Source organism: Nuphar pumila, chromosome 10 (assembly GCF_984573655.1).
Source record: "Nuphar pumila chromosome 10, dmNupPumi1.hap1.1, whole genome shotgun sequence".
Lineage (NCBI taxonomy): Eukaryota > Viridiplantae > Streptophyta > Magnoliopsida > Nymphaeales > Nymphaeaceae > Nuphar > Nuphar pumila.
The window spans coordinates 8,975,653-9,047,741 of NC_143258.1; the positions used below are offsets into that span (position 1 = coordinate 8,975,653).

At 36.6% G+C, this 72,089-nt stretch overlaps 3 protein-coding genes across 5 annotated transcripts in view; all 3 read right to left on the minus strand.

Annotated features, from left to right (window-relative positions):
• Window positions 1–910: 910 nt before the first annotated feature.
• LOC149823443 (putative LRR receptor-like serine/threonine-protein kinase At4g29180) lies at window positions 911–2,706 on the minus strand. The gene is made up of 3 exons (XM_090018839.1): window positions 2,642–2,706; window positions 2,359–2,548; window positions 911–1,536 (listed from the first exon to the last, which is right to left on the minus strand). Exons 1-3 carry the CDS (start codon window positions 2,697–2,699, stop codon window positions 1,107–1,109), a joined length of 678 nt encoding a protein of 225 aa, XP_089874965.1. The 5' UTR covers window positions 2,700–2,706; the 3' UTR covers window positions 911–1,106.
• A 394-nt stretch (window positions 2,707–3,100) lies between these two features.
• On the minus strand, window positions 3,101–35,831 carry LOC149823444 (putative leucine-rich repeat receptor-like serine/threonine-protein kinase At2g04300). Its single transcript, XM_090018336.1, has 10 exons — window positions 35,309–35,831; window positions 26,818–27,293; window positions 22,219–22,351; window positions 20,912–20,980; window positions 20,665–20,736; window positions 14,418–14,489; window positions 14,142–14,329; window positions 3,563–3,777; window positions 3,344–3,470; window positions 3,101–3,171 (listed from the first exon to the last, which is right to left on the minus strand). Exons 1-10 carry the CDS (start codon window positions 35,827–35,829, stop codon window positions 3,101–3,103), a joined length of 1,944 nt encoding a protein of 647 aa, XP_089874462.1. The 5' UTR covers window positions 35,830–35,831.
• Window positions 35,832–67,694: 31,863 nt separating this feature from the next.
• Window positions 67,695–72,089, minus strand: part of LOC149823445 (receptor-like protein kinase At3g21340) — a 16,644-nt gene continuing 12,249 nt past the window's right edge. For 2 of the 3 annotated variants that reach the window (XM_090018842.1, XM_090018840.1), the window contains exons 9-13: window positions 70,229–70,446; window positions 69,999–70,125; window positions 69,119–69,187; window positions 68,833–69,022; window positions 67,695–68,313 (exon numbers count right to left, since the gene is read on the minus strand). In XM_090018842.1, coding sequence (XP_089874968.1) covers window positions 67,884–68,313; window positions 68,833–69,022; window positions 69,119–69,187; window positions 69,999–70,125; window positions 70,229–70,446 — 1,034 coding nt within the window. In that variant the 3' untranslated portion in view covers window positions 67,695–67,883. The remainder of the gene's footprint in view (window positions 68,314–68,832; window positions 69,023–69,118; window positions 69,188–69,998; window positions 70,126–70,228; window positions 70,447–72,089) is intronic. The other variant, XM_090018841.1, reaches the window with a different exon arrangement.

The window sequence follows — 72,089 nt, forward strand, 5'->3', positions numbered from 1 at the left end:
CTAGATAAGCCTAGACTAAGATGGGACCTCCCTTGACTCATCAATGGAGAGCCCAATTCACAAGATCCATTTGGGCTTCCAAATTTCATTAAGGAGGAAACCAAAAGGGTTGAACGGTTCCATGGAGAGGGCTTTCAAGAGGGCTACACGAGCCCTTAGGGCATTAACCATGGCTCCGACATCCAAGGGGTAGGGCCCACACGTCCTTCCAAGCTTTTCTATAGGGGGCGCCCCATGTGGGTTCCACATTCATTTAATGCTCCAAGAGGGGGTGCACAAGGATGGGTCCTACATGACTGATGTGACTACTGACAAAGGTGGATTTCATGGCTGATGTGGTGACCCTTGGCTTGGATCTCACTTGGATAAGGTGGCTTGCTTTATATGAAGCTTGGATTTGGAATATGCATCAGTAATTGGGCCCTTGAAGCTGGATCTAGACTCTTAAATCACTTAGTTCGTACAAGGACTTGGGTGATAGATTCAGAGTAGAGTCTTCAAGAATTTAGTCCTTATGAGAATGAAGCACGACCACCGGTATTTCTAAATGGCCCTTGTGGGCGGCCGAAATGTATATAGGCTCTATCTGGATCCTGTTTTCTTCTCTTAATTTGTGAATTTTTGTTTCTCAACTCCTCTATGTTTTTATGTTCACTGTTGTGTATCTATGTTATCTTGTCCTTTGCCTTTTGGTGATGTTTTATGTCCAGAAAAAAAAGGGGTTCGGTTGCAAGTCTAATAAAGAGCTGGTCTGAAGATGATTTTGCACATCCTACATAGAATCGACAATAATACTAATCATAATTGTCTTGTTCGTTTAAGTAGGAAATGATAAAGCAATTAAAAGATCAAAGGATAGAGGAGAATAAAAGGAAAAGAACAAAACTAATGGCTAATATTACATACCTTGCCAAAGAAACACATGAATTTACATATAGCCAGAATGTTTATTGCCTTCACACATTCTACAAGACTGGATGTTTATGGAAATAAAAGATGCAGATGATTTATGATAAAAAAATCACACGAACAGCAATCGGAACAATAGCAGGTGTTCCGTGGATTGCCTTGTAAAATTATACAAGCCTAACCATGCTTGTGGTGGACTATCTTGCCGGTGGCAAATATGAAGATTCCATGTAAGAGCAAGAATTTTCATATGAAGATGTTGATGAAGGAGCAACCTGTTCGTATGAGATATCAGTCCTCTGTTGATAAGTCTCCAGCTCGATGGCCTCCTTCAATTGGTTTACCACATCATTCATGGTAGGCCTCGGATTGGAAGTTTGGGAGGTACATGACATTGCTATATCTGCAACTTTCCACATAGAGTTGACATTGTATTGCCCCCTCAGCTTAGGGTCAGCCACATTGTGGATATCCCCTCGTGTTATCCTTGGTGTTGCCCATTGAACAACATTCAAACGCTCGTCAGATATAGTGAACAAAGGAGGATATCCAGAGATGAGTTCAAAAAGAACCACACCGAAGCTATACACATCGCTCTTTTTGGTGAGCATTCCTGTTCCATGATACCTACAATCAGAGGAGACGGGTGAAAACTCTGCCAACTTTCAATTATAAAGGCAATAACCACTTTGTTCTACAGAGACAACCTCGATGATTTTTTTTTGAGAGAATAGGCAATTGATATATATATATATATATATATAATTAGAAATATGTACATATGATGCATAACCATGAGAAAAGAAAAACCGGAAATGTGTAGTATAAAGAAGGCCTTAATACTACACGTAATGGTAACTGCCATGATGTCAAGCAAGGACAACTTATGTTAACGTAGATTTTCAGAACCACATCGAAATTTTCAGCCATATAAGTAAACATCAGTCATTATGCATAACAACATAGATCCAAGCCAAGCTCATTTTCTGGACTGGGCTGGCCAGTGCTGTGGCAGCAAAATTTGAAGACTAACTTCAGCAAAGAGCAAGAGCACTCAAGAACTGTAAAGCAATGAACTACCAAGTATACCAGACAAGCACGTGAAGATAAACCCATGCAGAGATCTACTGTGGCAAATGGTTAAGCCAGATCCAAGCAAGAAGGAAGCCAAATGTTATTGTCCACTTGGACCTGATCATTCTCCTAAAGAGCCAAGAATATAACTCCTATTTAATTTTCTCTCTTTTAGTAATTCCTGATATGCTATGCCTTTGGAAACAAGTGCAGAGAGTAGACCAAATATGAGACAGAATCATCAAGACACCATGTCTTTTAAAATCTATACATAAGGTCAAATGAACCATGCCTAGAGGTGAGTCCAAGTATTTGTACTATGGGCACTATGGACATAAGGAATGACATATGCAACCATATAATAGAAAAACATACTCAGGATCGATATATCCAGGTGTGCCAGCAATCACAGTTGATAGATGAGTGACGTCGTCATTGGTGCCTGCTTTTGACAATCCAAAATCTGCTACTTTGGCTTCTAATTTTTCATTCAAAAGGATATTTGCTGTTTTGACATCCCTATGAATCATTGGTGGATAACATCCTGAATGCAAATAATCCAAACCTGTGTTCCAAAATCAAAGGTTAGTTTACTAGATATGACTTTTAAAACCATAGATACAAAAAGAGAGTTCTGGACTACAATGGGGAGGCAAACCTGTCGCAACATTCAGTGCTATGTGAAGTCGTTTCTCCCATGTTAGAAATGCAGACATGCTACTTCTTCCTACAAGAGAAATACTTTCTATAGTTATTTGGCCTCTCCATATAACATAAGGTAAGTTTTAATCCAGCACAAAACAACTCATTCTGGTTCTCATTTGTATTCTTGAATTCTAATCGAGTACCAAATGATTTATTTTGGGTCAAAACTTGATTAACGGCTTTTGAAGAAGGCCACTTGAAAGATCTTGGCCTTGTTATAAAATTGGAATGGGTTTGTACAGCGCCTTGGTGAACCATAAATATGACAGTTTCATTCGAAACATCTCTTGGAGTGTGTTAATGTTTACTTCTCTACTGTACATCTGTGAGATTATCAAGTTACTTTGAGTTCAATCATTTATAAATATCACGTAAAACTTGGCAGTTATAAAAGGTTGGCCTCTATTCGAGCCTATAAGACGACTTCTTTTCCAAAATCAAAAACCCGTTCTTGCTCTGGCATGCTGGGCTCGGGCTTGCTACCTTGCAACCCAGATTGGAGAGTCATAAATGTGCAGCTTCATTTGAAATGGCTTTGAAAAAAGTGTTCCCAGCTTGAGAATGCATACCCAACCCTTTAAGCTGCTTGCCCAAGCTGGTTTACACCCATATCATTTCTTCTAAAAGCACAATCTGAACTATCTATGTGATATACCTGACAGTAGCTCCCTTAGGTTCCCGCCATGCATATACTCGTATAGAAGAATCAGGTTTCTACCTTCGTCACAGTACCCAACAAAAGAGGCTAGGCATTTGTGATGAACTGTCATCAACAGCTTAACCTAAATGATAGCAATGTGAGATCATTAATGAAATTGATGAATAGAAAATACAATTGATTTGTTAGGAGAAACTCTAAGACTTTGATACTAACCTCTGCTGTAAACTCCTTGGTTACATGAGGGAGTGATTCGGTTAGTACCTTCACAGCAACTTCAGAACCATTTTTAAGTCTACCATAGTAAACATTTCCAGACCCTCCTCCACCAATCACTTTTATAAAGTTGTTTGTGATCTCCAAAATCTCAGCATATGTGAAACTACGGTTGATCTCTGAGTCTAGAACTGTGTGTGGCTTGAAATTATTACCTAGCACATTGGATAGAATTACTCTAAGAACTGGAACTTACACATGCAAAAGAATACTTACAATATGAGTGATTGCTTTTAATGTTTTTTCAAAGAGCCATACATAAAAGAACAGCAGGTCATTTGCCAAATTATCATAAGATGTTTGAGACTTGTATTAGTTGCATATCACAGTAAAAGACTTTGGAATTAACCTCTTTAGATTATTTAACAGCAAATATATTGAGGAAAAAATGGTATGCTCTGTGTGTGTGTGCGTGTGTGCTTGTATGCATGGGATGTATTTGGTACCATCAATAGTATTGAAAGTCTAGCAAACCTTATTCAAAATTAAAGTGTCATTTCTTCATGTAGATACTCTTCTCATTTTACTAGGAAAGATGCTTTAGATCAAAATATGTCAAAAAATACAGAACTAATTTATTGTAAAACTTTCATGTAATAGGAATGAAGCAATGATTTTAGCAAATATTTAACAAGTCTAAAAGTTTAAAATTCTTAATCTGTATATGTTCTACACTAAATAAGCCTCAAAGATCACAACATAGGATCTAATCTAAAGTACAAGAAAATATTTGGAAACCAATTCAGGGTGCGTGGTACTAGTAAAAAGGTGAACATGGCTATTGAATGTGTGTGGAATATATTATAGTAAGTTCCACCATGTAGCTCAACACAAACCAATGTTTTTAAAGGTGTTAGCTGTAATGAAGCAGTTTTTGAAAAATATCAATTAAGACAAGCCTTGAGACAAGTCTCACTGTCATTTGGTTGTAAAGGTTAAAAACATAACATTTTTAGGATACTAGAAATAGATGTTGCTTATAAAACATAAATAAATAACCATAAATACCACTAGTCTCACAAACGATGTTAACCTCTCACTCCATATTATTCTGGAAAATCAAATACTATTAGAAAAATAAATTACTTGTGTTTTGTCATGGCAACAAGATGAGTAGTTACCAATCTACGTCACTATTCAATTTAGAAGGATTACAAGATGAGTAGTTACCACTCTACGTCACTACTGAGGTTATTTCTTGGAGAGATTTTCAAAAGTTGAAAAATCTCGGGAGTTTAAAAATTGGAAAATATAAATAATAACAAAAAAGAAAATAAAATAAAATTTTCATTATTTTTCTTCGAAAAATATAAAGAAACAAGTTTTAGATATTTTAAAAATATAAACGAAACAAACAAATAGGAAATGCAAACTTAAAATATGAGAAAAGAGTTTTTTTCCCAAAAACACTGTGATACTATCGCGATAGTATCTCAATATTTTGACTTCTGGCGATATTTTGAAAATATTGTGAGATATTCCATTTAATTTTGGCTAACTTAAAATATGAGTGTTTCTCCTGGTAATTTCATAATATCAACGATATTTGTGATATATATATATATATATATTCTCATCTTTTCTATTCAAATTTTTCTTTATTTGTTTTTGTACTTTTTTAATCATATATGGCCATAAAGCTGAATGGTTATATGATTGTATATGAGCATGTTGAATATTTTAAGAAATTATATCCTCTGCCACTTGATAATACCAGATATGAAATAAATAACGCCTTTTCTCTCTAGTTAATGTGCTATGGTTCTGCAACATAGTTTCTTATAAAATAGGCAACGTAACCTTTAAGTGATTGTAAGAGATATCTAGTCAAATAGGGTGTAAATCCATTTTTTTATTTAAGTTTTATGTCAAATTATTTTTTATTCTCTTAAGCATATATTTATGACAACACTTGTTATCTAAAAGTAAATAAACTAGTCCATGAATGAGTGAGAATCTTATGTTTGTGAGTCTTAGGCATTTTTTAGAAATTAAAGGCTCAAGTCTCTTTAAGAGACAATAGATAATTGGCCTTGTCCATTTTGGCAAGGCTTTATAAGATAATTTAAATGGTAAAAGAAAGTTTACATCATATACTTTTATCAATATTGAAAGTAAAAATAGTGAGAAACATAAACATATTGATAATTTTAAAAAATTATAAAATAATTTTATTTTGTGGTTATTAAAAAGGGGGAGAAAGATCGATGTTTGAGAGAGAAAGAGGAAATTTCCGCGTTTTATGCCTATTAAAAAGGGGGGTGGGGGACATTTTGGAAAGAGAGAGAGTTTCTTCATTTTATGGCTGTTAAAGACATGCAGAGAAAGAGAGAGGTTATAAATAGTAACTGATTAAGTTTTGAAAAAATTAACATGTTACATGTAAGTAACACTTAATGTGTTTATGAAAACTCTATATATGCAAATGCCCATACAAATTTTTAGTTACATTCTCAACTCACATGACAAGAATTAAAGAAAAAGTTATAAAGCATCCAATTTTTTGTTCTCCTTTTATAATATTTAGGATTAGGATTTAGCATTTATGACATAATTTAGGATATGCCTCTTTACCTACCAAAGTGGCTTAAGCCTATGAGGCAGCTAGGTCTACGAGGAGTTAAAGGTGTGAGCTTCTAAAGCCTCAACTATGGCCTTCCAAAACCATGAAAGAATATGTTGGTCACAGTAAAAATCAAGCTAACAGTTATGTTGTGAATGCAGCAATTGGCCTCAAATTTCTCAGGATTTTGACAACAAGACGGTTCATTCAATGTTTGTAAGAGTTATCTATTCAAATAGAGTGTAAATCTATTTTCTTAATTCTAAATTTAGGCTCTTTGATCTCTCTTATTTGTGCATATGAGAAAAAATTTATTTGAAAGTAAATCAATTACACCATGAATTGTAACGAGGAACTCTTTTATAACAGGCTTAAGCATTATGCAATAAGCTTCTAAGAGTTGTTAAAAGTGCAAGCCTCTAAAGCCTCAACTAAATAGCTTTTTAAAACTATCAGGGAAACAAATGTTTGTCATGGTAAAGCAAGCCAGTGATGGTATTGTTAATGCAGCAAGTGGCCTCAAAATTCTCAAAGTCGGGTAAAAGAGGCAATTCATTTATCAAGGAAAATCATTATTTAAATTTATAGTGATGAGAAAATTGCACCTGCAATTAGCACACAATCAACGTCAAGAGCGATGGACTCTAATCATGTGTTATGCCATCATCATCGTTCATCACTTCTATCATCATTGCCCATTGCAACAGTCAATAGAGCCCACCTTAATGAGTCTTCAAATTCATCATCACCAGCACACTAATGAAAGCGGTTAACACTCATATTGTATATGATGTTATATTCCATCACCACCCCACATCTCACTTGTGAGGTGTGCATTCACCCCACCCTCTCATATCCCAGAGCTCTCAAATGGGATGTGCAGTGAGGATTGAGTAACAGGCCATTATATATAATCTAAGTCACAGGGACTCGGCAAAGCAAGTGCCGCACCCGTATCGACGTGACGCGGGTGCGGTCAACATGACCCTGTGTGCAGTCAACGCACCTATGGTCATTTTGGTCCAATTTTTTGAACGTTAAAAAAAATGACGAAAAAGGAGGATTAGGACAAATTTTTTTTTTGCCCTAATCTCCTCTCTCGCGCAGTTCAGCTTGAATTCTCCCAACGCCTCTGCCCGATGCCACCTCCTCCTCTCCCTCGTCGCAGGTACCCTCTAGCTCCCTCTCTCTCTCTCTCTTCTTGTGTCGGCAATGGAGGGGCCGAGCCCCCCTGCTCCCTCTCACTCTCATGTTGGGTCGACAGGGGAGGGGCTGAGCCCCCTTGCTCCCTCTCACTCTCTTATTGGGTCGGCAAGGGCGGGGCTGAGCCCCCCCTGCTCCCTATGATTTCAGCAAGGGAGGGGCTCGAACCCTCCTTGTTTTCAGCAGGGGAGGGGTCGAGCCCCTCCTCTCGCTCTCTTGTTGGGTCGGCAGTCTCACTCTCTTGTTGGGTCGGCAGGGGAGGAGCCGAGCCCCTTACCCTGCTCCCTTTGATTTCAGGGGAGGGAGGGTCGAGCCCCCTCTTTTGCTCTCTTGTTGGGTCGGCACGGGAGGGACTGAGCTCCCCCTGCTCCCTCTGTTTTCGGCAGAGGAGGGGGGCGAGCCCCCCACCCTGCTCCCTTTGATTTCAGGGGAGGGGTTGAGCCCCCCATCTCTCTCTCTTGTTGGGTCGGTAGGGGAGTGGCCAAGCCCCCCCTGCTCCATCTGTTTTCGGCAAGGGAGGGGTCGAGCCCCCCCTCTCGCTCTCTTGTTGGGTCGGTAGAAAAGGGGCTGAGCCCCCCCCCCCCCCCCCCTGCCTTGCTCCCTCTGTTTTTGGCAGGGGAGGGGCCAAGCCCCCCCTATTACTCTCTTGTTGGGTCGGCAGGGGAGGGGCTGAGCCCCACCTGCTCCCTCTGTTTTCAGTAGGGGAGGGGGTCGAGCCCCCCCTCTCGCTCTGTTGCTGGGCCGACAGGGGAGGGGTCAAGACCCCTTTCCTGCTCCCTCTTATTTCAGGGGAGGGGATGTATATATATATATATATATATATATCAAGATAATGTTTGTATAATTGATTTGAAATTTTGAATGTATTTTTTTTTTGTGTTTTCAGGATAAAAATGATGGATAAAGGGAAATGACTTGCGTCATCCTCATCCCAACATTTGAGTTATGTTGCTAGTTTTGCTGATAGTTGTAGTGAGACTGATGAGGTGGGACCACTATGGGTACGTGTAGATAAACTTGCAAAAACTAGAGAAAGAGGTGGTGAAAACAAGAGATTTTGATGCAAGCTCTGTGAAAGAGATTTTGTTGGGTCTTACACAAGAGTGAATGCTCATTTGTTGAAGATAACAGGACATGGCATTTCAGGATGTAGAAAAGTTGATGAATCAATGCAAAGACAATACAAAAAAATACAAGAAGAATATGAGAAGAGAAAGACAATGATCAATTCTTGTGCAGTTAGTGTGCCATTTGCAAGCCACCAAGAAGATGCTGAAAAAGAAAAGAAAAGTCAATGTACGAGGTAGAGGAACGATACAAGCAACATTCAGTACATATGGAAGAGAAGAATTGGATAGAAAAGTTGGGAGTTATTTTTATTCTAGTTCACTCTCATTTAATGCGGCTAAAAAAAACTTATTGGAAGGATTTTGTAACATCCTTGGCAAATTGTAATTTGAGTGGCTATGTGCCTCCAAGCTCAAAAAAAATATGAACCACACTTCTTGCAGAAGAGAGGGCAAATGTGGAGAGGTTGTTGGAGATTAAAAAATATTCATGGGAGCAAAATGGAGTTTCTATTGTGTCTGATGGATATACAGATATTAAAAGGTGTCCACTGATCAATTTCATTGCTTCTTCGCTTAGTGGCTCAGTATTCTTGAAAGCAGTTGACGCATCTGGAGAATATAAAAATGCAGAGTATTTGAAGGGGTTGTTTATAGAAGTCATAAAAGAAGTAGGTGATTAGAATGTTGTACACATTATTACAGACAACGCTTCAATTTGTAAAAGTGCAACGTTGAGTTTGGAGAGTGACTACCCTCATATTTTTTGGACTCCCTGTGTAATACACAACTTAAATCTGGCCCTAAAGAGCATATGCAACCCCAAAGAAGAAGAAAATTCACAAGCATATACTTTATGTTCATGGATTTAAGATTTAAAAAGAAATGTCAAAAGCATTAGAAATTTTGTTGTTAACCACCATCGTGCTAATGCTATATTTAATAGGCATTCTGACTTGAAATTGTTGAAACACGTTTTGCGTTCATCATTGTGATGGTGAAGAAGATTAAAAAAGTAAAGAATGCTTTGGTTAGCATGATGACTGATGAAAATTGGACATTCTATAGTGCTGATGATGATGTCAAGGCTCAAGAAATTAAGAAATTCATTGTTGATGATGAGTTTTGAGACAAAGTAGTATACTTTCTTCAATTTACCCAACCTATTTGGGAAATGTTGAGAGAAGTTGATAAGAATGAACCCATGCTTCATAGAGTTTATGAAATGTGGGATAATATGATTGAAAAAATACAAGCTGTTGTTTTCAAGCATGAAGAAAAAAATCCTGCATTGGATGATTCAGAATTTTTTAACCATATTCATTCAATTTTAGTCAGAGGATGAGATAAGAGCAACACTCCTTTGTATTGCATGGCACATTCTCTTAATCCAAAATATTATGCAAAAAAGTGGAAAGCAAATGGTATTAATCGTGTCCCTCCAAATCTAGACCTAACACTATCAAGACATAGAAATATGTGTATGATAAGACTTTTTCCTGAAGCATATCTTATAAATGAAGTCACACAAGAGTTTAAAATTTTTTCATCTTCGAGATTATATGGACCAACATTATTCTCGAGAGAGGAGGATAATATAGATCCTATCACATGGTGGTCAATATTTTGATCAGAAACACCACTTCTCCAACATCTTGCATTATGATTTCTATCGCAACCTGCTAGTTCATCTTGTTGTGAAAGAAATTGGAGCACATATTCTCAAATCCACAACGTGAAAAGAAACAAACACACAAGCAAGCGTGCAAGGGATTTAGTATATGTTCATTCAAATCTTTGACTACTTTCGTGAACTAATGATGAATACAGGTACTAATTTGCTCTCTTAGTTATTTGATTATTTTTTTTTAATTTTTCATTTAACTATACTTTTATTGTATTTAACATTTTCAAATTGGGTTTATAACGCAAACAAAGAACATTCAAATTTTGGGATGTAAACCCAGAAGAGTGTGACTTCGAGAGAATTTCAACATGACAAATATGGATTTATCTGAGCTCAGTCTTCCTTTTAATGATGCATTTGATGATGAAGAAGAAAATTATTAAGATCCATTACTTTTGGTATGTAATTTAGTTCTTTTCTGTTTTACTTATTTGATTGATATTTAAGTTGATTTATGTAATTGCTTTACTTATTTGATTGATATTTAGGTTGATATATTGTATGCATGATGAATGATATTATGACAATGTTAACTGTTAAATTATGATAATGTTAATTGTTAAAACTTCAAATATATATATATATATATATATATATATATATATATATATATATATATACATTTTTGCCCTGCCGCAGCCCCGCACCCTAGGTTTTTGAAAGTGCCGCACCACCGCACCCGCACCCATGTGACTTAGTATATAATTTGATCATATCTGCTTCCACCACTAATTGCTATCATGGACAGTGTGATGGTTATGTTGCATGTCACCTGATTTAGTTCTCATTACGATAGAGTTCTGGCTCTTAAAACCATTTTTTGGATGTTGTGTATCATGTAGTTATGCATCACTTAATAGGCAGAGTGTATTAGCTAAGGAGGCCCCTACCAAGGGCCCCTTGGATCCCATGCATCCAAGCATTGAACCATCCGTGAATTGAATGTGTCCTGAATGGGTGTCACAAATTTTTCGAAGTCACTCAAGCTCTATATGGATGCACCTAGAGCATTTGGTATGTAGGCTAAGAATAAAGCAATCTATCCTTGGCAGTTGGATGCCGTTCATCACTTGGATGAATGACCTCCACCAAAGAAACCTTAGCAATATTAAGGTTCCCTCTCAAGCAAGGGCGCCTCTGGTGGTCTTTGGACAGAAAACACGACCTTATCAGATGTTGAGATCAATGTTGCTAAAATTGGTTAACTAAACTTATCAGTTTTCAGAAGAACCATAAAATCGGTCACAATCACATCAAATCAAATCATTCATAGATTAACTTTTTCAGTTTTACACTAAATAAGCCTCAAAGATCACAACATAGGATCTAATCTAAAGTACAAGAAAATATTTGGAAACCAATTCAGGGTGCGTGGTACTAGTAAAAAGGTGAACATGGCTATTGAATGTGTGTGGAATATATTATAGTAAGTTCCACCATGTAGCTCAACACAAACCAATGTTTTTAAAGGTGTTAGCTGTAATGAAGCAGTTTTTGAAAAATATCAATTAAGACAAGCCTTGAGACAAGTCTCACTGTCATTTGGTTGTAAAGGTTAAAAACATAACATTTTTAGGATACTAGAAATAGATGTTGCTTATAAAACATAAATAAATAACCATAAATACCACTAGTCTCACAAACGATGTTAACCTCTCACTCCATATTATTCTGGAAAATCAAATACTATTAGAAAAATAAATTACTTGTGTTTTGTCATGGCAACAAGATGAGTAGTTACCAATCTACGTCACTATTCAATTTAGAAGGATTACAAGATGAGTAGTTACCACTCTACGTCACTACCGAGGTTATTTCTTGGAGAGATTTTCAAAAGTTGAAAAATCTCGGGAGTTTAAAAATTGAAAAAATATAAATAATAACAAAAAAGAAAAGAAAATAAATTTTTCATTATTTTTCTTCGAAAAATATAAAGAAACAAGTTTTAGATATTTTAAAAATATAAACGAAACAAACAAATAGGAAATGCAAACTTAAAATATGAGAAAAGAGTTCTTTCCCAAAAACACGATGATACTATCGCGATAGTATCTCAATATTTTGACTTCTGGCGATATTTTGAAAATATTATGAGATATTCCATTTAATTTTGGCTAACTTAAAATATGAGTATTTCTCCTGATAATTTCATAATATCAGCGATATTTGTGATATATATATATATATATATATATATATATATATATATATATATATATATATATATTCTCATCTTTTCTATTCAATTTTTTCTTTATTTGTTTTTGTACTTTTTTAATCATATATGGTCCTTCCAAATCTAGACCCAATGCTATCAAGACATAGAAATATGTGTATGATAAGACTTTTTCCTGAAGCATATCTTATAAATCAAGTCACACAAGAGTTTAAAATTTTTTCATCTTCGAGATTATATGGACCAACATTATTCTCGAGAGAAGAGGATAATATAGATCCTACCACATGGTGGTCAATATTTTGATCAGAAACACCTCTTCTCCAACATCTTGCATTATGATTTCTATCGCAACCTGCTAGTTCATCTTGTTGTGAAAGAAATTGGAGCACATATTCTCAAATCCACAACATGAAAAAAAACAAATGCACAAGCAAGCATGCGAGGGATTTAGTATATGTTTATTCAAATCTTTGACTACTTTCGTGAACTAATGATGAATACAGGTACTAATTTGCTCTCTTAGTTATTTGATTATTTATTTTTTAATTTTTCATTTAAATATACTTTTATTGTATTTAACATTTTCAAATTGGGTTTGTAACGCAGACAAGGAACATTCAAATTTTGGGATGTAAACTCAGAAGATTGTGACTTCGAGGGAATTTCAACATGACAAATACGGATTTATCTGAGCTCAGTCTTCTTTTTAATGATGCATTTGATGATGAAGAAGAAAATTATTAAGATCCATTACTTTTGGTATGTAATTTAGTTCTTTTCTGTTTTACTTATTTGATTGATATTTAGGTTGATTTATGTAATTGCTTTACTTATTTGATTGATATTTAGGTTGATATATTGTATGCATGATGAATGATATTATGACATTGTTAACTGTTAAATTTTGATAATGTTAATTGTTAAAACTTCATATATATATATACATTTTTACCCTGCCGCACCCCCGCACCCGCACCCATGTGACTTAGTATATAATTTGATCGTATCTGCTTCCACCACTAATTGCTATCATGGACAGTGTGATGGTTATGTTGCATGTCACCTGATTTAGTTCTCATTACGATAGAATTCTGGCTCTTAAAACCATTTTTTGGATGTTGTGTATCATGTAGTTATACATCACTTAATAGGCAGAGTGTATTAGCTAAGGAGGCCCCTACCAAGGGCCCCTTGGATCCCATGCATCCAAGCATTGGACCATCCGTGAATTGAATGTGTGTCCTGAATGGGTGTCACAAATTTTTCGAAGTCACTCAAGCTCTATATGGATGCACCTAGAGCATTTGGTATGTAGGCTAAGAATAAAGCAATCTATCCTTGGCAGTTGGATGCCGTTCATCACTTGGATGAATGACCTCCACCAAAGAAACCTTAGCAATATTAAGGTTCCCTCTCAAGCAAGGGCGCCTCTGGTGGTCTTTGGACAGAAAACACGACCTTATCAGATGTTGAGATCAATGTTGCTAAAATTGGTTAACTAAACTTATCAGTTTTCAGAAGAACCATAAAATCGGTCACAATCACATCAAATCAAATCATTCATAGATTAACTTTTTCAGTTTTACTGTTTAAAAAAATATTTTTTGAAAAACATCCAAGCAAATCAATTCAACGTAAAATTTGCTCAATTCAGGCCGATTTGACTAAAAAACAGCTGATTTTTGCTGTATCATTTTTGACAAAGGGCTGATCGATCTGAATTGGGTGATTCAAGCCGATTTAGATCGATTTTAACAGCATTAAGATTAAAAATTAGAAAAAGGACAAAAAGTTGGGAGATGAAGTGTCAGATAACGTACTTGGCTTTACTTCAACTGTAGTGCTTGGTGTCCTGCGACGAAAAATGCGAAAAACAACCAAAGCCAATAACAACAACAACAATAGTGAACCGAGGGTGGCTCCCACTATTATGCCCGGATTGGTCTTCTTTGAATTATTTGTAGTGTCACTTGAGTTGCTACTGCTTGAAACATGGTTGCCTGAAATGCTAAAAAAACGTAAAATTGAAAGAGTTTCAGTGGGGATCGACCAAAAGAAACACACCAGTTGTGTGAACATGTTTGTGCATAACATACTTTAGGTTTATCTTGGAATTGCTGATAAGCGATGAGGGCACCGATCCGGTGAACCCATTATCTGCCAAGTTCCTGTAGTACAAGAAACAATTATGAGTAGTTGAAATTTGACATAACAATAGGAGAAAGAAAATTTTGAAGAAATGTCATGGGGGAGCTGGAAGAATAATTTATATGTTCTTGATGTTGAGCATGTTGCCTTCTTCTCCACCAGATTTTGAAGTGTGATAAAAAACGAGTGGCATGTTTGACTTGACCATCTTAATATTGAAGCCCTTTTATTTTTATTTAAAAATCAACTTATTAACATTGATAATTTAGAATGTAAAAATAAACATTTTACTTTTAGTAGTTGCCAGATTGGCAAGTCTTGCAAACTTTCTTTTATTTTCTCTGATCATCTTTCTAATAATGTTTTTGAGAATATTCATTCGGACTCATGGGGCCTGACCCCTATTAAATCTAGAGCAAACGATCGATTCAATGTGATTTTTGTTGATGACTAGATTTACTTGGTTTTATCATCTAAAAAGAATATTTGAGTTTTTTAATTGATTTGTTTATTTTTAAAATGTCAGTTTGATAGAAAAAGTAAATGTTTTCAATGAGATGGAGGAGGAGAATTTGAAAGCAAAAATTTTCTCAAATATTTAGATAATCTCAACTTAAAGAGGCAAGTCATGTCCCAAAACTCCATAACAAAATGGAGTCTCTAAACAAAACCCATGTTTTTTCATGTAGGTATGCCAAAATGATTTTCTGTTGATGCTTTCTTCAACGAGTTTTTTAATAAATCATTTACCTTCATATTTTAACTTGTATATCTTTGGCTGTAGATGTTTTCATACTTACATGGATATGTAAATTTGGTCCAAAATCATTACCCTGTGTTTTTTTAGAATATAACATAAAATATAAGGGTTACAAGTGTTACCATCTAGGTACTAGAAAATTATCTAGGTCAAAGCATGTTGTTTTTTATGAGAAGAATATGTCATATGCCAATCTGGGTTCCCTCTACAAATGTGAAAATCTAGCGATTTTATTACTTTAAATTATTGAGAATATAATACTAATCAACTTTATGTAGGGAAGTTATGAGACAAACTCTTGATTGTGATCCAAGTCAAGATCATCCAAATTATGTGCATTAATTGACTAACCTACGGGAAGAACCGAGTGATGGAAATCAATAGATCGGTGCTAGAGATTCACAGGTAATGGCAAATGAGGATGATCAACAAGAAAATGCAAAAACCTCAAAACAACCACATTAGTCCACGTGAGGATGATATATGAGTCATGAGATCTCAAATCATCTTGAATCCAATGTAGCTGCTCCAATACTCAATGAAGAAACTGAAACGACATTTAATGGTAATGATATTCCTGACCCCTTAATGAATTTGGACAAATGAATCAATCGAATAGGTCTATTACCACTAGAGTTATGTGTGGTATATTTAAACCAAATCCTAACCATGCTCTTATTCACAAATCTAACACTCTAAAAGAACCAAAATTCATCAAAGATGTTCACACTGATTGTAAAGCATCTATGAATGAAGAAATGGATGCTTTAAAAAGGAATGACACTTGAGATCTTATCCCAAGAAACAATCATATAAAATATAGTTGGCTCCAAATGAATTTTCAAAAATAAGCTAAAATCTTATGGCAGTTTAGAAAGGCTTAAAACTCATCTTGTTGCTCACAGATTTACACAAGTAGAGGGAGTAGATTTTTACGAAACTTGTTCCCCGATGATTAGACAAACAAGCATTCACATTGTTCTCACTATAGCCACCGTAAAAAGATGAAAAATATGACAACTTGATGGCAAAAATATATTTTTACATGGATCTTTAAATGAAAGTTTTTATGTACTAACACCTTAGATATGAACAATGTGGTTACCCTTATTATGTTTGTTGTCTAAAAAAGACTCTATATAGTTTAATATAGGCTTAGAGTTCTTGGTTTGATCGTCTAAGCTCTTTTCTACTCGATTTTGGTTTTTTCTATAATGTTGCTTACCCTTTTATGTTTATTTATAATCATAAGAAGGGTATTATTGTTTTACTTTTTTATGTAGATGATATGGTTCTAACGTGAAATAACAAAAAAATTATTGATAATTTTGTCAAAAAGCTTGAGAAAGAATTTGCTATTAAAGACCTTGGAAAGGTTTTTTTTCTTAGGAATAGCGGTAGATTACACTAAAGAAGTGAGATTTTTCTTTGTCAAGAAAAATACCCTAAAGATATTCCTGAAAACGATAAAATGCGTGATTCCATGACCACCAAACCACCAAAAATTAAAAATGACAATGTATTTTCAGATCCAACCCATTATAGAAGCTTAGTAGGATCTCTTGAATACTTATCTATAATGAAACCAGAACCATTAGTAATAATTATGTGAGTCAATTTATGCAAACACCCATTAATTTGCATTATCAAACTCTTAAAAGAATATTAAGATATATCAAAGTAACTATGAATCATGGTTTGAGAATCCTTTCTCAAAGTTCTCTTATATGTTTTTTGGGATGTGAATTGCGCCAGCTGCCTAGAATCCGGCATTTGCATATTCTTTAGAAGCAATTGCATTTTTTGGAGTACAAAGAAATAAAATATGGTTTCTAGATCTAACCGCAGAAGTAACCTATATTACTTAGGTTCTTTGTGATATTGAAATTTACATTTCGGAGGTCCCATCCTTCACTATGACAGCCTAAGTGCCTTATATATGACTGTCAACCCTGTTTTTTGTAGTAGGCCGAAACACATTTACATTGACTATCACTATGTTAGAGAAAAAGTCGACCACCCTCATTACCAAACATGTTTCATCCTTAAAACAATTTGCTGATATTTTTATAAACCATCACCAAAAGCTTAATTCATCAGTTCAGAGAACAAACTTGGCCCATGTGATAGATCCAATTTAAGGAGTAATGAAAATAAAAAATTTAGCAATGCCACCAGCGATCATAGTAAGATCGCCCATCAAGATAGTAAGGTCATTCACGATAACAACAAATATGGGAAGATTGTCCCTATTAACATCAAGTCCACCCTCCTGAATAATAATGTTGAGTGGAAAGTTTACGTACCTATATTACCACTGATCATGGTGATAACAAGAAGCTGAACAAGCAAGATGAGGATGATCATATCATAAATGCCAATGACAAGATCCATCATGTCAACCACATAAGGAAAGATCGATGGTCACAATAAAAATATCGACCATGGCAGCAATGGAAAGTCGATCCAGCAAGTCAGCCACATCAGGAAAGATGGTCACGATAGAAATATTGATATTCGCAGCGGTATAAAGTCGATCCAACATAATGAGCAGTCAGAACCAAGGTTGCCAGACTAGAAAGCGGAAACGGGAAATGTTACAGGAAGTAGAAGCGAGAAGTGGTGCATTTCAAAATGTATACGAAGCGGAAAGTGGGAAGCGAGAAATTAAAAAAATAATAACATAAGAATTGAAATGAAATGCAAATAAAAATGAAACTAAAAGTGAGTATTCTTAAATTTTATGATTTTTTAGTGCAAAACTTAATTTTTTAACAAAATCTAAAAAAAATACTATCAATTTAGAGAAAGCACATGGAAGTGAATGTAAAGTGTGAGAGGAAACACATAAAAAACATGAAAAGTAGAGTGAAAAAAATATAAGAGGAATAGATAAAGCATGTGGAAAGCATAAAAGAAGTGTGGGAGAATTGAGATTCTCGTAAAGTTTCGGAAGCAAGAAGTATCGCGCTTTCAAAGTGAGTTTTCGGAAAGCGAGCTTCCCACCTATCTAAGAAGCTTTTGATAACTCAGACCAGAACAAAACAAGAAGAAAATGGTAAGAGGGCAGACAAAAACAAGATTATCGTTAACATGTGTCGATGGGAATTGTGAATGGTGTTCTCAAAGGTAAGAATGGTCATTGAGGAGCTAACGTGATCTTCAATCATGTTAAAAACATAAATAGTGCTTTGAAAAATGGAAGGAAGGACAAAAGACGATTTTGTGAGAAGGAAAAACCAAAATCGTGATGTTATTGGATATTTCCAATGATTCTTGATTTTTTGAATATATTTATTCAAATTTTCCTTCCTACTGGTTTTGATGTTGTATTTTGTGTATAAATAGAGCCTCATACGGTTCATTGTAGAAATACATTGAATTTCCTCTTTCCGGTGGACGTAGGCTGCACCGAACCATAACATCCTCTCGTATTCCCCTTTTCTTTAGTTTTATGCAAATTTAAACCTGCGCATGGTCTATTTGCTAGAAAACATGACTTTTGATGCCTTAAATATTTATAAACATTTTAGACCATCAGTTTTTAAATCTTATAGAACTTACCTGTGTGTCAGAAAAACATGTAGATGACATTTGTACGATTAGATTTAAGAAAAACATGGAAAAATACATCAAAAGCTCAGTAGGCTGATGATAGGCTAGAAATATAGAAGGTAGCTACCGTTTACTATATATATATATATATATATATATATATATATATATATATATATATATATATATATATATATATATATATATATATGAGTAATGGGCTTGTTCTGCCCGTTTTCTCATTTTGCCCAAACAATAGTTTTTGGGATTTTTTCTCACATCTAACACCATATATGTGATCTATAGGATTTGTTTAGTAGGAACCGACTTTTGGATCATCGAAAGTCGACCTGTATACAGTTTTTCAGTGATCCAAAATCAATGGCTTTGAAGGCATCATTTTTTTTGGGCTCATAAAAATATATTTTTTAATAAAAAAACATAATCCAAGAGTCTATTCCCACTAAATCGAGCATGATAAATATATCTAATGGTTCAAATCTATCACAAAACACTTCAAACTATGGGGCCTAATGAGGCAAAACGAGAAAGAGGGCCTAATATATTCAATTATATATATACACAGAGAGAGACCGAGAGAAATAAAAACATGCCAAACCTACCCACCACAATGTTTTTGCAACTTCTGGCAAAGATTTTGGTCAATTCTGATGGAATGTGGGCGAGCCAAGTACTTTTTGGCACACTACACGTCAAGATCTTTCCAACAATGGTCTCAGATCGATGATCGAAGATAATTCGCGATGCAACCCATTTTATTGTGCTGAAGCCATGCATAGTTATAGAGGTCTGGTTTTTCAGCCGACTTTTTCATTGTTTTTCAGAGTTATTCGGCAACCTTTGGTGACACACCAATTATTGTCGGCATTCCTATCGTCTCGGGCACTCGTCCAATCAACCGGCAAACCTATGTGAAATGGTGCATTTGATCACAGGTAGGTCCATATGTGAGGTGGGTAAGTTTGGCATGTTTTGTAGTGAGCGGGTTTTCATTCCTCTCCCTCTCTCAATCTATATATATATATAGTGAAATGAAAACCTATAAAATACAAAACCTACTAAATGAAACATGATATTGAATTTTCTTTATTTTTTTCAAAATTCTAACCCCATAGATGTGTTCAACAGGATTTATTTACTAGAAATTGATACTTGATTCATGCATTTTGGATGATAAAATGATATTTTGAGCCTCAAAAATTTATGAAAATTTTAATATGTTGATTTTTGAAGCCTTATAAAAACCTATCCATGCATCTTAATCAAATGTTCCAAGAAGTGATTCCTATAAAAAGAAGCATATAGATCACACATGTAAGGTCAAAATTTTGAATAAATGCCGAAAATTCATGAGAATACAATAACATATTTCATTTAGTAGGTTTTGTATTTTGTATAATTCAAGCCCAATCAGGACAATTCAACTGGATTTAGTTGAATCAGTTCTGTGTCAGCTGACTTTATAGAGGGTTTCAATCGGTCCTTACATTGAATCGAAAAGGAGCCAATTCGATTTGAATTATTTGATTAAGGGTATTTACTTCCATGCATGTTGATAAAATTGGTGCTAAGTTCCAGTGACTGGTTTGGCTATGTTAATGGTAAGTTTGGTTGTGTTTTTGAAAAACAGAGATTCACTTTAAAAATGTGTCAAAAAGTTTTATGTTTGATTGCTTTTGAGGTATGTTCAAATGAGATTCACTTTCTAAATCTCACGTGATACCAAATCACATCCGATGCAACCAAAAGTATAAGTAAAATGAAAATGAGATTCATAAACAAGAAGGCAGCCACAGAGCTGGGCTATTAATTAAGCCCAGCACAAGGTACTTAATGAAAAACTGTCGTTTTGTACTTACAATTCCTTCAAGGATTGAATATTGCCAAGAAAATCCGGAATGCTTCCGCTCAAACTGTTGTTATGTAAATCACTGCAATGACAAACGAAGAAATTTTTATTTGTTGAAAAAAAGGAAGAATTTTACATAATTTTTCGAGGGGAAGAATATATATATATATATATATATATATATATATATATATAGAGAGAGAGAGAGAGAGAGAGAGAGAGAGATTGACATATTAACATCTAACGCTATAACTCACATTATTTGAAGAGCATTCATGCCACTGAAATCTACAAGGGATCCGTTGAGCCCATAACCGCTCAAATACCTGAACCAGAATTAGGACAAATAATAGAATGAATCGACTTCACTGTAGCTACTGACATCAACAAATTAAGCTTCAATTGGCACAAATATCTGTTATGAGTGCATTTGACGGTATGTTTCAGGGCCCCTTTACCCTACGAGGATGCAAATGATTTAGGGAAGGTAGGCCACCCAATGTTGTCAGTATCAGTATCGGAATCAGACCTGTATCGTTTGGCCAAGGATTCAATACCGATTCTCAAGTTAATCGTTCTGAATCCACCAAAAAAAATAAAGTGTCAATCAGAACATGACACATGTTAAAGCTATTAAAATGATATTAAAAAATTTATTTTTAAGCTATTTTTTATATTTATCAAAAAATAGCCAATTCAGGTCAGTATCATATCAATTTTCTGGCGATACTATATGTATCAGCCGATTCAGGCCGATACACACCGAGGCTGACAACACTGGCAAAAGGGGCTGCTCCCCACTTCACTACATTGGTCTATCAAAGAGCCCCAAGCTGTAGTTTTCATATTAAAAAGCAAGAAGTGAAAGCTGCAGTAGCAGCAGCCAGAGGCACGGATGGGCAGAAGAACATATACCAATGATAAGATGCACTAACCAAGGCATTTCTTGCTGAAAAGGATTAGGCAAAACTTTTTTATGTAAATCATTCACTTAGAAGTGGCACCTTCCTTGTAGTGAGATTTACCGGTTACTTTAGGTGCCAAGCAATGCATGTCATGTATTGGTGTCCTACAATAACGTTATAAAGCAGCCAATTTGTGCATGGAATTCATGATATAAAAGTAAGTTTTTCTTTTTTAATTATTCAAGGAGAAACCACCATTATAGTTCAGACACCTTGGATACTGGCTCAGAGGTGCCACATTGACCATGGCCCTGTTTCAGTATTTATGGTGTAGAACTTCTTGGCTTCCTGCCTTCTTATGTAGAATTGAGCCCGGTTTCAATGTGATTGTACACTTAAAGTGCGCTCTGCACCTCATCACCACCGTCTGCTATTGGGATCCACAGCTGACAGGTATCTCAAAGATGGTGGGTGATCAGGTATAGCAGCACATTAAACTTGTGCAATCTTATTGCATCTGTATCTGCTTAGGACTTTTGACAAGAGTTGCAGGCCGTGGGTATGGAGCTTGCAGCTATCTTTTAGCTTGAACCGTACCCCTTAAGTAAAGCCACCTCGTCAGCTGTTCCGAACTCTTGCAGGCTAAAAAGACAACTTACAATGCGGTGACTCGTGGTATAGGATCAGAGCTGCAGTTGAGCCAATCCCAGGCATATCCAGTAGGAAGACAAGGGTCGCCACTCCAGGCCTGGAGTTGTACATAGTTCCTCCAAAGTTCACTCAACGCTTTCACTAAACACAACATAGAAAAAGAAAAAAAAATGAGTAGAAGAGAGAGAGAGAGAGAGAGAGAGAGAGAGAGAGAGAGAGAGAGAGAGAGAGAGAGAGACGAAAAGCAAAACATTACTTAAAAGTGAAACTCAACAAAGCACAAGCACAAACACAACAGCAAAACATAAAAACATCATTTACACAAAAAACAGAAAAAACTTGATCGAACACAAAACAAAAAGCTCATCAAGGACCTAAGACATCTAGACGAGGATCGATTGGTGGCTGAGGTAGGTCTTTGAGATATATGCGTAAGATAGCATACACATCAGCCAAGACCCTATTAGTCAAACTGTTAAGGTTGAACGGGACATCCCGAAAAGTAGCATCATTTCTAAACATCCATATGAACCACCACACTATAAATAACCAAACTCTCCAAATAGTCCTCCACTTCTTTTCGCGTCTAATTATAACAGGACCGAGGATAAGATCTAAAGCAAAACAGACTTCCCGCACAACAACTGATGGAGCCCTCCAAGTTTTAGAAAACAATTGTCAAAACACTTCACATGACCAAAAAAGATGTGTGGTTTCTTCAGCATGTCAACAAAGCACACACCAACTGAAAAACTGAAACCCCATCCTCTTGATATTGTTATGGGTTTGTATCCGATCATGAAGAATCAACCAAGCCAATACCTTGGTCCTCAGAGATGGTCCCTTCCCCCATAAAGCATTTTTGAAGATCCAACTCGGACCTGGAGGTAAAAGAGAACGGTAGACCTAATGGACTTGAAAAACTCCCGCATTTGAGACTGTCCATTGAAGCCAAGATCTGTCTACCCCCACGTCCAAATCCCTTTCAAGAAACAAATACAATGCCCTAAACCACATTTTCCTCAAACGCGATGTCTATGGTCCATGAGCCCCCCGACAAACAGCAAGAGAATCAATTAGACTATATTTCAGTCTGAAGAAGTTTGTATATGCATCCTGTGAAGTATGAGCCAACCAACACTACTTCACAGCCAATGCCATGCTCCTTTTATGCAAAGCAAAAATTCCTAAGCCAGCCATAGTCCTTTGCATAATGATGGAGTCCCATCCCAACAAGTGCCACTTATAAGGTTCATTTACATTACGCTACAAAAACCTTGACAAGACGTGCTTAAGTTGTTGCTTAACGTTGACTGGCATGATACAAACTGACATGAAGAATTCTGGAATCGCCGACAAAATATGCCTGATCAAAATGATTCTGCCTGCAAGAGACAAATATCTGGCATGCCAAGACTGAAGCTTAAGACACACCTTGTCAACAACCGGTGCCGATGATATTTTAAAGGTTGGCTTGACTTGTAGGGGGAGCCCCAAGTACTTGATCGGCAACTGCTCTAAAGCGCAGTTGAATTTTTTTTCCGCCGTGTTTTGACTGGTCGGATCACCATTCAGAAGCGTGGCTGAACACTTATTTTCATTGAGCCTCAGCCTGAACAAAGCTGCAAAAAAATGAGAATAAGCCTTACGCGAAGCATCTGCTCTAGTGAAGCCCTTCTAAAGACTAACATATTGTCTGTATATTGTATAATATGCCTAGAAAAACCTTGGATATCCAACGACTATATGAAATCCCTTGTCTATGCCCGTCTAAGAACCACCATAAATTCTTCTTCCATTGTATTAAACAAAAGCGAAGATAACAGACATCTCTGTCGTAGGCCACGCCGCAATGAAAATTGTTCACCCTTTACCCCGTTAATGGACACCATGGCTTGTGCATTGGTAAGGACCTCGGACACCCATTTGAAAAAATGGCTGCCGAATCTCATGTGATTCACCACTTGCAAAAGAAAAGGTCAACACATAGAATCATATGCTTTATTAAAATCAAACTTCAACACGAAGTAAGGAGTACGACTTGCATGCATGGAATGAATGACCTCTAAAGCCGAGATATATGCTTGTTAAACTCTCCTATTAAGAATAAAAGCAAACTAAAAATTAGAAAATAGATTAGATGCCATCGATTTTAGTCTTGATGCTAAGACCTTTACGACTATACGATACAAGGCTCCCATTATAGAAATGGGATAGAAGCACATAATATTTGTGGCGATATTTTCTTTTGGAATAAGGAAAATTAATCCGACATGACACTGCCTAGGCAGTCCAGAGTTACGATTAAACTCATCAAACACTGTACACAAATTACTCTTCACTACTCTCCAAAAAACTTTGAAAAAATCTACAAGGAAACCATTTACTCCCGGTGCCTTCCAACCCGACAAATCTTTAATTGTGTTCATGATTTCTGCTTTCGAAAACCTACGTTGCAAGGTTAAGACCTGATCTGGTTGAAGAGAAGAAAATAACTCATGCCAATATTACCTCACGTATTTGGCGAAATAGAATAAAGCTTCTCGAAATAATTAGAGACCGCCAGCATAAGATTCTGCCCTGTCCACAACACCCCATCAATTGTGATCGATTGAAGGATACTTAGTCTAAACCAATCAGAAGCAAATGAATGAAAAAATGAGTATTTTCATCTCCTGCTTCCAACCATTTCACCTAAGCACGCTGCTTTCACTTCAACTCCTCTTTTAATTATCCTTCAATGTTTTAATAACGTTGTCCGATCAGCAAGTCTGCTTTGCAACCCCTTCAACTGCGCGCGTCTGACAACCCTTCGCTGGAAGATAATAGGGTGAACAGTGATGAGATCTCTGCCTCCCATTCAGCCATCTCATGAAACTTACTCACAGACCGCCTTTGCAACCAAAGTTTAATATCCTTAGCTAGGCGCAAAAGCTTCTTTTGATAAAGGATAGCAACCCTGTCTTCATGAACCCTCAAACACCATGACCCCTCAACCATTGAATGAAACACTAGTTCAGTTAACCAGCATTGCTCAAAAGAAAATCAACGAACTGATCTAAAGCCTCCTCTTCATTGCATGATCACCTGACCATGGTCGGACACCGTGGGGGAAGAATCCACCCATTTATATCTGGGATGATTTTGAGGAATCCAGTTGAAATTAAGACTCAATCTAGCACCCTACAACATGGTTGTGCCCGTTGATTAGACCAAGTAAACCTTTCTTCATACAATGGCATAAGGTATAATTGATTAGCGGCAACGAAATCTTGAAATCCTCTGATCGACGGATTGGGCATCACTAAATTTACTACAAGAAAAATGTGGATTAGCGACGAACATTTGCGACAGAATTTTTTTGTAGCAAATGTGCGATGGATTAGAGAGAGAAATCTATTCGTCGCTAACATTCAAAATATTTGCAAAATTAGCGACGAAAATATCTCTCTCGTAATTTCGTCGCTAATGAGCGACAAATTTTTTTGTCGCCAAACACTACAAGAAAAATGCTAATTAGCGAGGGAATTATTCCGTAGCTAATCTGTTGCTAATTAACAACAAAATTAGAGAGAGAATTTTTTCGTCGCTAATTTGTCGCTAATTAGGGACGGATTACCAACGGAAAAATTCTCTCACTAATTCTGTCGCTAATTTTCGATTTAAATTGTCTCATCTAAGGCACAAAATTTTCCCTCTCTCCTCGTTCAAAATTTAAACCGATGACTTCTCGAACGATGACGACTTCGTGGCGGAGGAACGCGAGGAAGAAGAGGAGTTGGAGTCGCCAGCCGACGCTGGAGGACCAGGCCGGCCCGATCTCTCCGGTCTGGTAAGTCATTTTCTTTTTCGAGCGTGGCTTTCCGTTCCTGGCCTAACGATTCTGTTGGGGGTTATGGTTTCAGGTCAACGGACAAGCAAGGGAACCAGGTTAGGAGGGCACCAGAGAGCGCGCCGGTTCAGAGGTGCAACCACTGCGTTGTGCAGAACACCCTGTAGTGGCGGGCTGGGTCAGAGGTCGAGAGGGCGCCAGAGAGCACGCATGAGAGTGCACTAGTTCGGTGGTGCACTCTCCTGCATTGTGCAGAAGACCCCGCAATGGCAGGTCGGGACGAAAAAGCAAGGAACCAGGTCGGGAGGGCGCTGGAGAGTGTACCGGAGAGTGCGTCGGTTCTGTGCAAAAGACCCTGCAGTGGCGGGCCGGGCCGCTCGGGTTCAACGCATGTGTGGTGCGGTACTAGTCCGGCCTATTGCTGGCGGAATACCGCCCGATAGAGAGCATTTTTAAATTTTTTTTTAAATTTAGCAACAAATAATATCCGTCGCTAATTTAAAATAGCGATGGACTCACGATTGATATTATATGTCGCTAATTTAAAATAGCGACGTACTCGCGACGGATCATGTCCATCACTAATCTGTAGCAAATTAGCGATGGATAAGTTCTATCGCTAATTAGCGATCAAGATTATGCGACGGACGCCATTGTTAATCCATCGCTAATCCATGTTTTTCTTGTAGTGATTGTTCGAATCTTGAATGAATAATAAACACTTAAAATCTCTCAAAAGAATATGACAATCACGGGAGAGAGAGAGAGAGAGTACCATCAGAATTATCAGTCCCATTGGTGAGCAAATTACTGTAAGTAAAGAACTCAGCTGCATTAATGATGGGAGGTAGGGTGGAGTTGCTGCTTCTCACCAATGAGAGTACAGAACTGGATGAGAGATTATGTCCAGGATGATAAACTTCCAGCACATCTACTTTAGGAATTATTGGGTTCTCATAGAATAGCTGACCGTCTAAGAGAAGTGTAAAGGACCGGATGCTGTTGGGAGATACTTCGAAGAAATAGAGATTGAGGTAACAACGTACTGGCACAGCCCATGTAATGAGGGTTGGGATCGTGAGATGAGTAGATGAATTCGACACAGGTGTTATTGCTTGCCGTAAAACAGCTTTTGGTGGTTTGTCATCCAGACCTTCTGTTACTGGTTCCGAGCTACTATTTAGCACAGTCACTCCAAGGCCTGAAAGATTTACTAACCACCATAACCGATCGTAGGGATCATCTGGATACCTGCAAGAAGGCATGAAATCAATTAATTATTGTTTGCATGAGTTCATTATGTGTTGTTAATAGATATGGTTTTTTTCTTGGCTTGAGGATAACTGAGGCTCTAAGATTTTGTTGCACAGACATCATGATGAATTGTCCTGGAGTGTTGCATCCAGGGTGTTAAACCGGATTAGATCCAGCGATGGGCCCGAACACTTTACAAAGTACTCGAGCCACCCAAAATACAGAAAATCGCTGTCACACGCAGGTATTTCCTGTGTTTTTGTTTTACATATAAAATCACTACTCGTGTTAACTATTTTGTGTTTTGTGTGGCTGGAGTACTTTGTAAAGTACTCTCACCCGAGCCTCATGTTAAACGCCCTCTAAGAGCTTCTCCTTTTCTATAAAAGTCCGACTGGTTGATGCAGCAAGTCTCTTAGGATCGATCAGTGTCATCAACATTTTCTAGGACAGAAAAATCATGAATCATTAACCGAACACACGATTCACATCCTAAGCGCTAAACTGGTTCTAGAAAAACAGTTTCAAATAAATCAATTCAGAAAAATACTTTTATCAAATTTAGTTGTTCAAACTGTCATTCAAGCAGGCTTGGCTTTTCAGAAAACTCAAACTACATCCTTAAGCTCGAAGTTTTAGCAGAGATTTATCCTTAACAGGCAAGCAGTCCATTTATGAATCAAATAGAAAATGGAAACTAACCTGAACTAACACAATGGCAAGTAAAAATCTTATACTTGCGAACAAAAGACTATATTAGCTTCTAAAATTTAACTAGTGATTTGGCATATTACAAACAAAATATTTCAAAGCATAGAAAGCAATCCCAAGATTTTGATAATGAATTAGGCTCTCTTTGGATGCCTTGTATTGAGATGGACATGTAGGATTCCGGCGAGGCGGCAAACCAGACGGCGTCACTGTAGCAGTGGCCCTGCATAGCAAACAGAAAACAGAAAAACAGACAAGGCGTACCTGAAGCGGCCATTGAAGGAGGTTGGAGGTCGCCGGAGAAAGGGATTCTTCAACTCAGCCTGTCCGCAGCCACCACAAGCGCAGGCCTCCTTATGCAGACGGTGAGTCGACCTCTTCCCTCCTCAAATTTCTGTATTTTTCACTTATGTAAAGGGTTGCTAATGAAACCCTTTTATAAGTCATGAAATGGGAACGGTTGAGTAACCGTTCCCTCTGTTTTCAGGTTTAACGGAATTAAGGAACATCTCATGTGGGGAAGCGTTACCCACATCGTGGGTAACCACCACCAACGTGGTGGTTTAACCCAACATTCTCCCACTTGTTCCGACGATAAACCTTTTAACCAGAAAACTTTATGGGAATAACTTGATGAATAGAATGGCCTTTATATTCTATTCTAAAGGTCCTTAGTTGAATCTCTAATCCTTATGAGATTAACAACAACCAAAATGAGAATCAAAAGACTGAAAGTGATCACTTTTTTTTTATATGCATATGTCAAAAAGAGTTTAACAATCCCATCCTCATTACATGTTCGGAATATAATCCTGGTGCTAGCCCTTTAGTAAGAGGATCAGCAATCATCTCTTTGGTACCAATATTGACAATATGCACTAAATGATTCTCCGTCCTTTCTTTAACAACAAAATACTTCAATTTCATATGCTTGCATGACGTAGTACTTTTGTTGTTGTTTGAAAAGGACACCGCAGCTTCATTATCACAGTAGACCTTCAGTGGCTTCCCAATGGAATCGACCACCTTTAACTGTGATATGAAGTTCTTTAACCATATAGCCTGCGAAGTAGTCTCGTACAATGCAATGAATTCTGCCTCCATGGTGTGGGCTGCAGTGGTCGTCTGCTTTCCACTCCTCCAAGAGATCGCTCCCCCAGCAAGTAAGAAGACGTACCCAGTAGTAGACTTTCTACTATCAAGGCATCCTCCTAAATCCGCATCTGAGTAGCCAATGACCTCGAGGTGGTCAACTTTATGATACATTAACATATAGTCTTTTGTCCCTTGCAAATACCGCAAGACTTTCTTGGCAGCCTTCTAATGGGGTAAACCTGGATTAGACTGAAATCTGCCAAGTACCCCTACTGCAAAAGAAATATCTGGTCGAGAACATGTCTGCGCGTACTGCAAGCTGCCAACAACTGATGCATATGGATAAGCACTCATCTGTGCTTTGTCAATATCGTTCTGTGGACAATCCTTTAGGCTCAGCTTGTCACCTTTTGATATGGGTGTAGAAGTAGGAGCACAATTTTCCATCCCATATTTCTTTAACACCTTTTCTATATAGAATCTTTGGGAGAGGCCTAGAAACCCTTTTGCTCGGTCTCGACGAATCTCAATGCCAAGTACATAAGCTGCCTCACCCATATCTTTCATATCAAAATATGATGCAAGAAACTGTTTTGTCTCTGAAAGTAACTTCATATAGTTGGTTGCAAGTAAGATGTCATCCACATACAACATCAATATAATGAACTTACTCCCACTTTCCTTAAGGTATATACATTGATCAATAATGTTTTCTGTAAACCCGAAAGTCACAATGACTTGAGAAAATTTAATATACCATTGTCGGGAGGCCTGTTTAAGTCCATATATTGATTTGTTAAGCTTACAAACCAAACGATCATTTTCAGAGAAACCAAGAGGTTGTTCCATGTATACCTCTTCATTCAGATCCTCATTGAGGAACGCTGTTTTCACATCCATCTGATGTAGCTCAAGTCATAATGAGCTACGAGGGCCAAAATAATCCTCATTGACTCCTTAGTTGAGACAGAAGAAAATGTCTCATTATAGTCAATGCCCTTTATCTGGGTGAATCCTTTAGCAACCAATCTTGCTTTATGTCTCTCTATGTTACCTTTGGAGTCCTTCTTGGTCTTAAAGACCCATTTACACCCTACAGGCTTTACTCCTTTAGGTAACGTGACAAGATCCCACACTTGATTTTTAGCCATAGAGTCTAACTCTTCTTTCATGGCTTCAATCCAGTGCGAAGATTGTTTGCTCTCAACAACTTCCATAAAATTCAACGGGTCATCATTCATATCTATGAAATCACTAGGCTCCTGAAGGTACACCACATAATCAGGATGTATGACAGATCTCCTAATCCTTGTGGATCTCCAAACAGGTTGTTCCTCAGGCTCAGATGAAACCTAATCATCCTGCTCGTGTTCTTTCGCATTGTCCACAATAGGTTCACTTTGGATTTGTGCATTAACAATCGAATGATCAACCACACTATCATTAGGAATAACAATGTGGTATCTTTCGATGTTTTTCTTAACAGGTGATAAAACTGGATCCTGTATTTCCTCAAAACCAATGCTTTGAAGTGCACTTAATCCTACTGAACCATCTTCTAGGAATTTAGCCTTATCCGTTTCAACAATCTGTGGTGAGTGAGATGGGCAATAAAACCTGTACCCTTTTGATCTTTCTGGATAACCAATGAAATATCCACTGGTTGTTCTTGGATCAAAGGCTTTAATGTGGGGGTTATACAGTTTAGCCTCTGCAGGACATCCCCATATGTGCATATAAGACAGTGATGGTTTCCTACCTGTCCACAGCTCGTAAGAAGTTTTAGGCACAGATTTCGTAGGAACCTTATTCAAAATATGCACAACTGTCCTTAAGGCTTCACCCCACAACTTTATGGGAAGTGTTGAATAATTCAACATAGCCCTGACCATTTCTTTAAGCGTACGATTTCTCCTTTCAGCTACACCATTCTGATAGGCACTACCAGGCATGGTATATTGAGGCACAATGCCTTTCTCTTTAAGAAATCGCGCTAATGGTCCTTCCCTTTGCCCCATCTCAGTAAACCTACCATAATATTCGCCACCTCTATCAGACCTAACTATTTTAATAACCTTATCAGTTTGTTTCTCTACTTCTTTCTTAAATTTTTTAAACATCTGAAAAACATCAGATTTTTCGAAAATCAAGTAGAGATACATATACCGAGAATAGTCATCAATAAAGGTGACGAAATATTTTTCGCCTGTGTAACAGGGGGAAAATGGTCCACATACATCCGTATGGACTATTTCTAATATCTCACTACTGCGTTTGGCACCCTCTTTATATGTGTTTGTATGCTTAGCCTTTATGCAATCAACACATGCGTCATTGTCAGTAAAATATAGAGATTGCAAGATCCCTTCATTTACCAGTCTCTTTATTCTCTTTTCAGAGATATGACCCAACATTCGATGCCAAAGCATGTAAGATTTGTCATCTGTCATGCTACGTTTATTTCCAACTAATGCGTATTCAGAAGTCAAAGACTCCTGAGTTTGGATCTTCACATTCAATCTATATAAACCATCATAAATAGATGCAGAACCAATTTCAATTGAATTTCTGAATATGAACAATTTGGAATTTTTAAACTTAAAACAATATCCAAATTTATCCAACTTTGAAATTGAAATTAAGTTTCTACTATACGATGAAATATAAAAGACATCATAAAGATCTAAAACTACGCCTGTATCCAGAGTAATCCTGCAGGTTCCAACACCCTTCACATGTGAACGCATCTTGTTTCCCGAATAGATGCTTTTCTCATGCATTGTTGGTTCCCTTTTGCTCAGGAACAACTGTAGACAGTTGGAAATATGAACAGTAGCACCAGAATCAATCCACCAGCTATTTTCAGGAATTTGTAATAAATTACATTCATGAGAAATAAATGACAAATTACCTCTCTTTTCCAACCACTTTTTGTACTTTATGCAATCTGCCTTTATGTGTCCCTTCTTCTTGCAAAAGAAGCACTTTATGGGAGCAGAGTTGGATTGCTTATCTTGGGATGACTTATCCCCAGTTGGCTTCTTCCTAGCATTTCTCTTAAATGCATTCTTCTTTGGTCCTACTTTGGACGTATGAGAAGCCATATGTGCACTCTGCACCTTCTCACCTTTCATCCTCTCTTCTTCTTCAACACACTTGGACATGAGTTTATTAAATGTCCATTCATCATTATGTGTGTTGTATGAGATTTTGAAAGGTCTGTATTCCAAAGGTAAGGACGTTAGAACTAAATGCACTAGGAAAGAATCAGAGATGGAGAGCTTCATGTCATTCAGCTGAGACGCTATGTTTCTCATCTCCAAAATGTGTTGGCGAATGTTTCCCCCTCCAGCATATTTCATAGATATCAGTTTTGACATCAGGGTACTAGCTCTGGCCTTGTTTGAACTCACAAACTGTGTCTCAATGGCATTCATGAATTTCCTCACTGTTCTGCATTGTGGGATAGCACTCCGAATGTTCTTAGCTACTTTAGATTGCAAAAGCAACAAGCTAAGTTTATTCGAGCGCTCCCACTTCTCAAAAGCAATCTTTTGATTAGCAGTACTCTGATCAGTGAGGGCAGCGGGTTCATCTAACCTTAGGGCCAGATCTAGATCCATATACCCTAATGCAAATAAAACAGTTTCTTTCCAATCACTAAAATTAGATCCATCTAGAAAAGGAATTAAGCTAGAGCCATCTAAAATCACAGAACTAGAAACTGCATGACAAAAGACACGTATCAGGAAACATTCATACGAGACTAAAACTTTAGTGGAAAAAGCAAAATAATAAAGGCCCTTGATATGCTTCTTTCCAGGCGAGTGAAGGGGGTCATCAGAGTCCTACTTTGGTAAGAGCTCCGACACGCGAAACCACTTCGCCTACCGACCATATTTGGTAAAACTAAGGTTCTTGTGAAGATAGACCATCAACACAAGGTACCTTTGGATACACATGTGTGATGTATCTCGACACATTTACCTTATTCTACCCTACTTAAATTCCAAACACGATAAAACTACCTTTGGGTCGTCTATCGTTTCATGAATATAAGTACAATGTGCATATCGGCTTAGGAACTGTATGATAGTATAAAATTCATTCATGACTCACGTGTATTCAGTCACTTTGGTGACATGAAAACACTGATTCATTTAACTATCCTTAATGCTAATATGCAAAATTATATCTTAAAATAGTCCGTAAACCGAATAGACTAGACATATGACCCTTGAAATGGTTCTTAAACTGAATAAACCAGTCATATGTATCACGAACCGGTCTTAAAGCACTCTGAACCGGTCTGAAACAGCCCTGAACCGTTCATGCAAGGGTCTGAACCGATTCTAAACCTTATGAACCGGGTCAAATATGAACAAAAGTTCATTAAAACCCTATAACCGTATGCCAAAACCCCTATATTTTCTTATATTTAAGAAAACAGGGTCTTAACATCTCGGAACCGGTAAGAAACTAGAATGAACCGGCCAAAAACGGCTCCGAACCGGTCCCGGAAGGGGACTGAGTCAGTCCTTGATCCGGTTCAGGCCAAATAGTGCCTGGACCCTTCTGGATCCGGGTCAGACCCGACTGCTAACTGGATCCGGATCAGACCCGGGGTTATCCGGATCTGGGTCAGACCCGGTACAGTCCTTATCCGGGTCGGACCCGGTTACAACTGCTGACCGGATCCGGGTCGGACCCGGTACTAACCGGATCCGGGTCAAACCCGGTTAAGACCGGATCTGGGTCTGACCCGGTTAAGACCGGATCCGTGTCTGACCCGGTTAAGACCGGATTCGGGTCAGACCCGGTATATACCGGATCCGGGTCAGACCCGGTTACCGCTGGATCCGGGTCTGACCCGGGGTTTTCCTTATCCGGGTCGGACACGAGCGGGTCCCCACCCGAATTCCTGATCCGATCCGAATCACTTTATGGATCGATTTCAGGTGGTCGGGTCCGGTTCAAAAAATGAACCCGACCCGAAAAAACAAAAATAAAGGGTCGAGTTAGGGTTTACAGAACCCCATTTCGCCCCTTTTTCAAAATTTGCAGGGTGTTGCCGCCGCCTGCCGGCAAACAACGCCGGCGCCTGCCGGCGATCATTGCCGTCGTCCGTCGGCGACCAACGCCACCATTCACCGGCGACCAACACCGCCATCAGATGGCGCCCTTCTTCGGCGAAATCAGCCATCCGTCGGCCAAAACCAATGCCGCAGAAGTCTTTAGAAATCCGGCGACTCAATGGTCGTCGGCGACAGCTCCTGCAGCCTCCTGATGGCGGATGAAGATGAAGACGTCGGCGGGATCCATGCCGACAGGAAAAACCCCCATGAACAGAGGTAAGTTACTTTTTTTTTTTTTATACTGTCGACAGGCGCCGGTGACCAGCAGCAGGGTCACCCCACGGTGACCTGCATTTCTGGTCAAAACCGGAGCACACCCCGCAGCGAAAGCGGGGTGTGGGCCCATAACCCAATGTAGGATTCCGGTGAGGATTTCCGGCGAGGCGGCAAACCAGACGGCGTCACTGTAGCAGTGGCCCTGCATAGCAAACAGAAAACAGAAAAACAGACAAGGCGTACCTGAAGCGGCCATTGAAGGAGGTTGGAGGTCGCCGGAGAAAGGGATTCTTCAACTCAGCCTGTCCGCAGCCACCACAAGCGCAGGCCTCCTTATGCAGACGGTGAGTCGACCTCTTCCCTCCTCAAATTTCTGTATTTTTCACTTATGTAAAGGGTTGCTTATGAAACCCTTTTATAAGTCATGAAATGGGAACGGTTGAGTAATCGTTCCCTCTGTTTTCAGGTTTAACGGAAGGAACATCTCATGTGGGGAAGCGTTACCCACATCGTGGGTAACCACCACCAACGTGGTGGTTTAACCCAACAGGACACCATTTCCATGTTTTGCCAAAATGGGTGTTGAGGATGGAGTTACCAAAAACATCCTCTTGTGAATGGTATTGAAAAGTGTTGAGGCTGCCAACTCCTTTCCCAATGCAGTGTTTTGGCAACACCGCTGCTCTCAAACAGCTGAGATCATGAGAGCACCGGATCATGGTGTCCATCTCAATACAAGGCATCCAAAGAGAGCCTAATTCATTATCAAAATCTTGGGATTGCTTTCTATGCTTTGAAATATTTTGTTTGTAATATGAAAGCCTTAATGTTGATACCATGGCAATCTTGTCTTACCTCACGACCTGAGTTCCACCATACGAAAGCCTGGCTCTGGTGAACAGAGCAACGTTAGGTTCCATACCACCATACATACTTGAGTCTAGCGCCCTTAATTCAAGAGTAGAGATGAAGGGAATAGAGTTAGGCCGTGTTCGAGCGACGCAGACGCTAACATTATCAACTTTGGTGACATAGATCATCTCAAAGATGGTCGTTTCATTCAAGGAAGTGATGACTTGGGACCAGTCATTCCCATCGAACTGGAGATCAAATACTGGTGGTGATGACAAACCATCATAATTGCCGTAGTAAAATGTAGCACGAATAAGAATCTTATTGCCTTGACCTATGCCAGGAAAGGAGTAACAGTTTTTCTTCCCTGTGGGAAAGTATCGGAGAGTGGTGTATGGCCTTAAAAGTGTATTACTGATTTTAACTTCTGCATTCTTCCCAGTCTGTATGTACTGGTCATCTCCAACCCATGTGATGTTCAGTGTATCCGCATATGTACCACTCGTTCCACAGTCAATGCTCATCAACACTGTAATTGCAACAAAGAAATGATGTCAAACAGAGTAAGTTATGAGTTTCCTGGAAAGTTCGTACCGTAGAAATGTTTAAGCTTTGTTGGTAGCACTTGTTAAACGACTAAGAGGGATGCAGGTGAGCATAAGTAGAGTTCGATCATATATAGCTGCTGCATTCGCTGTGATAAATAAGGGGATATTTTTTGAAAAATGCCAAGACATTTCGTTAGCCGTTTAAAAAGTGCAAAATATCGTGACATTTTGAAAATATGCCAAATTTTTATTGTTTAAAATATCATAATTTTTCCATGATGCTATGTTTTTATTGGCGTATTTTTCATTGTTTACGTATATATTTCAGTTGGTATTTCATTAGTTTTTGCACATTTCCTATTTTTTATTTCTTTAATTTTGTAGATATTTTGCCAAGAAAAATACGATGAAAACAAATAATTTCAAATTTTCATGAGAATTTAGCAACTGCTATTTTATTGTCACTATGGTCGCATCCTCATGGAAGTTCTCACTGCAGAAGGTAAAGGGCATCTTATTAGGGCATTGTTGTTCACACGCATTATGAAGGAAAATGCTGTTGATAACATAATTACAAGTCTCATTTCTTATGAAAATCTTGTAATATCCTCAAATGTTATTTCTCAGGAAAATCTCAATAAAGTATTAGTATATAAAATTGTAATATATATATATATAAATATAAACTGTAATAAAAAATTACCAAAAAATGTTCATTAGTGCATGGTTGGCATTCTTGGAACTCGGTATCGAATGGGCCAAACTTGACTCGGTGACTCAAGCAAGTCATGTTTTATTTAATTTTATCAAAACTTAATAACAAACATATGTTTCATAAATACAAACATATTTTTTAAAGAGTAATTCATTTGAATTATGAATTTCTCTCTCTCTTACACACATATATACATATATCAGAAAATTGCTGCACTATACGAATAATTTGACCCGATTCCCTAAAAACTCTATAATTTTTTATATTCTCCCGATGTCCAAAATCATAAATATCCAATATTATTAGAATCCTTGTACCCTTAACAATAGTGGATTGATGCTTTATTGCGATAAAATTGTATTGTTCATCGGCTAGGTTCAACTCCTACTTAAATAAAAAATTATAGGTTTTTTTATGCAGACCTCACATAAATTTATTTGCAAATTTTAGGAGAAACTAAAACAAAAATCATAAATATCGTATGCTTTTGCATATACGTCAATATTTCACATAAATATAATTGTAAAACTCCACTTAAACTAAAATTTCATATATCATACGTTTTCGCATATAATTCATAATTTCGCATAAATATATTTGTGACAATGGTATTGGTTCATGAAAGTCCATCTGCTTCACAAATGAATTAAGTATTTATGATTTTAGTTGTTTTAACAGTTATGCGAAACAATATGATTTATGCGAAACAGTCAGATTTTTGCAAATTAGTAAGATTTTCATAAATATATTTATGCGAATTTGTGAATTATATGTGAAAAGTATGATATTTGCAATTTTACTAGTTTCAATTTAAGTGGACATATGTTTAAGTGAATTTATGAAGTATTTATGGTTTTAGTGGATTATGAAGTGTTTGCGAAACTCCACTTGAAAAGCAAAAATCACTAGAATCGAAAATACTTCATAAATTCGCTTAAACATATGTCCACTTAAACTGAAACCACTAAAATTTCATATATCATACTTTTTCGTAGATAATTCATAAATTCACATAAATATATTTGTGAAAATCCTACTAATTCACAAAAAACTGACTGTTTCGCAAAAATCCTATTGTATTTTATAACTACTTAAAGAACTAACATCGTAAATACCCAATTCATATGCGAAATAGAAAAGTTTTCATGAACCAGCAGGATTGTCGTAAATATATTTATGTAAAATCATGAATTATATGCGAAAATGCATGATATATGCAATTTTAGTGGTTTCAGCTTAAGCGAAATTTCATAAATATATTTATGTAAAATATTGATTTATATGTGAAAGCGTAAGATATTTGTAATTTTGGTGGTTTGAGTTTCACCAAAAATTTGCAAATAAATTTATGCGAGTTTGTGAGGTCTACGGTAATTCTGGATTTAAGTGAGAGTTGGACCTAGGGCAATACAAAATTATCACAATTAAGGCCTCAATTCTTTGTTGTGAAGGGTAAAAGGGTCCTAACGATAATGGATATTTGCAATTTTGTACATCAAAGTCTTCCACTCTCCGTGTACTGCATATATTGGCCAGCTTGGTCGTAGAGGGCTTGCAGGTAATGCTGCACCAACAGTCGAAGTCTTCCACTCACCGTGTTGATCCAGATTTAATTTTTTTCAACTCCACCATCTATAGTCGAAATAGGTGGTCTCAACCTAAAGCTGAGACCGAAGATTTTTTGACTTAGCCCACCTGCCTAACCTTGCTAATTTGCTTTTACACTAGACTCCTTTGCTTCTTGAAAACTTGTGTTGAATTGGGCGGTTTCAAGCTTGGCTGGTCTTAGTTTCTGATTGGGGCTCTGCCAGGTTGAGCGATCGATTACTCTGTCCAGTTGACTCTATGTTGTCATAAGCTCGGGTACATGTCCATCATCGGGGTGAGTGGCTCATGAGTTGCAGGGTCCAGCCTTGGATATGAACCTAAATCGAGACAAGCACGGCTAGGTTTGAGTCATAAGAGTAGCACCTTTGGTGGCCAATCTCATACAAATCCACCATTATAGATATAGATATAGAGAGCACGTTGAAGAGGAAGATGAAAAGAGGATCTTCTTGTTTCTTTTGAGAGCTTCTCCTCCTTTTGTACTTGTCTTCTCATTTACATAGTGAAATTTGCTTGTTTTTCGCCCGTGGATGTAGGAAGGCACATTGCTTTACCGAACCACGTTAATTCCTGGTGTGCTATTTTTCTTCTTTTCTTGGCTATTTTCTTTGTGGTCTGTGGTGTATGTTGTGTTCGTTCTGTTGGTTTGGGATATCATTGTCGCATGTTATTTATGTTGAGAGTTCAGATCTAGGTCCAAGTCTAGTGAAGCACCCGATCCAGAGCATAGTTGCAAGAGATGGAGATAGGTACGGGGTAAGCAAAGCCCTCAAAAGTTTCGGGTGCGTTTTAACTGAAACGTGTCTCCAAAAGTTTTGATACTATTTTCTAATAGACATTGATACGAGATTCTAGTACCTGGTTCTTCCCAAAATTTAGTCACAGCATTTAGCTTATAAGAATAATGGCATTATATATATTGAAATAAAAGGAGTGTTAAGAGAAAAAGCAAATAAACTAACTTTAAAAATTAAAATATCACATAGTTTCATCATGTGTATAACTGTAGTAATTTCATCATATATATAATTATAGCAATGAACCAACATCTCAAACTATATGTAAATGCAAAAGGTTTTCAGATAATAACCAAACAAAAAAAATTGTTGAACAGATGCAGTTGAAGGTTACTGTTAACCGTGCAGCTGAAGGTGGTGGAGGCTGGAGTGGAGCAGATGCTGCTGATCACGTTGTTGGTGATGGAAAAGGAGGAAACATAGAGAGTAAAATAGTAGTTTACATTTGCAACTTTAATAGGTTACTTATTCCTTTTTTTTTATCCTATATTATGAGATTTACCTTATTAGAAAAGTGCAGTCTTATGTAGTAATTACAGTGATTGCCACCAAGACAAATGAAACCAGGTTTGGTACTGGTTTCATTAGTACATGGGACCAGTTTCTTGTGAAGCACCCGATCCAGATACATGAAGATTCTTCTAGAGAAAGTCAATTAAACAAGAAGGAAAGACTTGGTGCAAAAGAAAAGGAGAAACCCACATATCCGTTAGAAGATTATGTTCAATAAATAAGAAAGTCTTGAAGAAAGAAAGATCCTTGATCATGCTGAAAAAAGAAAGGGTTTTTTTACAAAATATTTGCTGCCTTATGAGATTTTGCACATTGGTCGCTGCCTTTTCATTAAATCTTACAAATAATCCTTGAGGTTAACAGTGGTTTAAGGGTAGGGAAATTGTCAGTTCTAGTTTAACAGGAGGACCATTTTGCAAAAACCGAATAAGATTGGGAGTAATTTGCAAACAGTGAACAAAAATGATTGTTCTACCCTCGTTAGGGCTGGTAAACGGGAGGAATGAAGGCTTGTTGGGGCTCGGCTCATTTACCAGTGGATTGAGCTCCAGACTCAGCTTGTGTTAGTGTTTAGCTGATCCATTCTCAAACTCGACTCATCCCTGAGTGTCACAAGCCGAATATAAGCTGGCTCGTGTAAAAACATTTCATGTTATTTATAGGTGGAATATATTATTATATATATTTTATACATCCGTCTCTTTATATATATACATATATAATGCATTCTTCTTTTCATATATATATATATATATATATATATATATATATATATATATATAAACACATAAAATATACATTATATATACATAAAAATTTTATTTTTTTCATCTATAGGAGCTCTCCCGAGTTGAACACCCTGTGTAGAGGCTCTACTCATTTAAGCTAAATGAGCTGCTCATGGCTCGTCTCGCCAGCTATAAGGACTAGAGATGAACAAATTTGTGGTGAGCCAAACTGAGCCAAGTCATGAGCTGCTAAGTTCGTTTACCAGCCTAGCCCTTATTGATGACCAACATACAAAAAAATAAAAATAAAATAACGCAAAGAACACATTTGTAAAGGGTACACTGGTAATTTTTGTTAATATATAATCATGGTCAATGCTTAACCATGGTTAGCTTGAAACCAACCTAATAGAAGGACTATTTTGCAAAATACCACCTTGATACAATGAAATCCTTGGGGTAATATGACGATAGGAATGACGAACCAATTTAGCAAACAGTATTTCCTGAGCTGTACTCAAGCCAGACATCGGTGCAGGGAATGAGGTCTAAAACAAGGGACATCATTGGACAGTGTTCAAGTAGATCAGGGCCTTAGGGGTGGCATTGATAGCATTGTAGTCAGCTTTGATGCCATTCATATCAAAATCGCCCTTATCCACTTCTCTTTGATCAGATGCCCATCATATAAATGGATCCCACTTTTATTTACTTGATCATGCAGATGGGCACCATGGAAATTAACAGAAAATTCCATTGGAAGAATGGGTTCTTGCACATTTCGGTTCCTCATCCCAAAGTCATCCCTATCATCATACCCGGCCTTAGGAACTCATTCATGCAAATTGTTCTGATCAAACCATAGATCATGTGATCAACATCATCCATTTAATGAGAATCCATATTTGAATATCTGGATCCAATTTATGTACAGGAGTCTTTGGCTACTCAAAAAACAATGGCTGAAAAAACATGAAATTTTATGACTTCCACGCTTTTCATGTCAAAAAGTATGATCCAAGAGTCGATTTTCATTAAATGGACTCTGTTGAACCCACTTATGGGGACAGATTTTATCAAAACAACTTCATCAAGAGATTTCAAAGGGGACTGACGACAGGAGATGACATTGGGAATGAGTGGAGCCCAATTGGGGTTCTTGGGTGTTGCTAATTAACGTCTCTCAGTTGCCAAGTCGTACAACCCAATGTCAACAATCTTGGAATTGGTTCATCCAAAAAAATGTTGGTATTGGGATTTTGTCGAGGATAAAAATCCCAAAATAAATTTAATGGATTTTCTTAGGACACAAATCTCATAATAGATTAAACCTTTCACAGAAACAAAAAAAAATTCAGCAGTCATAGAACATAAAAATTTAAGAACAAAAATATGTAAATGGAAAATACGAATGTAAGTAAAAATGTTTTTATCACAATTACATTAATATTCAAAATTGGTGGTGATAAAATATTGCAGTATTTTTAAGATTTTATTAGCTTCCAAAAATATCAAAATAAAATCATGTTGGTTTCAAAATCTCATCAATATTTATTACGCAGTCCATTGCCACTTACCCTAAAATCTCAAACTCTCGTCTCTGATATTGTACGCAATTTTCTTTAAATGAATCAGTAGTGGTCTGCCTAACCACAGTTTTTATTTCCAACAAAAAGAAATAAATAAATAAACTGTGATGTATGTTTCAAGGGGAGTACAACACGCAGTATGAAGTTTTAGGTCTAAAAACAGTATGCTACCGAACCAAAATTTCCCCTCTATTTTGGATGTTGCAGTTTCTTTTGCCTGTTTTCTTTTCTCTTGAAGTTTATGCTGAACGTTGTAGAATATGTTGGAACATCGAAACAAACTACTTGCTAATTGAAGAGGAAGAGCACCAAGAATTAATGAGAAAAGAATACTTACAATCAGCTGAAACAGATGCAATAAAATGAACAAGTATCAGGGATCCAAAAGTCAGCGATATCCCCATGTTCTTACATGACTTGAACAAGAGTTGGAAGAGGGCGGCTTTAGAAGATGACTTAGCAAAGTAAATCAACACTTTATGAAAGGCTAAACTTATATATATATATATATATATATATATATATATATATATATATATATATATATATATATATATATATATATATCAGATGAGATGTTCTTTGCTTATATTTTTATCGCCATTACTATTATTTTGAGATGACTAAATTTTTTATAACCAGACCATTGACATGCCTCTTTTGATTTTGTGTGAGCAAAGCACGTCTGTGACCCCAATGGCAAAGAAGAGTGGACTTTTGCATTAATAAATGTGAAACTAGATCTCTGATTCCCAAGGTAGTTTTCATGGAAAAAATGTGCAAGTTGACATGAGCATCATGTCATTAACTGAGGCAATAATCTTCCTTCTCTTTTTATTTTATTTTTATGACAAAAAAAAGCCGTCACTGAGAACCAGGTCACTTAATAGGACTGCCCCCTGCCGGGTAAAACTAAGGGTTGGGCATACGACCAACCTGCCCCAATTGCGATAAAGCAAAGGCACACTACAAGAAATAAGGGTTTTACTGGCGCATATTTTGCGTCAGTAAAAGTGCGTAGCGATTAGCACCAGTAAAAGTTTTCACTGGCGCAAGCTTGCGTCAGTGGTAAAACTGGCGCAGCATTGTGTTTTTTTCACTGGCGTAGAAAGTGCGCCAGTGAAAGTTGCTTGGTGAAAGTCAGTCACTGGCAGTGAATACTTTTTTGAAAAAAATTATTGGATGATTGACCTGTTCTGTTACATGATGTGTGCAGCTTCATTTCCTATTCAGTCTCAGCCAATTTTAACAGGAAACCTAACGAAATGAAACGATATTAAATTTTGCCTTGATTGAAAACGCTACTTTTGCCTTCTTCTGACACTCCGTGTGGCTATTTCTCTCCATCTAAGGCTATCAAATCATATAAAGAAATAATAATAACTGAGTCTCCCTCTTCCCTCTAACCACCCCTATTTAATATGACTTCCTTAGATTAGATAGGTTTTATGAAAAGATAGCTAAGTTGTTTTAGGTTATCTCTCTTAGGTTATCCAGGTTAATTAGGTAAGTTGGATTTTCTTTTTTACCATTTACTGAAATAGTAAGTGATGTGGGATATCCATAATACAGCAACTCCTAAATGAGAGATGGTATTTATAAGTCTTTCCAAAATTGAATATTCTATTTAGGCATTTTAGAAACAACAAAATTATTGTCAAACCCATAGCCTATTTATAATTTCCCATTGAGGATCCAAAATACTAATTGGATCCTATAGAAATTTTCCATAAAAATTTTTAATATTTTTTAAAATAATTTTAATAAATCACTTTAAAAATTTATTTATCAAAATATAAACTTAGATTTTTTTTTTAGTTCGAATTGTACTTTTTCTCAATGTCAGATATTAAAAAAAATGGTTTTGGGTCCCTTACAGGATACCTATTATTGCTTAGGTATTTCATTAATTATACAATGTACAATCTTCAATAAATTTAACACAATTTATTTAACTATAATTAAAATAATTAGATCATTTACATAGTACTAATTGAGCTCCTAAGTCAAAGGGTATTCTTAACTCTTTTTGTATATGAGAAAATAAGCACTCATGTGTTGATGAGAAGTCCCCACTTTAATAACTCGATAATTAGATATTTTATATATAATATAAACATCATACAATATGACAATCATATAAATAAGTTGTCGATCATCATCCATAGTTGTGACTATTTCAAGTACAAAGAACTGGAAAAACTAATTCTTCCATGTTAGCCGAAGTCAAACATTTATTTATCCTACAATGTAACCTATGAACCCATATGATATCTCATATCAGATTTGTCTTCCTATGGACAAATCATTTAATACACCAATAAATATAATGATCTCAAAAGAATAAATGTCACATTAATTAAACTTATATCTAATACATTTTATTGGATTTTCAGGGCACTACATTTAACAAAAATCTCTCTATAGCATATCCAACAAATTTTTCATAATAACGGCCAACTTTTGTCACATTTAATCAAGCAACCTTCATTTCTTTTTTATCATTGTTTTATCCTGCTTTAATGTTGGTTACTTTATTAAAGAATCAAAATGACCAGTTTATCCTTAAAAAAAGTAAGATCTAATTTTTTTAATGGATAAATCTATAGTTGTTTAATATGTTTAATAGGCATTTTTCTTCGTACAGCTGAAACATTCTAAATATTCTTTATTATAAAATGTCAAAGATTACCAGAGCAAAACATGTCATTCATTGTCAAACAGTTTTATTGGTTAATACAAAGATGTGAGTGAAAAAGTTGAAACTGAATGGGCTTTAGTTACTTTTGTAAGGGTGAATTGATAATCTCAACAAGGTCAATGGATGTTAACTTATGATTCTTAAACTAAAGTTGATAGATGTTTGAAAATGGAAAGTTTGGGTTGACTTTATTAAAATGGTACCAAAAGTTTGATCATCAAATGAAAATGATCCAAAATATAAAATGCAAGCTACGTCATACGATGATTTCATCTTGGCAATTAAATATGGTGATGATTCTTGTCTATGGGCAAACCGTGTCCAAAACCACTAGAGTCGTCTCCCTCGTGGGTAAAGGGAGCTCAAGATTTTTACCAAGGCCTTCCAATGTGCCATCCGTGATTGGAAGGTTTTCTCTTAGCTTTGCAAAAAAGTATTTAAAAAAAAATGATGACCTCACTTGGAAAATTTCTATAAGGGGCTTGGTATGCCTCAATACAAAACCAAACCTCAATACAAACCAAACCAAAGTTCAATAGGCAATTTTTTTCATTGTGCTATCAAATTTCTAGTTTTTGTGACCTATGTAATGAGCTTTGGGTCAGTAACTCCTAGGACAAATGACCTTAGGGTACCAGATATAAAGTATCCGTCGGACTTAATTGCTCAAATTACTAGACCTTCAATTTTTATAGTTTTACGTATATCTTTTTTTTTTGTCATGTGCGATATCAGCTTCTATTAAGCTCTATATAAAGTCTATATAATGGGATTTTGGGCCGGTGGCTCCCAAACGAGATGGCTTTAGGGCACTAGGTGTAAACACCCATCAGGTTTTACTTGCTCGAACCAAATAGGCCACAGATATCAACTTAGACATAGAAGTGATTTTCTTCGTTATCCTTTTTGACATGAGAATCAAATACTTTAACTTGTGTCTGACCTCAACTATTAGGAAATTCAAAGAGATCACACAACTAAACATATGCTCTTTTTCAGTTTTGAGCTCTTATTTTTATTGTTGTTTATTTGCTTAGTTTTCAAAAATAAATCATGCATATTCATACTTGTGATTCAAAATAAAACTCTAACATACATTTATCATCATTTTTTTGAAATCCATGTAAGTGACCATATTTTTCTAGATTGGTGCCAAAAAAAAATTCGTGGGGCTTGAAAATTCTCTAAAACGTTAGATTATATAAAGCATTCATATAAGATCAAACTCATTCCTTAAAAGCCTAATTTTTATGAGTTTTTATTAGAATAAATACATGGACAAAAAGAAATTTTTGGGTGTGCAAACTACACCCCCCCCCATGCTTAAATGACATTGTCCTTAGTGATACTCTCCCATGCTTAGATGCAACTGAATGAATGCACACTAAGAAACAAAAATATACAAGAGAAGGAATAGAAGTCACCTGATCTATGCTATGGAATTTGTCCTATCACCTGTAACTCATAAATCATATAAAAAAAATAAAATGTATACATGATCTATCATACATGCTCATAAAACAAAAAGAATAAAAACTAGTAGATTACTAAAATTACAACAACAGTCATAAAGATCTAAATTTTATGTCTTCAGCCAGATGAATCTCTAGTGACCCTTCATCATCCATGAGATCAATGGACTGAAGGTCATACTCAATCAGGAGGTCTCAGATAGATTGTTTCATCTTTTGCCCTTTCAACCACATTACCTCTAACTGGCCCCAGACTCACCTTATGGTAGCCCTTCTTTTGATGTGCAATAAGGTCAGCATCCACACCTAATTGTAATTCAGCGTGGAGTGTATGTGGATGAGTGGTAGAGCTATAACCCATAAAATTTGTCATGCCATTATCAAATTGTGAATTTACATGATATACATGTTGTGGCATGAAGCAGGGAAAAGTTTATAGAAGTATGCTCAAAAGTCTCAAGCATTCTCTGCATTTGAGCTTCCTGCTTGTTGAAGGTCCTTGGTTTGTTTAAAGCCTCATAAAATGAGGCTTTTGGTATGTATGAAGGAGGCCTAGAGAAGGAAGGAATCGACTATTCTTGAATGTTTGCTTGTGGTTCTACAGTATTTTATTGGATGGGTGAGTAAAATTCTTTCTTATTTTGAAGGGTTATCACAAAATTGACCTATTCTTGATGAGTCTCTACTATGTGCAGGTCATTATGTATAGGTTCTTTACCCCTTGGGTTACTCACAGGTTGACTTGGCAATCTCCCTTCGCTTCACCTACTGAAGGCTACAACAAACTGTCCCATCGATGTTTCAAGTTTTGCTATTGATTGTATATGAAAGGAAAAGTTGGCCTTTATGTCATAAAAGGCCTCAAGGAGCTTCTCCTAAAAAGATTGACTTGAAGTGGGCTTCTGAGGAGAAGATAGGCTCAACTGAGGAGGCTATTGGAAAATTGATCTTGGGTAACTTTGCTGAAAGTTACTTGGTCTGGCTTGTGGGTGAGAAGTGGGTGGGACTTGTGGATTTCTCCATGAAAAGTTGGGGTGGTTTCACCAACCTTGGTTATAAGTGGGTGCATATGGGTCATGTGTAGGACTGACGAAACCTTGGGCAGCATTCACCTTTTTCTGAACAAATTCAGGATAGAGTGGTGATGCAAAACAATAAGAAACATAGTGTGCAGGGCTAGAACATAGCTCACACACAATTTTTAGAGTCTTAGTCGAATTAGGACTCTTCTTCAGAGTTCTAATCAGACCAGAACTCTGAACCAAACTTCAATTCTATTTTGTTTTTACTTATTTTTTAAAATTCTCTCATTTGTTTTCTCAAAAAATCCAAATTTCTGAGAGTCTTAGTCCAATCAGGACTCTGTCCCCAGAGTCCCAGATGGATCAGGACTCTATTTTGATTTCAATATTTGTCATTATTTTCACTGTTTTTACAAGTTCTTTCATCTATTTTTCAGAAAATACCAAAAAAATCTAGAGTTTCAGTCCGATCAAGACTCTATCCCAGAGTCCTAATCCAGTCAGGAGTCTGTTTTGAAGTCTGCTTTTACTTTCATTTTCATTTATTTCCATTTATTTTTCAAAAATTATGTCATTTTGCAGAGTCTAGTTAATTCATGACTCTATTTCGAAGTTTCAGTTGAGTTAGGACTCTAACCCTGACTGTGTTTTCTGACTTATTTTTTTACCAGTTCTGATAAAATCTTTCAAAAACTCCTTCAATTGGCTTTTAAAATCTAAAATCTCAGAGTCCTAAAATTTCAGGACTCTAGCCTAGAGTTCCAGTTCGCTTAGAACTCTATTTTCAAAACTTTGAATTTCAACTATTGATTTTAACCTTTTTTTTTAAAGCCATTTTTAGTATTTATTTCAATTTTTTCAAAACTTCGATCCCCCCCCCCCTCAGTTGGCGCCATATCCAGATGAGTTCTGACTCAGTCAAGACTCTGTACTATTTCAAAACTTTTAATCTCAAAGTCTACTTTTAAATCTCTTTTGAAAAACCTCTCATTTTCAAGTTTTAAAATCGTTTTTGAAAATTCAAGTGGGGCCCACTCGGGGTGGCGCCACATTTGAAGAAGTCAAGGTTAGACTAGGGTTAGTCAATGTCCTAATTAGGTTAGGGGTTTAGAAGAGTCAAAAGCAATTTTGAAAATCCATTTTATTTAAGTTTTAAACCATTGGTTTTTAAAGGTTTTAAATTCAAGTTTTAAAAACCAAATGTGGGTCCATACTAGGTGGTGCCACATTTGAACTTTTTAGTGTTTAATTAGGTGTTAATTAGGGTTTAGTTAGAGTTCATTTAGGTTAGAAAACTCTAGGAAAATCATTGCCCTTAGTGGATTTATTAGAAAGAGTCTTGAAAAAAAAGAAAAACCTCTTAATTAACCCTAATTAAGTGACTTTTTGAAAATCTATAAAAGGGGACTTCAAGAGGTCAAAAGGAGGCTCTTTTTCTCTCTCAATTTCGTGGCCTCTCTCTCTCCTCTCTACAGCTCTCTCCTTTCTCCTTGCAGCTGTATCCATCCAAGGTATGTTTTTTTAATTTTTGTTTATACTTTTATTATTTTTTTTCCTTATTTTACCATGATTTCACCATGGAAGTCTTTTGTTTCATGGATTTAACCATAGAATCCATCCAAGAACCTCAAGTTTGGTCCAATAAAATGATCTAACCTTGTTTAGTGCTGTATTTTGAGATTCTAATCCATTAGAATCGTTTACATTATCGTTTTTCATGTTCTTAACCAAAGAAACATGAGATTTATCCATTAAATGGATTAAATCCATGTTTTCAAAGGTGAAAATAATTTCAGCCATAGATTTCATGTGTTTTATTTATTTTTTTATCATATTAATATTCATTGCATGTGTTTCAACATTAAATTTTTTTTTTTTTTGCAGTTTAGGTGTTTTTATTGTTAAATCATGTTTTTTTAATGTTTTATTGGATTTTCATGTGTTTTGATTCTAGATCTATAAAAAGCATGTTATTTTACATTAAAATATTTGTTAGAAATTGCTGATTTTTTTATATGTGATACACGTATATGTTGTTGAGTTTGGGTAAAAAAATCAGTTGTTTTGGGATTCAGGAACCCTGTTAATAAAATATAAAGTTAAATCAGAATTTCTGTTGATTAAAATCATTGTTCAAATTTAAGCATAACTTGCAGATGCATTATTTCTTTCATATGATATTTGATTTGAGATCCGTAAAGTACAGTGGATTTGTTTAATGCCTAGTATTTACTGTAATTTTTCTTTATTTTTATATCTCTGTTTACTATTTTTTCTCTGTCACAAAGTCAGATCTATGTTTTGAAACTCGTTCTGATTTAGAAAAACCTTAATTCAAATTCAGTTGGTCATAGATACTTAACCGTATATTCGATTCATAATCTATAAAAAAAGAAGTTCATTATTTATCTGTATATTATTCACTACTGAAATATCAGAAATTTTTATTGAAGTCTGTTATTTTTCCCTATATTTGCAACCGGAAGTGCCTGTTTTAATCAATTTTATATTCATTAAATTTAAGTCCAGATTGCCGGAACGATATTTACCTAACCGGAGATGATTTTTCCGATCTGTAAATGGATATTCTCTTTTTTTCAGTGTACTATTGCTCTGTAAAATTTGAAAAAATTTCATGGTGGATTGATTCCTGATTTGGGTCTGACACTGAAACTGGTATGTGACCATGGGTAAAAATAGCATATTTTAGGGTTTTAATGCAATTTTCGAATTGGAATAATGTCAAAATATATTTTTATGATTCCAATTTGATTTTAGAATGATAATAAATACAGGTGCCAATTTTTATGAATTTTGGAATTCACTTGATGCTTGAATGAATTAAATTGCAAAACAGGGTGCCCGTAGGATCCCGAAACACTGCCAAAATCATGATTTTTATGATATTTTTGGTTTTTTGTGTATAAGTTCATGTTTTTAGGGTTTTTACATGTTTATATGCATGTTAGGATACTTCATGGTCGATTTGCTTGTTATTTGATTTCATTTAAACCCTAAATCCCAAGTTTTCACCAAAATTTATTTCAAAAAACCCTGATTTCAAGGCCATAGTCTTGCTATCAGGGGCATTTTGGTCATTTGACCTCACTTTCGAATTTCCTAACTTAAATTTTCTTATTTCCAATCATACCACACCATCTTATGTTTGATTTATTTTCATTTGAATTTCAAAACCTTATTTTATAAAATATCTTTCTAAAAAACCTTGATTTCAATGCCATAGTCTTGCTACCAGGGGTATTTTGGTCATTTTGACCGTAATTTCGAATTTTCAAATCCCATTTTCATATTTTTCAATTTTATTTCATATTTCATTATGTTTATCTCAGAGAATCATTGAAAAATGCTTATATCTAGCAAAATCTAGTAATTTCTAGATATTAATGCATAAATCTAGAAAAGCCGATATTTCTTCACTAACAAGTTTGCTAGTTTTGCAGGGACATTGAAGACTTTATTTTTATGTATTTAAATTCAATTAGTAACGTAAATTAAATATAAACTTTGGAACAAGAATTTCAATTTCTGCTTAGATTAGGATTTGCATTGCATATAGTTTGAACTTTGATATATAACTGTTATGCTTGTTATTCATGTGCATATTTTTATAAATTTACCATGGTCCACACGAATGGCACGTGCACAAGCTCTTAGGGAGTTGACAAACTCGGTGGAATTTGTATTTATGGCCATAGTCAGAATACGAATGGGACCCAGATTTGTGATCTTCGTATTAGCCACATTCAACCTACACTCTTAGGCTAACTTCAAAATGCACTGCATTTCTCAAAAATACAAAAGGATTTTCTCAATTCCTCAAAATCAAGTCTTTCAAATCCATATTCATTCATTTCATTCATTTGCAAATTCCAATTCCAGCCTAGAGAAATGGACTTTCTCAAAATTTTCTAAGTCTTATTCAGAAATTGATTTTCTCAAAACTCTGAGCTTTTAAATGGTATTTCAAGTACTTTTCAAAGTTCAAAATTCAATTTTCTAAGTTATATATTCAATTTCAAAGTTTGAATTCAGAGAAATCAAGTTTTCTAAAGTTACTTGAAATTCCTTAGAAATTCATATTCACAAAACACTTGGATTCTTCAAAAATCGATTTTCATTTTCCTCAGAAATATTCTTTTACCATGATTCATGATTTTCCAAGTGATCTTTTCCAAGAATTTTCCAAGTATTTCATTTATTCTAAGCAAACATCATGTTTTCAAATCTGCATTTTTCAGAAATTCATAGCACATGCCTGATTCTTTGTGCATTTAGGAAATAGAACACGATTTAGACAAGTTGAGCAAAGCTAAGTACACTTTTGATCCTTGGTTTGATTACCCCTGGTAAAGGCCCCAGAAACGGTTGAACCTCGTACCGACAGGCGAGTCCCATTCTTCGGAATTATCCTGCATTTTTAAAACGGAGGTGAGTTATTTTCAAAAACTTTTTCAAAGGTCAGTTTGACTTGCAAAAGTAAAACTTTGCGATGATAATATTATCCAAGAATGATCTTGTTAGAGGCCTGCCTAGAATACCATATAAGAAGGACCACTTATGTGATGCTTGCCAAATGGGTAAACAAATCAAGAGTTTTTTTAAAGCAAAAGATATAGTTTCAACAAAACGTCCTCTTGAACTTTTACATTTAGATCTATTTGGACCATCTAAAATTCAAAGTTTGAATGGTAACAAGTATGCTTTTGTTATAGTAGATGATTATTCTCGATTTACTTGGGTGATTTTTATAAAAATAAAAAATGATGCTTTTTCTGAATTTTCTAAACTTTGTAGAAGAATTACAAATGAAAAATCTACGTCTATTATAAAAATTTGTAGTGATCATGGTGGTGAATTTGAAAATGAATCTTTTCTAAAGTTTTGTGATTTACATGGTATATCTCACAACTTTGCTTTTCCTAGAGTGGCTCTACAAAATGGAGTTGTTGAAAGAAAGAATAGAACTTTGCAAGAATGTGCTAGAACCATGTTTCAAGATAAAAATTTACCAAAATACTTTTGGGCTGAAGCAGTAAATACAACATGTTATATTCTAAACTGTGTTCTCATTCGACCATTTTTACATAAAACATGTTTTGAATTGTATTATGATCATATACCAAAGATCTCATATTTCAAAAAATTTGGTAGTAAATGTTTCTTGTTAAATACCAAAGATAATCTTGATAAGTTTGATTCGAAATCAGACGAAGCAATATTTCTTGGATATTCTTCTAGAAGCAAAGCTTATCATGTTTTTAATAAAAGAACATCTTGCATTTAAGAATCTTTACATGTTGCATTTGATGAGAATTGTGAGCAGGTTATACCTCTAAGAGAAGGAGAAGAAGTCATACTTCATGGAGAACCTTTGATAAAGAGCACTTCTCAAAAAAATGTTCCTCTTCCACCGGTTTGGAAAGAAGTTCTCAATCATCCACATGAGCAGATTATTGGAGAAATAAAGAGTGGTGTCCAAACTAGAAAGCAATTGCAATATATTGCAAATATTGCTTTCATATCTAAAATAGAACCAAAGAATATCAATGAGGCTTGTGATGATGAATTTTGGCTATGTCTGAAGAACTAGGCATTTGCTCATTTTTAGATTTATAAAATTTTTGAAAGTTTTTGAAAAATCCCAAATCGGATTTTTTAGTTGACCGATAAAATTCTAATCGACTGATGGTTATTTTAAAATTTTAACTGAAGGGACCCGATACCCCTTCATTTTTTTTAAAATCGCACCGTTTCGTTTTTATGTCCGTGTGTTTTCCCCTCTTCATAAGCAAAACACTCTGTCTCTTCCAAAAACCCTAGGAGTGCCGGACAAACTCCTCCTCGCCAGAATCCTCTTGCCGTGACAGGGTGCTTCTTCAACAATCGACGCTTGCGACAACCTCTTCTCACCTGCTGTCATCCACCGCGTCACCTCCTGTTTCTGTAGTAGACGAACTCCTCACCGAAACCCTCCTGCCATGCCTAAGGAGTTTCTACTGCCCTTTCATTTGGTTGTCGCGACTAAGGCGTTTCTATAGCAACACCTAACAACATCCATTGCAGCATTGAGAACGACATCTAATGTGTCTCAGCCTGCTCTTCACTGAGATCTCATCGTTTTCCTAAAACCCTTGAAAATTTGATATCCATCTTTCGGCATACTGCCCTCGCTGCTTGTTTTTGCCACTAACAAAGACCTTGATTGTAGAAGGCACACTGTCTGCATCGCACAAAGTGATTATGTTGCATTGGTTATCCTTCACGACATCGGACGACGTCTTCCTCCCACCGGACGTCATTTTTAAAGCATTGAAAAGCCGACATCAACAACATCTCAATCCATTCCTCTCAAAGACCTAGTTGATCAGTCACTCCCTGCGATAGCGATTCTCTTTGACAGGTGAAACTGTTTCGTTCTTAACAACCATGCCTCGTCAAAAAACAGCCTCTGCACAAGGTTCCCCTCCATCTACACCACAAACACGTTATGGATTTTCTCTTAGACTACTCAGAAATCCTCTTTTATATGATACTTTTAGATCAATTTCTGCACTTTCTATTTTACCAAGTCGAAATGTTTTGTTTCACCTATTTTCTCGCTACAAAATCAAAGAATTATTCACAGGCATTTCACACTTTTTTGACGTCGGTGCAGACCTCCTTTATTATCCCTTATTGATCCATTTGTTTTACACTAATTTACAAATTGATCATGAAACTGGATTTTTTTTCTCTCTTGTTTGCGATGTTGAAATTGAGTTTGATTCTAAACTTCTTGGACAAATCCTAGATATTCCACCTTCAGAAACTATTTTCAATACTATTGAACTTAATGATGAAAGAATTTTTGAACAAATTTTTCTTCCTGGTGCACCTCATTGTCCTCCTTTTAAGAATACCAATCTTTAAATTCGCGCTCGCATTGCTGGACGAATTTTTGCCCACAATGTTCTACCTAAAACTGGATCCTTTGATTACTATTCCACAGATCTCTCTACGGCTCTTTACATCTTATTTGGAAATATTTTTGTAAATTGGGCCAACATGTATTTTACTACATTGTGAAAACAAAAACCCTTTCTTTCGTATGGATGTCTTCTTACTCGTATTTTCAAATATTTCAAAGTACCCTTAACCAATGAAAAATATATTGAACAAAAGGAGTTCTTTGATCAAACTATTTTTAAACGAATGAAAATCAAATATCTACCTCCTTTAAATTTTGATCAAACTGAACCCTCTGAACCATCACCATCTCCTGTGACACCCTCATCTCAAGAAAAACGAAAGAAAGTCTCTACTAGTCAAGACAATGATGAAATTTTGCAACGAATTGAAGCTTTGGAGTTACATCAACATACTTTCCGTGAAGATGTAACTCAACAACTTTCGTCAATTCAGAAGGACATTGCTGAACTCAAGGAGATGATCAAGCAACACTTCTCTTGACTTTTGCTTACTGTTATTACTGAACTTTGCTAATTTCTGGGTTGTAATATTTTAGACTTGAATTTGCATTTTGCTTATGCTATGACTGCACTTACTCGTTTTGATTATGACAAAGGGGGAGAAAAAGACAAACATCGAAATTGCATGTGAAAGCATTGAAAATTGCATTCGTGAAAAAGAAATACATGAAGTAATGATGAAAATGCAAAACAATCAATATGTGATATATATATGCTTTGATTATGCTAACTTCTTATGTTTTACAACATATTGATAAGGGGAGTAAAATCTCCATCTATGTATCTAAATGCTCCATCTTTGACTAGTTTGTCACCATCAAAAGTGGGGAGATTGTTACAACAATGAAGTTGTACACGATACTTCAAGTACAAGGTTTTGATGATGAACAAGTGAATCAACTGCATTTCAGCTAAGGCAATGAAGAAAGATGACAAGAATTGAAGAATTTGATGAAGAATCTTTGAAGACTAGTGTGCAAATGTAAAATTTATTAAAAGTCTTAGATTCTTGTAAGAGCCTTACTTAGAGTGCATATTTTGATTGCATTTCACCTAAAAAGTCCTTAGAAAAACTTTTCTAAAAGAACCCCTCATGAAAAACATTTTAGAAAACTCTTTACTTAATTTTTTCATGTTTATTAGTCGACCAATAGACTCATCAGTCGACCAACCTTTTCGCGCCAAATTTTCTAAGCAAAAATATCATTTTTGTAAAATTAGTCGACCGAAGGTTTTATCAGTCGACCGAATAGAATGTTTGTTTTCTGGAAACTTAAGCAGCAGTCGACTAACAATTTTTATCAGTCGACCAGACATAACGTGTGTTTTCAGAAAAATTTAGCAATAGTCGACCGAAAGGTTTTTCAGTCTATTGATGATATTATCAGTCGACTAACTTTTTCTTTAGTCGACTAAGTTTCAAACTTTAGACTTTCAAATGGCTCTGTTAAACACATTAGTCGACCGACGATAATTGTCAGTCTGCTAATATTTGATTTCAGTCAACTAACTATTGTTCCAGTCAACTAATTTTGTCATTTTTCTGTAACTTTTAAAAGGCGTGTCTTTTCATTTTTCAAACATTTTGATCGTTCAAAATGAACTGTTTTGACACCCTTTTATACCCTCAACATATGAAATCTTTCAACTATAAATATAAGTGCAATCCACACTCAAAAACATCAAATTGAATCGAATCATATTGAATTACATTAAATTACAAAGATCGAATTATTTGCTTTTCACTCCTACTTATTCAAATATTTATTTTCTCACTCACTTGATATTTTCACTCCAGTTTTTTACTCAAATCCTTTTGAGAGACAATGAATTCATGAATTGAGTATTTCAACAACCTCAAAAGCCAATTACATTCCATTTGCATTCATAAGAAAGACTCGTAGGTTGATTGTAAGTTGATTATTTCTTTTTTCTGTAAAAGGAAAAGACTCTTTGATTTAAAGGAGTTGTTTGCTTTCAGTAGGATTGTTACTGAAAGTGGGACCAGATTTGGTTTGTATATTCTTGTGGTTACACAAGGTTGATAGTGAAAATCTCAAGCGAGTTTTGCTTGGGGACTGGATGTAGGTCTGGAAGACCGAACCAGGATAAATTCTTGTGTTCTTTGTATGATTGCTTTGCGAATCTCAAAATTCTAAAGACATTATTTAAAAGCACTATTCACCCCCCCTCTAGTGCTCATTGCCTCGATCCTACAACACTTTCAAACTCCGTCATCACCTCTAGCCAACCTTGGATGGACCAGACCCTTCTCTAACCTTAAGACACTTTTTCTAAAATGTGTAAGTTATTGAAATCCATTCTCTAAACCTCTCACAAGCCTTAACCTCTCCTAAACCCAAACTGGTCCAAAATATGTTTGATGATAAAGTAGAATTTTTATCAGACTTACAAAAGTTGCATAGCACAAACCGTTCATCATTTAGACCTGTAATTTTGACCCAATCACCCTTAGAACATCTATATCACACCATCTAAAAAGCAGCATTTTATCATATCTGTGTACGGAGATACTGATTTTATAATCTGAGTGTATTTTGTCCAAACCTAGTCCAGCCTGCAGAAAAACTAATCTTGACCTGTAACTTTCTTGATTTTTAATTTCCAAAATATAAATCCCCTGACCCTAAAATTTGGCATGTTCATTCCTTAAGAAGTATAAAATCATTTCCTAATTTTTGGGATTTTTTTATCACACCATTTGAGCATACCAGATTTTCTACCAAAACCTATCAGAGCTAACCTACCCTGTCACTTGAATTGACTTTTGACTTGTCCCCTAAACCTAACCTAGTCTACCTAAACCTCTAAACTAAACCCAGGATCACCAAAACACATCATTTAGAATACTCACAAAAGTTAATCCACACCCTACACTAGGTGAGACTGAGCAACTTGATACAGACCACCTTGAATAATATATTGATTAGGATAGGTAGATCCTAGGCTCAGTATATGCTTAGACTCTAGGCTATGTTGAGATCCTAGGCTCAACTTTGGTAGAGCCTTGACTAAGTCAAGGTTTGAAGCCACTAGGGAGAGGTACAAGACGAGTCATAGGGAGAGAGAGAGCTTGTGAGTAATAATAAAAACGCAAAAGGGTTGGGGTATATATAGGCCCCAACCCAACAACTAGCAATAAAGGGGCCTGGGCTAGCCAAACGGCTAGCCATAAAAGCCCCCCCAATGACTAGGAGAGGGAGGTTATGGGATACTCTAAGTCCAAGGATGAAAAGTGTAGTCAATGGGTCAGAAATGTCCATATCATGATTAAAACTATCCAAAGGAATGGATGCAGTCAAACAGTCAATAACTTGGAATAAAGAGGGAGGATCTTGGAACAATTGAACCATTAAATGGCTCATACAGTAACGTTAGACTAGGTCAATAGATGCTCCAATAGTAGGTTGACTGGGTCAAAGTCCAAAAAGGTTGCTCAAGGTCTTGGAGATAAAATCCTCCTAAGAACAAAAATGAATGGTCAAAGACCAAGAATGACCATGACCGAACCAGAGCTGAGCTTAACCAAAACCCAAATCCAAATTCAAAGTTCAAAGTTCAAAGTTCAATTAATATGCCCCCAATAGACCATTCCCATAAATGCATCTCTACACTATATAAAGCATGTGAAGTTGTAGAGACCCAATTTTTCCAAGATTCCCATAAATGTTTTCTTAGGACTTGAGGTGAAAATATCAAAATTGAGTCATTTCCAACCATAGTTTATGAAAAATCCAAAAAAGTTAGGTATAACCCTTAGAATTTTAGGAAAATCTTACCAATATGTCAAAATCACCCAAAATACAATAGAATCTCTAATTTTTAGGGTTTATCGCCTGATAGGTTTTGTCGTCTGGTGGGTTTGTCGCCCAACAGGTTCTATCATTCGATATTAGGGATGACAAAGTATTTTTGTTGTTCAGTCTTGTCCAACCTATGATGTCCCGTTCTATCACTAGAGATGACATGCGTCCAACTTATGGGATGACACAACATAGTGTCATCCCATCCCCGTTTGACTTGTCCAACTTTGGGGATGACAAAAGACTTTGTTGTTCGGTCTTCGAATGAAAAAACCCTTCTTCCTTTTCCCTTTTGTTGTTTGCTACTTCGAATGTACGGATAAGCCATTTAGCTTATCCCTATCTGATCTCAATCGTCCAGTAAATTTTGAAGAATTTTCATCTCAAGCTAGACTCTTCTGGATAGGTCTTATCCCCATTTTGGGTAGACTAGGACCTATTTGGGTCAAATCCAGACCCAAAAGATCTCATGATCCAGATCCTATTCTAAATCCTATAAATGGGGGCTCACCCCTATAGTTTGAACACAGGGAAATTACATGTCAGAGCACTGACCTAAGAGAGAACAAGCCCAAGCGTGCCATATCCTCCTCTATTGAATTACCCTATCTACGTGGAGGTGTTGCTGGAGTGATCACAACAACCCTACCTACATGGAAGTGTTGCATGAATCACTGCAATAATCCTCCCATCACAGCGAAGGTGTTGTTAGATGAAAAAAGAGCCTAAAAGAAGCCAAATGGATCCTTGAGTGCGAAAAAGGTACTTTTTAGATCAATTTGTCTCTTTTTATTTATTTATTTAGTTTTTTATTTATTTTAATAGATACTTATACATTATTTTTATTCTATTGCAATCTAACATTTCTCCGTGGTGTGATTCATGCTACAAAAGTTGAGAAGTTGGTTTTGACTTTACCTTTTCTTTAGGCAAAGAATGATCAAGACTTGCATAAAGTGTCCCCACATCTTTCAAAAAGGATTTCACAAAATCCGGGTAAGTTATTCTTCCTAACTTTCAAATTTTTATCAACAGTTTTTGGCGATCACAGTAGGATGCCATACTTTTTTTGATATTTTGTATCTAGAATTGCATTGTCGGATGAATTTGAGCCCTAACGAGCAAAAAATATCTATTTTTGGGTTTCTTTTTATGTTTAGATGGCAAAACCCCTCTTTGTCGTCCACCTCAATTTTGTCGTCTGGCACTGTTGCCATATGCAGACCCCGGTCTGTAGGGCCCTGCCATCTGCAACATCTGCAGACCCTGTCGTTTGGCAAAAACCCCTAATTCAAGATTTGTCATTTGATTAGATTGTTGTCCCAAGCTTTGTCGTCTAGCCCTTTGTTGTCCAGTCTATTGCCATCTAGCAACTTTGCATTCACTACTTTGTCATTCAGCCCCTTTTGTTATCTGTTTTTGATTGTCCTCTTTTTGGCCATCTACAAATCCGTTTCTATAGACTGCCATCTGTCTCCGTGAGTCAACAGGGATTGTGATCCAATGAGTTGCCATTTGTTTATCTCTCATTTATATTTTGTCGCATGTAAACACCTAGTTTACAGAGTTTGCCGTTTGGCAAGAATTGCCATCACAGGCTTTGCCGTCTGGTAGTGTTGTCGTCAGCAGATCCTGGTCTATTAGGATTTGTCGTTTGCCACCTTTGTAGACCTAGAAAAAACCCCTAATTCAGTGTTTATCATCCGATAGTAGTGTCATCAAAACCCATTTATCGTCTGGTAGCATTGCCATCATGTAACTTTTGCTGTTGTTGACTTTGCACAACCATTAGATTTCTTTTCTTATAGATTTTATTCTATTTTAGAGTTATTTTTATCTTGAATATAGGTCCTTTTATGTTAGACTTCTGTATAAACATCATGTTTAGGCCTATAACATCTCAGAAATGCCACATAGAAAATAAAAAAAATACAACCTCCAGCAAGTTAGGGGTTTTTTGGGACCTTATATGGATCTGTTTTGTATTCTCTTGATTTTTATCTCTCTTTTAGGAAAAGAGTCTCTCTTTTACTAGAAAATTTTAAAAAAAATCACGTCCCACCATTTGAATCTTTGGATCCCCCCACCAGTATTCTTAAGTTGTTAGCTTGGGGTATCAGTGGTGTACCATTGGAGCCAAATAATCCTTATCAGTACCCTTAAGTTGTTAGCTTGGGTATATCGATGTAGACCTATGAGGGAACCCTAAACCTTAGAACCCGAAGAGACCTTATAGATTCATAAATACATCTTTTGAGGAGAATTAGGATACCCATTATTTTTTAAAATCTCTCATTACTTGTTTGGGCTTATGTGAACCAATTGTTTGGGGTATAATGAATATCCAATCAAAAACCCCAAAACTCCAAGTTCAATCCATCCTAGAGGAACTACCTTTGGATAATCCCACATGCGGGATGCTACCCCATATGATACAAAATATTATATTCGATGAGGATCCAGAAGAGATGATCCATACTAACATTCCTAATGAGATTGTAGATGACTGAAAAAGAGGAAATGCCCTAATGTTCCATGAGTTCATCTCATATCGGTACCCTCATCGATCTCATAAAGTCTCCCATGCGGATTACGAGATGGATAATTTTAGCACAGATGAGTCTACCAAAAGACAAATCCCAAGGACCTCGCATTTTAAAGCTTGGACCGAAGAAAGACACTCTCACTAGTCTCCTAAAAATCGCAATGTGGGTTACAAGACGGACAACTCTAACACATTTGAGTCAACTAAGGGACTTACCCCTTAGACTTCTCATTTCAAAGCCCAGTCCAGAGAAAGAGATGTGTTAATACAGGCCATACAAAACATTGAGAGGAAGGAGGAGAAAATGAGAGATTCAAAATCAACTAGAATAAGAGAAGGCACGAGCCAACAGAAGGGTCAGAAAAGCCCAAGAGTCATAATGTGAAGAACATGCCAATAGGAAGGATAAGAGAGCCAGGAGTTAGACTTCGAGAAAGTCTACAACTAGTACAATGAGTCTCAGGTGTCTGACTGGAAGAGAACAATTCATAGACCCTAATTGACTCGCCTGATCCACAACATATCCTTGAAATCAGACAAGAAAATTAAGTCTCTAGATGACATGGTCTAAAACCTTGGTGTCAAATGAAACACATGGATTTGAACTTGAAAGAGTATTTCGTAAAGGATTTTTTGCCCGAGGGGTATGATGATAATGATGAGGATACTCTCCCCAAGTTTCTAAAGTTTAGTGAAAAGAGAGATCAAAGAACTCACATGACCTTGTTTATAAAGAGCGTAGCCAAATATTGATACAACGATATAAGGTTGATCAACTGGTTCCCTAAGAATCTAGAGGGAGTGGCTCTTGAATGATTCGCCACCCTAAACCTCTAATAGGTTAGGGAGATCAAGTCGATCATGAATTTCTTTGTAAACCATTTTTGCTTCAACTTGGAGGCCTTCGTTATCATAAGTCAGCTTTATGACCTGAAGCAAAAGAAAGAGGAAGGCACCCACAAATTCATCAACAGATGGCAGTCCATGACCAGTTGGATGAAAAAACCGATATCAGACTCTCATAACCTTATGATCATCATGGACAACTTCTCTCAACCTCTGAGGAGCTTGATTAGTATGGCTCATGTTGAAACCTATGTTGAACTCATCAAGAAGGCTACAACCTTTGAGGTTGGCATAGGAAAGGGAGTGTATAATGGATTCCTAAAGAGCAACGTGGACAACGATGTCTACAGAAAGTCAGACTCGTCCAAGGGTCAGGTCAATGATGTTCGAGCCTCGGGACTGATCCCACAAAAGCAAGGTAAATGAGGTTAGAAAACTGCCACAAAGAAGGTAAACTCAAATGAGAACGGATATGGGGGCAATCCCTAATGGACCAAAGACCGAAGATTCACAAAGATCAAGTATGATCAATCACATATCCTTGATCTTCTACTAAAGGATGGCTTGATGAAGTTACTCAAAGTGTTAAATTGACCACAAATGAAGGGTAAAGACCCATCCAAATACTATCGATATTATTAGGTGGTGGGCCATGACACTAAAGAATGTATCGTCCTTGGGCACATCATACATGACCACATCAAGAGTGGCGATTTATTGATTGATGAGGAACCACAAAACTAGGGCAACAATGACCTGGGCATTTTTCAAGAGCACTTCCTAAATCATAATATGGAAGAAGGGGTTCAAGCCTACAAACCAAAAGAGAATTGGCTTCCAGAAATGGCTATAGAGAAAAGATCGCTTGTCAGCTCAGTGATATGCATTCTTTGAGTCCTCCCATGCAATGTCAGTTGTTATCTACTTCATGTGCCTCATCAAGTCGTCTACCAAGGAGGGATGAGGGTACAAGGAAGACATATTTCATGGGAGAATAAAAAAAACTCAAGAGAGTCCCCTTAGATAAGTGCCACTCATTTGGATCCTTCAAATAATAATTACGCCAAGGTTTCTCTCCTAACATCCTAGCATAAAAGGTCCATCACAAAAAATGATGTTTTTTCATATACAACCCATATTGTCCTAACCTAAGCTGCAAACTAACATATCGACAGTTTGATCAAAGGAAGAAAGCACCCCGTCAGCAAGTTGAGTCGTGAGTGTGACATCATTTAGTTCAGATCAAGTGTTAGTTATAGACCATTCCAAAAATCCCAAGGCTTTTCAGATTAGAAGCATGATAGATGACTTTCACCTCAAGAGTTACCCCTTATAGCAACATATGCAAAAATATGAAAATGAATGGAGAATCGCATTGCATATGGGGTACGAACCTTTCAGGGATTGAGAAAAAACTAGCAGTGTATAAGAGAGCCTCTCCTATCAGTGCCAAAAGTAGGGACCCAAGGTCTAAGCTATAAGGGATCTAAACAGAAAATAGCTAAAAGAGAAAAACTCTCATGGGTCCAGAAGGATCATTTCAAAAAAAGGTCAACCATTGTCAAATCAGTAAGAAGCTCAGCCACAATAGATGACATAGGGTTGGCACTTTCTCTGCATCAACTCCACTTGGGCTCACAAAAGTCAAATAGACACTCGAGTTCTTCCTTCTCTCCTTCTGAAAAAGACTAGTGTGCTTAGAAAAAGACAATCACGGGTCAGGGCAGAACTACAATGGTATGAAGGAGAAAAAACCTTCTGCATAGGTCATCATCCCACAACCCTAAGTAAGCCTTCAAAACCTGAATTCTATAAAATAGTCTTTTAAAACAAAAAATCTCAAAAAAATTAAAAATTTTAAAAAAAATTAAAAAAATGAAAAGTTCTCAAAATCCAAAAAATCTAAATATTGCAAAAATCTAAAAAAAATAAAATATTCAAAAAAACCAAAAAATGAAAAAGCCAAGAAAATTCAAAAGATTTTTCTTTCCTAGGGTCTAAGTTTTCCTCTTTGTTGAAGGAATATGTTATTCTTGTTGACAAGAGTAAGGAAGTTGTCGTAAAACCCTTTTTTTGTTTTTAGACCATTCATAATAATGCCTTTCTGTCAGAATCATGTGGGGGCATGTCAAAGGAGTCTGAACCTATCTAAAATCTAAGGATAGGGCAACGTAAAGCCATCTAAAGTTCAAATCTCTTATGCAAGATAAAACCCCTATCAGCCAAGCATACAAATTTCAAACCGGTCTAACCTCGTTCAATGAGACCCAAATAGTCTTGAAAGCCCGATTTACCTCTAGAAAATGTCCTGACCTTGTTCGATGAGACTACATAGCGATCTCCACACTCCAGTTGTTCTTGAACTGATCTGACCTCATTCAACAATACCCAGAACCATCTTGACAGCCCAGTTTACCTGGACTTCAAGAGTCATAAGAAGAAGATAGAGTTTCATCATGATGCTAGGCATATCATTGAAAGATCATTAAAGGACAAGAATCTTCACATAAAATGGATCCAACTCTATTCAAAATTGTCATTCCCTAAAGTGTGTCCCTACACCCGAGAGTTTACCACATAAGCCATCCAAGTCTTAGGGAAAGATAAGAAAATGATACAATGAGGCTAAGGTAGTTTAATCCAATAATTTTAGCCTATGAGTCTATAAGAATGGATTATAGGGGCATGGGATTAGTATCAATGCATGAATGTAGATCCATTAAAAACCCACGCAGGTGACCCACTCTCCAGGAAAAGGGTTGGGTGTTGAATACCTTCAATGCTAATTTGCTTCATACGTTAGCCTCCTAAGGAGTTTTTTTTCTTTTATCTTGATAGGAAAAATATTGAAAAAATATGAAAAAAGAGAAAAAAAAAGCAAAGCATAAAAAATAGCAGTGCATTTAGACTGACACCTACTTCAAGCCTATGATAAGGTAACAGTCTTTGGTCATGAGGCTGCCTTAGGGCTAGAGGTTAGAATAGAAAAGCATGTTCTAGGAAAAATCTAATACTAACCTCTAAACATATGGTAAGGTAGCAAACTCTAGTCATATGGCCTTTGGAGGCAGAGTTTGGATAGATAATGTTGTCCATCTTGCACTAAGTAGTCATGAGACCCATGGTTGCCAAGACTCAAGTCAAAGGATGCCAAAAAATGAGGAATAAGGCTCTTCTGAGCTAAAACAAAGACTCTAGGGAATTCACCTAGGTGTAAGAGGTGTACTTGAATTCATTCTTATCAAGCTCTAGTCCTTCGGAGTTTAAGCTTTAGTGGGGACCATTAGATCAAATAGGAATGCCTTGAGACTTAATCTAGTCACTTAAAAAACAAGGCAGATTTAGAGGAGAAAATTTTTAATGAAGCTAAGTGTCGCTATCTTAGACCAACCTGAGAGAAAAAAGTCTATAGTGTAGGTGCAGAAATCAACTTGTTAGGAATGTTCTATTTTTTTAAGAAAGAAAATCTTTGATCCTAAATAACCAATCATTCATAGCTGACATAGGGTATTAATTTTGCTACAAATGCATGAATCTCATTGTATATTATAAAAGTTCATTGCATGCATCATAATCCACCAAAGAGTCTAGCCATAACGATCTTAAGTATGAGGAATACACAGAAAACTTTATCCTTTCTCAAATGCCACTTGACCGAAATGTATCTGACTCTCCTCACTAGGTGCAAGAAATCTCATATCTAAATTGATCATCCTAGGAAGGGCACCTCCACCCTAAAACCTTATTGGGCTAACTCTACCCTATCCATGAGCCCATAAGCGGTGCAGGACTCTTGATGTTTTCTTTCACAAATTCTAAAAAAGAAAACCATTATAAAGGCATAAAAAATCAAAACAAGTCTAAAAGACATGAAAGGTAGCTACATTCTTCTTATGCTACTCCTGCCTGAAGCCCAATATTTTTTCTCTCTACTACAAATAAAGTGGTTCCTGAATTGGTCAGACCTCATTTGACGAGACCTATAATGGTCTCCATATCCTAGTTCTTTCTCCTGTTGACATTGGCACTGACATCGTTTGGCAGGATTGCCAAATGGTCTCGATAATCAAGTTGTACTAGCACTGGCACCGACCTTGCTCGACAAGACCACCAAATGGTCTTGGCAGTTTAGTTATCCTCTGACTGATCTGACTTCTCTTGGTAAGACCCATAACAGTCTACATAATTCAACTCCTCCTTTTAGATATTGGCACTAACTCATTCAATGAGACCAATCACAGTCTTTACAACCTAGCTTTCTCTGCAAAACACTGGTCTGACCTCATTCGACGTGACCCAAATGGTCTCCATAACCCAGTGGTTTTCAAACTGGCTGACCTTGTTTGGCGAGACCAAATATGGTCTTGGCAATCCAGTTTTTCTCCCAATGCACTAGCCAGACCTTGTTCGGCGGGACCCAAATGGTCCACACAACCCATTGGTTTTCAAACTCGCCAGACCTCATTCAGTGAGACCAATCACGGTCTTGGCAACTCTGTTTTCTCTTTAAAACACTGGCCCGATCTTGTTCGACGGGACTCAAACAATCCTCAAAACCCATTGGTTTTTTAAACTAGTCTAACTTCGTTTGGCATAACCTAGCATGGTCTCGACAACCTAGTTTTTTAAAAAAAATTAGGTGTGTTTATTTCTTTGTCATAAATTAAATTACATCGATTAATGACAAAGAGGGGCATTTGTAGACACTCAATTTTTTCAAGATGCCCAAATGATAACATTGTTGGAAAGTACTTTCTTAGGACCTAAGGTAAAAATCTCCAAACTGAGTTATTTTCAACCCTAGTTTAGGAAAAACCCCAAAAAGTCAAGTATAACCCTTAGAATTTTAAAAAAATCCTACCAAAATGTTAAAAACACCCAAAATACAACAAAATCCTCATTTTTTTGGGTTTATTGTTTGATAGGTTTTGTCGCCCAGTAGGTTTGACGTCCGACAGGTTTTGTCATTCGGTATTGGGGACGACATAGTATCTTTGCCATTCAGTCTTGTCCCCTTCTGTCCCTAGGAACGACATTCCAGCTTCAGGGATGGCACACTTAGTGTTGTCCAGCTTTGGGGATGACACACTTGGTGTCGTTCAGCTTATAGAATGACACAACATAATGTTGTCTCATCTTTGGCTTATCTCTATTCGATCCCAACCATCCCAGCATTTCCAAGAAGGAATATTCCTTTTGGATGAACTTTCATCTCGAGTTGAACTCTTCTAGATAGGTCTTATCCCCATTTGCGATAGACTTGGACATATTTGTTTCAAATCCGAACCCAAAAAATCTCATAATTCAGGTCTTGTTCTGAATCCTATAAATGGGGGTTCACCCCTATAGTCTGATCATGGAAAAAATACACGTATGAGCATTGGCCTTAAAGAGAATGACCCCAAGTCCGCCATATCCTCATCTCTTGAACTACCCTACCTATGCAGAGGTGTTGCTGGATCAATCTCAACAACAACCCTACCTACGCGGAAGCACTGCTAAAATCACCGCAATAATCCTCCCACCTCAGTGGCAGTGCTGCTAGACGGAAAAGAGCCTAAAAAAAGCCAAGCTGACCCTCAAGTGTGAAAAAAGTACTTTTCAGATTAATTTGTCTCTTTTCATTTACTTATTTAATTCTTTATTCATTTCAGTAGATACATATTTTTTTTATTCTATTGCAATCCTGCATTTCTCCGCGGAGTGATTCACACTACGAAAATCGAGAAACTGGTTTGGACTTTACCTTTCCGCAAAGGATGGTCAAAACTTACATACGGCGTCCTCACATCTTTTAAAAAGGATTTCACAAAATTCTGGTAAGTTATTCTTCCCAACTTTCAAATTTTTATCAAACTCTTCAACGTGGGACTAAACTAGCGAATGGTTTAATAAAACTCACTTAGGTAATTATAGGAAAAAGAATGAACAAAACTAAGGTTACATTGAATAGATTTGAGACAAAACCCCAACAAATTCTTCAAAAAACTTGTGCATGTGGCATGCTCGAATTTGAATTGACCTCAGTTTGTTGGGATTATGATACTTCCTTGAGAGAACTCATCATAGCTATACACTTGAAGTTTAGAGGGAAATATGGACTTATATTTGCAAGGGATGGATCGTTGTAGCTTGCAGATATGCTCGGATGGAACGGTATACGTGCATCTTCGAAGTTTAATGGAATTCAGCACTCAATTTGCAACATGACATATAGTCGGGAGAAGGCAAAGGATGGCCAGAATCGGATTTAACATGGATTAGAGGACAGTTAGAATTATCTGTTTGTTTAGAAGCATACCCGCTACTGCATTTCTTAGATGACTGCATTAGTTTTCTTATTGAAAGTGACATTGATAAGAGTTGTTTTGATTGTTTAAATAGTTGATGATAAAAGGTCAAAGAACATAACACATTAAAAATGATCATAACAAAACAACGGAATGGCTATTATTACATGCCTTGGGGACAAATAGAGACAAGCTGGACATGCCACAAAAAAGCTTATTGCTTACACATGTAATCCAAGGCTGGACATTTTTTTGGAACCAAAACTCACAGATGATTTGTCCATGAAAAAATAAAATATTCACATAAAAATCATCTACATGAAACATTTATATAAATGTATTACTGGTTTCCCTTTTAAGATTATGATGTCATAGACATGCTTATTGCGCTCTATCTTGCTTGGGGAGAAGGTTCAGATGTCATATATGAGCCAGAAAGTTCTGTTGATGATGTTGATACAGCTGCATGCTCGATGAAGGATACACCAGTTGCCCCTTGTTGAGACTCCATCTCGATGGCCTCCTTCAGTTGGTTCACTACTTCAGTCATGGTAGGCCTCTGAATAGAAGTTTCGGAGGTGCATGACATTGCTGTGTCTGCAACTTTCCACATGGAGTTCGCATTGTATTTCCCTCTCAGATTAGGGTCGGCAACACTTTGGATATCTCCCCTCTTTAGCTTTACTGTTGCCCATTCAACAATATGTAAACGCTCTCCAGACATATTGAATATTGGAGGATATCCAGACATGAGCTCAAAAAGAACCACACCGAAGCTATACACGTCGCTTTTTTTGGTGAGCATGTTTGTACGATAGTACCTGCAATTAGCAGAAAGGGTTGAGAGCTTTGTTTAAGTATATATTGATGATACTAGTAATGATGTTGATGATGATGCTGAGAATGCCCTACTGAATGTAAAACATGGTCATTCTACACTAGGCTCATTAGGGCCTTTCAGCAAAATCAGTCTAGGTCGGTATAATAACCTAAATCCAATCCAAGCTCATTTCTGGACAGACTAAATTGTGCCATGAGGCCTAAATATTAAGCTCAATTTGGTGAAGAACAAGTGCACATAAGCATTGTGTACTATCTATGAACTAAAACTCCCACTAATTTGTTCTCCTCTCTCTCTCTCTGTCCTGCACAAGGAAACAATTTCCTTCTAATTTCTTACTTTCCCTTGTTGTAACATGCAATTTGATGATAGGTGCAGCCAAGAAACTAGACCAACGACAAGGGCAAGATCAAATGAACCAGGCTAGAGATGAGTCTAATTATTTCTGCCATATAAAATACTGAACGACACATGCAATGATCTAGGTAGGAAAACATACTCAGGATCAATATATCCGGGTGTGCCAGCAATCACAGTTGATAGATGAGTCATGTCATCATTAGGGCCTGCTTTGGACAGCCCAAAATCTGCTACTTTGGCTTCTAATTTTTCATTCAAAAGGATATTTGTGGTTTTCACATCCCTGTGAATGATTGACGGTTGACATCCTGAATGCAAATAATCCAACCCTGCGTTGCAAAATGTAAGGTTAACTTAATTGCTAAAATATTTAAAAGCATAGATGCAGAAGAAAGCACTAGACTAAAATGGGGATGGATGTCTACCGGTTGCGACACTCAGTGCTGTTTGAAGGCGTTTATCCCATGTTAGGAACGCGGACATGCTACTTTTTCCTGCAAGACAAATACTTATCTGTAACACTACTGTAACAGAGAGCAGAGAACTCCCCTTTTAATGCTTTCCTAACAGCTCTTTTTCTAATTTTATTTCTGCTTTGTCTTTGTAGTAATCTTTTCTGTTTCATAATCACTCGTCACCCTGCTTATGTGCTCAATTCTTCCTATATTTTTTAATAAAACTTTCATCTGTCAAAAAAAGTTTAGCCGTTTGTAATATATAGTTCTTAAATGAGTATCAAGTAATTCTTTTTGGGTTGAATAATGATTTGTGGTGCATTAAATGCAGTTTCTGTGTGTGTGTGTGGATTGGTGGATGCCCAATTGCCCAGTAATTGCTACGATTTCACTAAGTAGATAAGTGAGCTCATGGAGATCCCCTGAGCTTAATAATTCTTAAGCATCATATAACATTTTGCACCAATAAAGGAATTCACCAATCACAAGATGGGGAGCTTGAATTTGAAATGATTTCTTTAGAGTTAATGTCTAGTTCTCTAGTACACAGCCCTGTGAACTTAGTAATTCTTGAATATTTGTCCCAACAAAGGAACTTGAGAATCATAAATTTTTGAATCAATAATATTATATTAAACAGGGGCAATACCATAGCATTTTTTTCATATAACGAAAAGGGGCCCTTGAGATTGCAATTGGTTTCTTAGAATAAAAGCACAAGAGTGACTGCGGCTTGAGAATGCAACTTAAGCTTTAATTTGCTTACTTAACTTTAGTTGGTTTACCGCCATATTGTACTATGCAAAAAGCACATACTAAAATATAAATCTAAAACATCTATTGGACGTACCTGACAGTAGCTGCCTTAGAGTCCCGCCACCAAGATACTCATAAAGAAGAATCAAGTTTTTGCCTTCCTCACAATACCCAACAAAAGAAGCTAAGCATTTGTGATGAACTGTCATTAACAGCTTAACCTGAAATGAATTACAATGTAAGTACTGTTGATCAAGTTTACAAACTTAAGATGGAAAATATAATTGGCGGTTTCTCAATAAACTCAGAGATCTGCATACAGACCTCTGCTACAAACTCCTTGGTTCCATGAGGGAGTGATTCCCTCAGTACCTTGACAGCGACTTCACTACTGTTTTTAAGGCGGCCATAGTACACATTTCCTGATCCTCCTTCACCAATGAGTTTTTCAAAGTTGTTGGTGATATCCAGTATCTCAGCATAAGTGAAACTATGGTTGGTTCCTGAATCTAGAAAAGCCCGTTCCTCCAGATTTTTCCCTGCTACATTAGAAAAGAACAAGAATTCAGACTTAGATCCAGAATCATGGTAGAACCAATGTTATCAGTATCAGTGCATATCGGCCGATATACATCGTATTGGCAGAATTTCGATACGCTGCAGGTCCGATTCAGCTAATTTTTCATAAATGTAAAAAAATACCATTTGATTGATGGTACGCATTGGCCCGCTGGACGAGTGCAACCCGCTTTAGGGTTGCCCCATGTTTGCAAGAAGTTTGGCCTATAGAGCATGCGTAAAATGCGTCCCTCCCTAGACTTTTGTCCCACTCTTTTGGGACATAAGAGTCCCATGGGGGAGGTCCGACTCTTGTCCCCCAGATGCACCGTCTTAGTGCCCCCGGATCCAACCACACAAACAACCACTTATTCGTTCTAGCAACTCGAATGCCAATATTCACTAAATGAACCATGTAGATCACATCTATGGAGTCAGCTTTTGTCAAATTAATTTGCATCAATGAGATTCCAAAATGGGGTATGATGATAAGGTGTTGTAATGGGCGCGTTGAACCCATCTAGTGTTCCACATGGAGTGCCGGTATGAGATTAAACTCATCTACCTGATGCAATGTCGAAGCTGGGTGTACTATTCAATGAGCAGTGTAACCTCAAGGGTTTTACTTGGAGTAGTGTGGAGCATGCTTTCTTCCCGGATATAAATCCATATTTTTTGTGGAATTTTTTAAGGTAGTTATATAATTTTATCCTAAACTTCTTGTTGTTTCCAACAACACTAGTAGACTTTATATAAAAATTGTAGACTCCTATTTAATGAGGCATCATCTTCTCTATTGTATATCTCAATCAATAAAAACATAAAATCTTTGTTTGTGTGTGATTGTTTTCTCCTTTTGCTTTTTTTGCGCTCGGGGTTTTTCCTTGAACTATCCAAAAATAAAAATAAAGAAGAAACCTTGTTGATTGAATTGAAAAAGTTTCAACCAAATATATGGATGCAAATCTGACCTGTGTTGTTGGATATGGATGCAGACACTTGATCTTTACACTTTTTATTTTTTGTTAAGGCAAGCTGGGGTTAGCATATAAGAATAAGGGTGATATACAAGATTGCTTTGGTGCCTCTATATAAGAATAAGATGCCTAATGAGTGGAGGAAGAGTACTTTGGTGCCGCTATATAAGAATAAGGGTGATATACAAGATTGCACAAACTATCGTGGTATAAAACTCATGAGTCATACTATGAAACTTTGGGAGAGGGTGATTGAGTCTAGGTTGAGGAAGATTGTCATGATATCGGAGAATTAATTTGGTTTTATGCCTGGAAGATCAACTATGGAAGCTATACATCTTCTTAGACAACTTATTGAGAGAAATAGAGAGAGGAACAAAGATTTGCATATGGTTTTTATTGATTTGGAGAAGGCATATGATAGAATACCTAGAGACGTTCACTGGTGGACAATGATGAAGAAAGGTGTTTCTCTCAAGTACATTAGTATAATTAAGGATATGTATACATTAGTATAATTAAGGATATGTATGAAGGAGTAGTAACCAATGTCCGCACTTGTGGAGGGGTGACAACCAATTTTCCTATAACGGTTGGGTTACATCAAGGATCTGCTTTAAGCCCTTTCCTATTTGCTATAGTGATGGATG

Bases quoted from the DNA above. Each gene is read 5' to 3' on its own strand.
- LOC149823443 (XM_090018839.1), bottom strand. From the start codon at position 2,699: ATGTCTGCATTTCTAACATGGGAGAAACGACTTCACATAGCACTGAAT. The intron at 2,549-2,641 runs GTTTGCCTCCCC...TTTGGAACACAG, and splicing joins AGCACTGAATGTTGCGACAG to GTTTGGATTATTTGCATTCA. The intron at 1,537-2,358 runs GTATGTTTTTCT...CTCTGATTGTAG, and splicing joins CCTGGATATATCGATCCTGA to GTATCATGGAACAGGAATGC.
- LOC149823444 (XM_090018336.1), bottom strand. From the start codon at position 35,829: ATGAGCATTGACTGTGGAACGAGTGGTACATATGCGGATACACTGAAC. The intron at 3,778-14,141 runs GTACGTTATCTG...CCAATGTGCTAG, and splicing joins TACAGTTGAAGTAAAGCCAA to GTAATAATTTCAAGCCACAC. The intron at 3,471-3,562 runs GTTAGTATCAAA...GCTATCATTTAG, and splicing joins CCAAGGAGTTTACAGCAGAG to GTTAAGCTGTTGATGACAGT.